Consider the following 72,089-nt stretch of genomic DNA (forward strand, 5'->3'; position numbering starts at 1 on the left):
TGTCACAGAAACACTGATCCGATGCGTCTTGTAATCGCAGTATAATAAGGTTGGAAGATAGGAACGGTCGAACACCTGCGGTCCATCACCTCTAACAGAATTACCTTTCTTTTTAAATCGGAGAGGACAGGCTATAAGATTCCTGCCCAAAACAACACACATGGAAAGTTCTTACCACCAGCAATTATTACATCGGTGAGGAAAAGTTAACATATATTAAGGGTACAGCCAATACACAGGATCGTCCATTGTAAGAGCTTGTGGGAGAGGGACGAAAAATAGCCGCACTCTTAGATAGGAAAGTAATTATATTTAACTAACATGATTCTGCACCTAATAAAAATTGTCCTTCACAGAAAAATTCCGCTGCAGAGGATTAATTCTATCAACCATTTTAAAGATTATTCCATGAAGAAATCTTCCGCTTCTTCACAGAGACCACCAAATGTAGCAGTGCAAAATAACTGGGCAAGCAGGATTCCAACTCCGAATTAACTTCTAGTTTAGGATAAACCGCCATTAACAAAGTCCCACCTGTGGGAGTTAAGGTACTCAGCAATTAGTTTAGAAAATCAGAACATTGCAAGAAGGCTTAAAAGGTAACATGAATTAACTCTAACCTGTCAAAAAGCTAGTTACTACTGCAATTTTTGAGTAATCCAGGCAGACGGGAGTTCTGTCATCACTGTCCATAGTGAGAAGATATCCAGGAACACCGGGCAGGTTCTTTTTTAAAGCCAAGCACTGCACATTGCCGTCCTCTCTGGTGAAGGGATGCGGTACGTAATGGACTTGTCTTAGCTGCTTAAATGATTCAGGGGGTGGTTGCTGGGAGGCTTGACGCCCCAGTCCCCCTTCTAATTGTTACAATTCTGGCAGCTGACAAAAGAGCAATTGACAAGACAATCCCCACGTGGCTCCTGATCGGTGCCAAAGATAAAGCTGCTCTGTCCACTGCGCCCAGGCAGGAAATGCATTACCAGTAGCTACTATAAAAACGTACATTATAATTAAAACTATATACTGTATACATACAAGATATAGGAAGAAGACAGACCGTTTGCATGAGATGAAACTGAGAAAAATGTTAAAATGCATGAATAAAATATACCCATGTACCAGAACTTTTGTTTCTACGTCAATTAGACGAGACTAGCAAAGGTTTTCATTTGCAGTTTGTTAACTCTGCAACCACCTCATATAAATTTGAAAGCTAACAGTTTGTTGCAAAGTTTAGATGGGGAATCACGGAACTCAAATTGCCCCAAGCGTTGGCGGGGAGGGAGTGGGGGGTCTTGTAGGACAATCCCCTAAATGTGATGATGTAATTAACAACTTTTTTGTAATAAAAAAAGTTGTGCTTCTAGTAAAAGTCAATAAGTGTTTTTTTTTTTTGTTTGTTTGTTTTTGGGGGGGGGATAATACCCCAGGGTGGAAAAGAGATTAGCTATTCTGTTGGCCTCCAGTAAAACAAGTCTAGCCATGCCATATTATAAAATGTAAAGGAATGCTGGCTTTATGAAATACATCAGATCAATTAATTGCTACATTTACATTAGAAGTGGATAATGCATGAGGATACTTCACATCTATAATGCCAGTGATACAGGTTCGGCTCCATCTCATATCCAAGAAGGTCAGAATGGTGGCAGTATTTGCATATCCTTGGTAGAGGCTAGCCACCGAAGTTCAGCAAATAGGTGTGCATGTAAGCTCCAAATTAATGTTTCTGACCGGGTCCAGTTGTGATCTGGTACACTGATGCAGGGGCATAATCGGATAGTGATGCAGGCCAAGCGTGAGAACCTAGACACTTTGAGTGGAAGAAACTAGACAAGCTGCACATACGCGTGTCATCTTTGATGCCACTGTCTGTCGCTCCCTCTTGAAAGGGTTTGTGTATAATATGAGGGTATAACAAAGGGTGTAAACAGGCAAACTCTTTGTACTTGGCCGAGTACATTTTTTTTCTGAATATCTCTCTGAAACACTTTGACTTTCTGCAGCCAGAATGTCAAAATTTTAGTGTGACTGTCATGCATGCACACACACACACACACACACACATTATGTATGTATATGAACATCTATTTTATGTGTGTGTGTGTGTGTGTGTGTGTGTGTGTGTGTGTGTGTTTATATATGGTTTGCTACAGCAACTAAAATCCCAAGCACTCAAAAAACAGTGTCTTGAAGCCAGGGACTTCAGGACCTTGTAGCTCAGCTAGGCTGCTGCTTGTGCCTAAACTTGAAAGAGGGCAGAAGGGGGTTTTAGGGTTAGAGAGTAAAAGGGGGGGGGGGGGTTGGGGCTATGGAGTGGGAAAGGAGTTTTAAGTTTCCGAAGCAAATTTAAGGTTAGGAGGAGGTATGAATTTTAGGTTTAGGGTCCAGGAAACAAGTTGTAAGGTTATGGAGCAATAGGGGGAATTTAGGTTCATGCAGAGGGTTTGGACTTTAAGGTTTAAAGAGTGAAAAGGAAGTTTTAGAAATAGGGAACAATCAGATATTTAGGTTTAGGGAGGGGAGTTAGAGTTTTAGGTTTAGGGTGCAATCTGGGACTTTAGGTTTAGGGAGGGGGGTGGAGGCTTAAGGTATGGGACCAAGAAGTTGAGTAGGGAAATGGGTGGGAGTTTTAAGTTTAGGGTTTAGGTTCTGGTAGCTCTATGTAGATTCAGAAGCCTGATCACATAATGAAGCACAAGTTCGAGACCCTAAATACTTTAAGCATGTCAACCTAGACAAGATAATTTAAAAAAATGTATAAACATGAACTCGGACTACTGGGAGTGAGAACACTTGCTTTTTCAAGCAAGTGGCAGCGAGCAGGTGTACCAAGAGTTACTAGCATGCAATCACCTGTAGTAGACCTATAATAGGGTTCACTATCAAAGCCAGGGACTTGAGCAACTTGGAGCTCAGCTAGGCTGCTACTCATGCATGAGCATAAATGTGAATTTGAGCAAGCAGCTGTGGGGAGGGAGCACTGCTCACCTACAAACAAAAATCAAGTTTTGGGGAGGGAGCTGGGGGGTTGAGATTAGTTAGTGGGAGGGGGATTTTAGGGTTAGAGAACAGGAAGGAGGTTTTTGGTTTAAGGAGGGATTGGGGAATTTAGGTTTACCAGGGTTGGAATTTTAGGTTTAGGGAGTGGGAAGGGAGTTTTTAGGGCTGGGGAGTGATCTTGGAATTTCAATTTGGGGGGGTTGGAGTTTCAGGCTTAGGGAGCTATCAGAGACTCTAAGATTATGGAGGGGGAGTGGAGGGTTATGGTAAGAGTCCATGGAGTTCAGTCTGGGAACTGGGTGGGAGGTTTTGGTACAGCAAGGGCTATGTAGTTTACAGGATTGTTTGTTGGTAGAGCTATGTAGAATGGGAGACTGGGCTACTGGGAGTTAGAGCACTTACTTTGTTGAGCAAGTGGCAGAGAGAAAGTGTACCATGAGCTACCAGCACATGAGCACCTGCAGTAGACCCTATATAATGTTGTTGTATCTTTCGGCTTTTAGGAGTCACCACAACAGAACTCTGGTCCGCTAATGATTGGCAGTAGATTTTTATGTACCGAGTTGCCAGCCCTGACGCACAACCTTCAACGAAGGTACGCCCATTCACGCAAGTCTCCACACAGAAGATGCTTTAGCTGAGAATCGAACAGGACAACGTCTTATTGTGAGGCGACAACGCTACCGTAGCACCACAACTGCAGTATTAGACCCACCCTATATAATACAAGTGTTTATTATATATATATATATATATATATATATATATATATATATGTATATATAAAATACATATATATATATATATATATATATATATATATATATATATATATATATATATATATGTCTGTGTATATGTATGTTTATATATGGCTCTATATTAGTAGTTCGAATGCGCAATTGTCCGAACACCATAACATCGAACTGGGAAGTTTGAAATATCAAAATAGCGAAGCCGCGGAACACCGAATTGTTTCGAAGGAAAATAATTTGGTGGGCCATTTCCGTGGCTTTGCTATTTCCTCCACTGTGGTGTGATCTTGGAGTTGGTATATTTAAGTAGGGGGGTGTGGGGGGCACAGCCCCCCACATTAGGAATAGTTTGAAGTGTACATGTGTTTTTTGGTTTTGTACCGGAACAGCGATTTTTTTCCTGGGAAAAAAATCACTGTTCCTTGTGTTCGACATTATTGCAATGTGAACTTCTGGGTTCAATATTTACATAGTCGAACTTATTGCAGTTCGACTATGTGATATAGACCCATACATAAATAAAATACACACACACACATATATTGTTGAGTCTTTTGGCTTTTCCTGGTTAGGGGTTGCCACAGCGGAACTCCGGTCCGCTAATGATTGGCAGTATATTTTTACGTGCCGAGTTGCCAGCCCTGATGCACAATCTTCAACGAAGATATGCCCATTCACACATGTCTCCACACAGAAGACGCTCTAGCTGAGAATTGAACAGGATAACATGTATCTGTGAGGCAACAATGCTACCGCAGCAGCACCATCGCAGTTCCACACACACACATATATATAAATATATATATATATATATATATATATATATATATATATATATATATATATATATATATTTAATTTACTATATCATTTTACTATAAAGGCAGATGGTCTGTGATAGACTGACAACAAAGACCGTATGTTCTTATACACCAAAAAATGAACATGCATTTAGCTGGCACATTTTCATTATAGGAGATTTTGTTGTAAGCTGGTGGTTTCCGTTTTCTTCCTAAAAGTCTAGTTCTTCTATCTTAGTTCTTACTTAGTTTATTGAAAACATGACCAGAAGAAGTCCTTGTTGTTTTCCTGTTTCCTATCCATTTGCAAGATTGTCACTTGTATTACCACCCTCTCATCTCAGTGATGCTTCTGAACTGCAGTCATTTTTCACTGTCTGCATGTTTTACTGAAGGACTGCCAGTATTATTACCTTTGAACTAGTTGCTAAACACTAATGGACAGAAAGTATTGCATATGGTACTGCTTCCTGATTTGGGAAACGTCTCCTTAATTACCATATTTTTGCAATGGTACCTGGGAACAAGTTACCCATTCTTTAAATAGTCTGAATCCTTGTTCTGTTCAGTTATTGCTTGCTTAAGGGATTCATCTACCCTTCTCATCATTGTTTCACTTGTTACTACAGACCCCACTAATGTTGGAAAGTTTCTGTAATATATATGCTTTCTATACATCTTCGTTTCAACTAAAACCTCTAGTATCCTTGGGAATCAGTGGCATCACTTTAACTATCTCTTGCACTGGACCCATGTTTAAAATATCTTTAATCTTTACTCAAATTACCTTGAGCTTAAAAAGGTCATCAGTATTTTGCAGAAGCAAGATGTTCCTTCCCATTTCCTTGTTTTAGTAGACATTTCCTTTGTACTTAACTCTCAGATTCTGAGCACATAACTGCTCAGGAAATATGACATCACAACATCACAACACAGACAACTTGACTAACAGCTGGAGTTATACATACCAAAATGGTTCTGAAGTTTTATTTTGAACTGTTGGACTGCGATATCCCATACGCCACCCGTGAGTACAGAACGCCAGAGGTTACTGGAGTTTATACTCCATGTTCAATATATTTTTATTCAGCTTGTGCAAGAGCTCATTCATATATATTATTTATATATTTTACTTATTAAATTATACTTAGTCTGAGATCTTTGCATTCAAAAATCTAGCTCATAAGCAGGCCTAAGGTGATGAGTTTGTTTTCTGTATCCATTCTGAAGCAGTAGAAAACAAGTGGACAGCTTTGGTGTCTTCTGCAAGGTTTTAAAAATTCCCTAAAAGGCTACATTGTATCTGCAACAGACCTAGGAAGGAAACCCTCTAGCAGACAGGAAGCCTTGAAATCCATAAAAAGCAACACATTTTGCCATTGCAAAATTACCATTCCTCAACAACAATAATAAGTAATATGAATAGCACGTCGTGTAAATGCGTACTCCTGTAGTATCAGAAACCAGTTAGGTATGGGTTTGAATCCTGCCCTTGACAAGTGTGTGCGTCTGTTTGTGTGTGATTTCCTTGAAGAGAGGCAACCTTTAGCATTTCTGTGTGCTTTCTATCTCAAAAACAAAAAAATATCCTTGTTTTCCTGCCTCTCCTCGACTAGTTTAGACCAGTATACAGGCTTTGCTGTATTCTGGGCTGTGGTGTAGTTCCTGTGTTGTCCATTGCCTTACTTGGATAGAGGGAAGTTTCTTTGCTCACCAGTGGGAGTGGGGAGCCTTGAGCAGCCTATCTGTCCCTGAAGGAGTGACCTCAGCACAAGAGCTTGTAGTAATTGGTTGTTTTGGACCATTTCTAGCTCTTTTGAAATTCCCTGTTTAAAATCCGCGTTTGCACGGCTTTGCTCGTTTGTCGGTTAAACAAGGTTAAACTTTTTCTGGCTCCGCCAAGTCTGCTCTTCAAATTTTCCCTTAAGAAAGCTCTACTCTTATAATAATCAGTCTAATCGCTTTATTAAAAGCCCAGTACTTGTTCTCAAAACCTCTCTTCTAAGTAAGCACTCGCTAACAAAAGTAAGCACTACATCCACCTACCTTCCCTGTGAGTACCCACTTCCCTTAAAGGCACAGCACTCCCTTATAATATTCTAGCATGTTGAGTGGTAGATTACTAGCATCCTCTCCGGTTCAGCTGGTTAATCTGGGAATCTTGAGACAATGCTACAATTGTCTCATGTACACAGACAACCCTCTCCTCCTCCCAACAAACACAAATACATGTGAGAGATGCAACTATATAGCCAAACTGGAGGCTGAACTCTCTCAACTCAGGACTGGCAATACCAGACAGGAGAAAAAGGTAACCACACGTACACCAAACCCAGTCCCACATAGACCTACCACAACTGCAAACCAAACACATAATAACACAAAGACATACTTGGAGGCTCTAACAAAAAACTTACCAAAACAACAGAGGCTCCCAAAGCAGACACCCAAAAATCCACCACCTCAAAACATAACACATGCAACACATACTTCAATAAATCAGTGTGTCAAACAATCACAGCCCTTAAGGCCAAACACCATGCCTGATACACTAGTAATAGGTGACTCTATAGTCAGACACACTGACGTTCCACTTACCAGGCTGAACAAGGAGAGGGTAACGGTGAGCTGCCTATCGGGAGCTAGGATCCACCACATAACACACGCACTCAGGTCACTCCAAAGCAAGTACAAATATGACTCCATCATTGTCCATGCCGGCATGAATGACCTGAGACGTACCTCCCTGGACTACATGAAAACAGACATAGAGGAGCTCTCTGATTATGTAGCCCAGGCTGCTATGACCCTGACCCTGAGCAGCATCTTGCCCTCACCAAGAATGATGCCACAATACAAAGACAAGATGATCAGCTTTAATAATTGGCTCAAATACTGGTGTCATTCTAGGGGGATCCAATGTCTGTCTGCTTGGGATGACATGCTGGACAAGCCACGCTGCTTCACAAGGGACGGCTTGCATCTGTCACCACTGGGCTTCCAGATATTGGCTAAGGCTCTTGCCACCCCCATAGTGCCTTTTTTAGGCAAGGCTCAAAAGACAAACCCACCTCCTTAGAAAACAAAAATGGAAAAAAATTAAGGGTAATGCTGCTCAACGCCAGAAGTTTAAATCTCAAGATGCAGGCTCTCGAAGCACTCCTCAGTATGGAGAACATCGATGTCTGTGCAGTAACTGAAACCTGGTTCAAGGCTCCTGAGATCACCCCAGCGCTACCAGGCTATACCTCGTATCATGCTTTTCGGCCCAAAAACTCGGGCCAAACCAAAAAGGGATGGGGGAGTGTCCATATTCATCAAGGACACCCATACCTCCAGGTTAGTGGCAACACATGAAGCATCAGAGACCATCCAGGTGCAACTAACCATAGGCAAAACTGCTATACAACTGGTAGCATGTTACAGACCACCCTCCCAATCTCAGGAACCCCATTCAGCCTTCCTGAAGACATTGGAGGATATGAATATCTCACCAAACACCATCATATTGGGAGACTTCAACTACCCTAACATAGACTGGGTGCATTATTCTAGCCCAAACACCCTAGCCCAAAGGTTCCTGGAATTCATAAATTTAAATGCAATGGAACAGCTAGTCACCTCTCCCACAAGGGGAGATAATATACTAGACCTGATCATCACAAACATGGGGACAAAGTGCTCCACACCAGAAGTATACCCCTCACTAGTGAGATCTGACCACAAACTAATCACCCTGGATATACATATCCCACTTCCACCCCCAACACAAAAGACTACAGTGAAAAACTTCTCAAAAGCCGACTTTACACTTCTTAAAACTGAGATGGTATCCTTTAAGCCCACTGGGCCAGTGGAAACCACATCCCACAATGCAGAATCCTTCACAAATGCTTTCTACGGACATCTCCAAGAATGCATGGATCATGCAATCCCAAATAAAACCAAGACCCTCTCCACCAAGGGCAGGCATCCTGTCTGGTGGACCCCAGCCATAAACAAATTGTATAACAAAAGAAGGAAGCTACTGCATGACAGAGCAAAATCCTATAAAGAGAAGGCATCTCTAATCAGCACTAGTAGAAAGCTGCATTCTCTCATAAAAACATCCAAGGCCAACTTTGAGAGGAAAAATCGCTTTGGGCACTAAAGATAACCACAAGGCCTTCTTCAGCTATGTTAGAAACCTGGGTGGAAACCCTCAGATATGTTCAGAGTTAGTTCACAATGACAAAAAATACACTGAACCCACAGATATCGCCAACATTCTGGCAGACAGGTTCAGTGCAAATTTCTTCCCTCCCTCACCCCCAAAAGAAGAAATACTTATCCCAGCTGAATGTAACCTCCCTGTCATCTCAGATGTCCAGGTGAGAACCGCCTTCAGCAAAGCTAAAAACACAGCATCAATGGGACCTGACGGTATCCCGGGTTGCGTGCTACGTGAACTCCAAGAGGAGCTAAACCCGCACATAAAAATGCTATTTAACTTTAGCCTTACTACAGGATATGTTCCTGAACAATGGCGTACAGAAACAGTAGTCCCACTCCACAAAGGAGGCACCTCTACAGACCCTGGTAACTACTGCCCCATAAGCTTAACCAGCCTGGTCTGCAAAGCTATGGAAAGAATCATTATGGAACTCATAAACAGAGACATTGGGGATTTACAGACACTTGATCCCACCCAGTTTGTCTTTGTAAAGGGCACATCCTGCCTTTTGAACCTGGTTGACTTTTTCGAAACAGTCACTAGAGCCATTGACGAGGGCAAAGCAGTCCATACAGCCTACCTGGACTTGGCTAAAGCTTATGATACAATACCCCACTCTGGCATCATAGACAAGCTCAACAGCTTAAATGTAAATGCATAAGTCACAAGATGGGTGGCAAACTGGCTAAAGGATAGAACCCATAAAGTCAAAATCACTGGAGCCATGTCAGACTCAAAGCCAGTCACAAGTGGTGTCCCACAGGGCTCTGTCCTGGGACCCCTCTTGTTTGGCATTTATTTCTCAGATGTGAAAGCAAACATGGGAGGGTTGTGGCTGACAAAGTTCGCAGATGACTGCAAACTAGGCGCCATAGTCGATACACCAGCTGACACATACATCCTACAGAAAGGCCTCACTGAAACGGACAACTGGTGCCGGAGTCATGGCCTTAAACTAAATGCCAAAAAATGTATAGTCATCCCCTTTGGGAAAAACAAAGTACCCACAAATTATCACATAGACAGTAACCCACTGAGTACGGAAAAAGTAATCAGAGACCTGGGGACCCAAGTTGATAGTGACCTCTCATTTGACACCCACGTTGCCAAAGTGGTTAGAAAGACTTTCTACCTTGCCCACCTTATCATGAAGGGATTCACATCCAGATCAAAGGAGGTCATTGTACCCCTATACTCCTCCCTTATCAGGCCCATGATTGAGTACAATGCCCCATTTGGTATGTACCTCACCCGGCACTTGCAACAGCTAGAGAGACCCCAAAAGTACCTCACCAAGAGGATCAAGGGGCTCCAACATATGTCATATGCTGCCAGACTAAAGAAACTCCTGTTCTATTCAGTAGCATACCGCCTACTCGGAGGTGATCTGTGCCTGACATACAAGGCCATGTCCAATCAGGAATTGATGGAGATGCTCCACCTCAAAAATCCAAATCCATCAGAACCATGAGAGCTAAAGATTTAAACCTCAGCACAAATATGAATAGGACATGCTGGAGGGACAGATTCATAACTCAGAGGCTTCCCATACTCTGGAACAGAATCCCAGTTCATGTTAGGCAGAGCCCCTCACTGACTCTCTTCAAGAGAAATCTTGACGAGTGGATGGGAGATCGTAGGTTTACCCCAGGGGTCATCTCTGTGTCACTACTAGACAGAGGCCTTCACTGTGTCACTACTAGACAGAGGCACAGTATTCTAAATCTATTCTGTACACTTTTGTACCATTACATGGGGTGGCGAAAACCACATCACTATGGCTAGGCTTATAAATGCCCCAGGGCAGATAGCCCAGTACTAAACTATGAAACTATGAAACAAGGGATAATTGGCTAGGCTTAAAATGGCTCGCAAGGGCAGTTAGCCTAGTACTAATCTATGAACCTATGAACCTAAGTTTGTATACCATATGGCATACTATACTAAATGTAAATCAATGCAACTGTTTTCTTGTATATATGATATATTATGTGATGTCTTGTAAGTAAGGAAAGATGTATACAACTATGTAATGTATATAATGGAACAATCATTTTGTACATTGTCAAATGTTTTGGATCATTTCTCCCTGAGTCTCAGCTGAAAATGGGCTCCATCCCAGTCAGACTTTCCAGGTAAACAAAAGATAAATAAAAATAAATAAATAAACTTTGTGCTGCTTCACCTAATAAGTAAATTAAAGTGGTCCATGAGCTACACAAATGGAGGCACTACCTATCATGCAAAATGTGGCTACCTCAGAATAACTACATTTGTGATTTAGCTGCTCTTTTCTCAATGTTAGCATGGAAGTCTGAGAACCAGTGAATTAACATTGTAGTCAGTTACCTGCAACACATTTTCTCATACTGCCAGCCTTCTAATTTAAGGCAGTCTTGCATAATAATGCAGACAGAAAATATTGTTTCTATTTGCCCTGATTAAATCATCCAACCCATAAATAATTACAGTAGATGATTATCTCTTGTGCTTGTAATTTCATCCAAACCAAAAAGCTAGTAGGAGTTCAGTGGTTATTTTATTTATGTATTTATTTTATTTTATAATTGATGACATTATTAGGACTGACTTATTTTCAGGTTCTCACACAAAAACAACAAATCAAGCAAAATGATGCAATAAATCACAACTTACAGTGTGCAGTTGTACAGTTTTGTAGGAAATTATGTGGTTTTATAGGCTGCATAGTGATAAAGTAACATTATTGCCTCCCAGCAAGAGGTTCTCTGGTTTGATTCTTGGCAGGGGTAACTTCTGTATGGAGTATACATGTCCTTTCCAGGTACTATAGTTTTCTGTCACATCTCAAAGACATGTGGTAGGTGGACTGGTAATCCTAAACTATTCATGTGTGTGTGTGTGTGTGTGTGTGTGTGTGTGTGTGTGTGTGTGTGTGTGTGTGTGTGTGTGTGTGTGTGTGCGTGTGTGTATATATACATGTGCGCATAAGTGATATGGAAGAAAGTCCTGGCAATCAACTATCATTCCCTACTTGCCTAATAAATACTGTGGATGGCATTGACTGTGCATGAGGTTGCTGCAGGAGTCAGTTACAACTCAACACTATTGTATGTATGGATGAATGGATGGATGGATAGTTCTATTATACAATAGATTAACTAGATATAAATTGCCAGTATACATTTTTTCAGTAAATCAGGACTATACCTGTCAGCCGTCCAGATTTTCGCAGAATGTCCAGATCTTTGCCTAATATTTTTGGCCCGTTTCTCATAAAATTGTGGTTTTCTAGCAAATCAGTGGCAAATAAATGAGGACCAAAGTCAGAAAATAATGGCACATACTTGAGTTTCAGACTTCATATCCTTCAGAAAATCCATGCTAATGTAAAACATGTTACTCTATCGACTTTGTAAGTTTGTAAGAGCAATATTTAAAAAGTGTTCCTATTTTGGGGCTTTGTGCCCCATTGTATGTGCCTTTGTCCATATTTCTTGCTTCAAAAAGTTGAGAGGTATGATCAGGACCCACACACACTCTTCTTGACACATTGTGTTCTGTTGTCTAATTAACAAGAAAACTATAGCCGATTGATATTACTAATTCTAAAAATATCAAATGTGGGACAGTCTTAGCCCACTGTGGAATGCAACAGATACATAACATAGATTCAGCCCTGGAAGGGATGCCAGTCCATTGCAAGACACACACACACACACACACACACACACACACACACACACACACACACACACACACACACACACACACACACACACACACACACACACACACACACACACACACACACACACACACACACACACACACACACACATATACAAATCCAAGCATGTTGCTCATTTGGAAAGCCCCCCAAAGATTTCTAAACTAGAAAATTAAAGGCTTTAAATCCTTCATATTTCCCAATAAATTTTCATAACTGTCCTTACATTTAGTCATCTACCAGCTGCTCCAAGGTGAGCCATATCACGCCTTTTCTAGACATGAAAGACCTAAGCCTATTTGACCACCTATTTCTTCACAAAACCAAAGGCTATTCAGGCACTCACACTAGGGACTTAAATCTACAAACAAATAAGCAAGAACTCACTGGAGGGTTCTAGCTCAACGTATTCCCAGCCTGTGGAATTAATTACCACTACAGGTCAAAGGAAGTACTACGTTGGACACTTCTAAAGCTGGTCATAATTATTGGATTGGTAGACACAAATTTATACCAGGGTTATCATGTGAATATGTGAATACTATTAAGTGCAGAAAAAGGGTGGCACAATCTTTTAAGTTTATCTTCTTAAAGATGTAAATAACTTGGCAGCTTATGATGTACATAATTACTTGCCTAGTATTACTCCTATATTCCGAATGGAAAAGATATACATTTTCATACTTTACCTTTCTGAGTGACTTATTGATTAAGTAAACTGTTTGTGACAAAAATAAAGAGTTTTTACTCAGTGAAGTGATTCCTGACACAATATTCAGTGAACTGCCAATCAGACAGACTTTTTACTTGACAGGGGTTGAGTATTCCTCATTTCTCTGAGGTGAAATCACTTTAGCTAGCAGATCTAGGAGACTAAGGGTGTTACAGCGCAATGCTAAGAGTTTAAACAAAAAGCTGCAATCCCTAGAAGCTGTCTTCACCCTAGAGAATGCTGACATTCGTGTTGTCACTGAGACATGGTTTAAAGCTGTGGATAGCACACTGACAGTGCAAGGTTATAATGCCTTCCACACATTTAGACGAGCTACTACACAGACAGGGACTAAAGATGGAGGTGTCTTGATTTCAATCAAAAATAAATATACCTCAAGGCTGATCAAACAAGACAAAGCACTTGAGCTTCTCCATGTTCAAATCACCAAAGGCAAAATCCAATACCACTTCCTTGCAAGCTATAGGTCCCCATCTATGCCCAGGAAGTCCAAACCATGTATTTAAACTTATTGGAAACACTCACCATCCAACCCAATACCATATTCATGGGAGACTTTAATTACTCCATTATTAACTGGGAATCCAATATGATACCAAACATATAGGCACAGAGATTTCTGGATTTTGTAAACACAAACGCCCTGGACCAAATTGTCAACACACCACCCAGATTGCAAACATACTGGATTTGGTCCTCACTAATACAGGAGAGTGCTGACCCCCCCCCCAAGTGTAAGGGCGGGAGACTTAAACCTTGACACGGTTATAGCGTGAGAGACTCCCTATGCTGTGAACAAAAATCCCGGTACATGTGAGGGCAGAGCACCTACTCGCTTTTCAAGGGAGGATGAATCACCAATGGGATGGCAGATAGATATACCCAGGGACTTACTCAGTCACACTTTGACTGAACAGCAGCAAAATATAATAATAGTAGTTTTATTATTATTCAAAAAGGGGTGGTGGCGAACATAACTGGAGGCTAAGGCTATAAAATGCCCTTGGGCAGATATATGAGTATGATGAATGTAATGTCTTATCGGGTAAGGTCAGACCACAAAGTGGTCTCCTTTGAAGTAAAAATAACACCTGGAACCCCAGCTAACACTGGAATATTCAGGAACTACTCTAAGGCTAACTTCCTACTATTAAGTGGTAACCCGGCAAAATTTCAAGCCCCCATAAACCCTAAGAACACTGTGCCTACACAGAACTGTTCACAGAAATCCTATACAAGCAAGTTAATAGCTGCATAGAGGCAGCTGTACCCACCACGAAGAAGTACAGAACTAACTCAAAAAACAAGCCACCCTGGTGGAATCACAACATCAATAGGCTGTATAACAGGAGCAAGAAAATCATGGCAAAAATTAGGAGGTGAGCACCCAGCAGGATAAAAGCACTCTCATCAAGCTAAACAATTCTGAGGACAAATAAGGTCTACCAAAGCCACATTTGAGGTACATTTGGCCTCCCAACAATCTCAAAGTCAATTTATAATTGTGTGCAGAGCTCATTGTAAATGGAGCCACCTAAACTGAACCAGAATATATAGCAAACCTACTGGCTGACAAATTCAGCTCCAACGTTATCCCTCTCTCCCCATCAACCTTCCCTCAGGAAATACCATCAAATATAACTCCCCTGCTATCAGTAGGGAACAGATCCTTAATGCTCTCTCTAAGGCCAATAACCCTGTATCAATGAGCCCAGACATTATCCCAGGATGCCTTCTAAATAGTATGAAACATGACCTATAAGGCCCTCTGGAATTGCTATTTAGCTGTAGCCTCCAAACAGGTGTTGTGCCTTATGAATAGAGAACAGCAAAAGTCATCCTTCTACCCAAAGATGAGCCATCTACACACCCTGGAAACTACAGACCTATAAGTCTCACTAGTCTCATGTGTAAAGCCATGGAAAAGAATTATCATTGAAATGATCAATAATGACATAAGAAACCTCCAGACACTGGGCCCAGCCTAATTTGGTTTCATCAAGGGCAGGTCAAGCCTACTCAACCTGGTGGACTTTGAGAAGATCACCAGAGCAATGGATGAGGGCAAAATGGTACACACTATCTACACTGACCTGGCCAAGCTATTTGATTCAATACTGAACTCTGACATTGTTGACAAAGTTAAAGAGGTTAGGTACAAACCCTTATGTCACCCAGTGGATAGCTAGCTGGCTCACAGACAGGACCCAGGCAGTTAGAATTATTGCTAGAACACTCACCCATTTACCTACTTAACTGAGAAAACTACTTGAAACTTCAACAAGGCATCTTTATTCCTCCCACATGGAGGGAACCAGGGAGAGACTATCTTAGATCTGCTAGCCAAAGTGATTTTATCTGGACTAATCCTTTGTACTTTGTTTTGTGTTAGTCCTGCCATCCTCTGGGTCACATGTGGGATACCAGACCTGACTCAGGTTTTCTGGATTGCCTCTGTTTTCATTTCTCTGAGGTGGTGCAACCTTGAAGTTATTATTTAAGAACAGAGGGTGTGAGAATATTTACTCCCCAACAATGCCTATGGCAAATTGTTTTCAAAACTAAAATTTTCAGTGTCAATGAATCTTAATTAATTTTCCCTTAAACTAACCCTAGCCTAGTTTCTGACATATACTTAGATTGTTTTGGCTAGGGGGATGTTCAGATTTAACTAAAATGACAGCTGGGTCTTGACAGACAAGAAATTTTAAATTAAAAAAAAAAAATGTTTCTTAGCCAACTCCATTGCATAAATTGACCAAGCCTTCATTGTGACCCAGATGACATGGGGGTGACATGGGGTTGACTAACAGCATATGGACTGTAGAAGCTAGCTGGGGAAGATGACAGTGAGTGGTTTTGGCCATCTCAGTCCTCCTTAGAGAGGGATGGTAGCTCTCCCTTTCACAAGACAGACAGAGGGTGAGTGTGTCTGTAGGAAAACCAGTGGTCAGGATATATGCCCTACAAACAGCATTTGCACAAGACTACATAATTGTTCATGCACATGCAACTAGCCAACAGCATTTGCATTGCAGTCATATAATTTGCACGGGCTTGGAAGCATTCATATCACCGGGTCCAGCCTTGTAGAAGTGTCTGTGTATTCAGTCTGCCTCTGGGAGAGATTAGACTAAATGAAAAATCCCTGTCTGTCCTGGAATGAGTCAGCACGTATGTGCATGGGAATGTTACGTTGTATCTTGGCAAAGGGACAGTTAAGGTTCACCTCTTAATTCAGGAGGCCTCAGCCTGGGGAAGAGAAGACAGACCATCAGGCTGTTGGGATGGTGTTGCCTAGGTGCAAGTACAGAGTAATGGAGAATGGTGGAAGGAATTCATGGAACAGACTCCCTTCAATACTGCCATATAATGGGCATTCTAAACAGCTATCTCAGCAGGACAGCTCCAGGAAAGGGGAAAAGTCTTGACTACCCAAACAAAATGGGGGAAAGAGTTAAAGAAAAAAATCTAGTTTTTCTTAGTGCTGATTATTGACTTGTACAGAGACTGCAGTGGTGGTGCTGCGGTAGCATTGTCGCCTCACAGCAAGACGTTGTCCTGTTCGATTCTCAGCTAGAGCGTCTTCTGTGTGGAGACATGCGTGAATGGGCGTACCTTTGCTGAAGGTTGTGCGTCAGGGCCGGCAACTCGGCACGTAAAAATCTACTGCCAATCATTAGCGGACCAGAGTTCCACTGTGGCGACCCCTAACCGGGAAAAGTCAAAAGACACACCAACAACTGGAGTTTGAGTGCAGCCATATGGCCATATATAGCTCTCAAACTCTTAGCACAAAAATAATCCGGACAAAGCCAAAAATAGTAGGGGAACAAAGCCTGAAAAATAGGGACACATTTAAAAAAAAATTGCTCTTATAAACTTGGAACATTGCTAATATAAAAGGTCTTTAGTTACCATGTATTTTTTGAAGGATATGAAGTCTGAAACTCAAACTTATGTCATTATTTAGTGAATTCAGTCCTCACTGATTTGCCTGAAAAATCCAGAAAACCACAAATTTTATGAGGAAAAGAGCAAAAATATGAAGCAAAAATCTAGACAGTCTGTGGAAATCTGGACAGTTGAGATGTAGACAGAATTATGAGACAGCATACACCATACAAGCAGTTGTGCAAAATCTGTTCTGAGTGGTACTACTTTTTGCTTGTTTCCCATTATTTTCTCTGTTATATAAAGCAGTTTCATCCACTTCTTACCACAGCAACCTGCGTCTTTCTGAATTAATTCGTGCATTGTTCATGCATGCTCTCTCTCTCTCTCTCTCTCTCTCTGTCTATATATATATATATATATATATATATATATATATATATATATATATATATATATATATATATATATAGTGTCATACTGGGAAACAGGAAGCATAAACAAGACTGTTAAAACCATACGCCCATGTGCTGGGCAGACTATCATACCTTAAAATGTGTTTTCCATCATGATTTGTTTGGTGCCATGTCATAATTCCTCCACCACAGTGCTCTAGTTTCTCACCAGTGCAAGTCAGCATAATTTATTGACAAAAGCCTTATTAAAGCCGTGCTTTGAAAAATATTGTTTAAAGTACTACAGCACATTAATTTACTAAAACTGCCAAGCTACACAAGCTAACTGAACATATAGCAGCAAAGTGTGGCAGACAACTGAATTTTACTTTATAATCAGCAAACTACAAATGCTAGTACCTTTAGTAATAGTCAGCTGTTGCAGATAATATCAAAGCTGTTGTCTGAGTTACTACAGGAACCTGTTTAGCAATGGGGAACAGTTTTCTATGGGAATTCCACATGAAATAGGACCTCTCTCTGAGACTAAGTGCCAACCATTGTAAAAATCTATGATAAACATTCTGTATCTTGAAAAAAAAGGTAAATAGAACACAATTAAATATATAGAACACAATTAAATCAATACTATGGAAATGCACAGACTTCGATAAATACACCGTTGGAAGAAAAATGGGATAATCGGAGAACAAAACCAACGGAGTAACACACTGGCTGAAGCAGAAACATATTTATTACCAAACAACTAAAACTTAGTTGCCAAATAAATAAAAATTAGTAAGCGTTCACTACTGCTTCATCAGAACACAGACAGAGAGATGAGCCACTGCAATATATACGTAGTTCAAATACCCTTAATCCAATCACATGTTAACAGCTAAAGCGCTTATAAAAATAAAGTGATAGAGCATATAATTATATAAAATAAACATAAAACAGCAATAAATACACATAAAAATATATATGGAATAACGAGTACATATCAAAAATGAAAATAAAGATAAAAAAATATAAAAATATGAAATGAAGCAAGGTCAACTCCTAAAGCTACGTCCCTTTAGTATAGATCTAAGTGGAACTTTTTTGTTAAGTCCACTATCTTGGTCAGCCCTTAGTTTTATCATCCATTTGACCTCTCTGGTTTCAGTTAAATTCCTGATGTCACCACCTCTAGCAGTGGGAAAGAGTCTATCAATAACCATAAGCCTGAAAGTATGACTAGTGTTAGTGCTAATCACATCCTTAGACAAAGCATTGTTCTTGGAAGCACATCATATGTTGTAAAGGCGCTCCCTGATCTGTCTATCAAAGTCCTATTGGTTTTCCAACATAGAATGCCTTGCAGCACCTGCAATAGGCTAAGTAAACAACATGTAATGTCATGCAGTTGGCACTTACACTAAACTTGTACCTACGCCCATTATCAGGATGGTCAAAGATACCACTGCTTTTTGCCTTTTATTTTTGGTATGTTACTCGTAAAAAAGTGTGGTTTTCTGGTAAATCACTGAGGACTGAAGTCAATAAATAATGACATATATTTGACTTTCAGACTTCTTATCCTTCAGAAAATGCATGGTAACACAAATCATGTTACTCTAGCACCTTTCTAAGTTTACAAGAGCAATATTTAAAATCTGTCCCTATTTTTAGGCCATTGCCCCCCCCCCTTTAATTATTCATATTTCTTTTGCTAAGATGTTGAGAGGTAAAAATACAATGTATGTAGAAAAGCTGCATGTGCTGATGGCTATAAAGACATCAGCAATATTCCTGTGCCAGCATGCCCTGTCACTGTAGCAGCCAAGTGGTAGAGGACTCCCTTGACTGTCCATGAGATGGATTCCTGAAACGTTTAGTAACAGCTTATATGAATGGCACTGTCAGTGTATGTTCTGCTCTGTCTCAAATAAGATGACATGGTGGTGAGTGTTGTTCCAAAGAAACATAGTTTCTCATGAAGACTATCCTTTCTCTAGAAAAAACTGTGCTTGTGGACATTGATGTCCATCCATCTGTGACCACATGGAGGTGATGTGCAGTCCTCTGTCACTGCAACTGACACAGTATTGTTTGTTTACAGGTTGTTGACATGAGAGCTAGATGGCATATTGTTTAATAGCATGTGAACACATATCCCCAAGGTTTCCATGACATGAGTTTGGCAATGGTGGTCGATACCTACTGCCAAAGATGGTTAGCCAGTGTAACATATAGACATAAGTGAGACTGGATGTCTTTTATATGTCTGTTCCCCAGATCACATGATGAGTATGAGAAAGGCCACTAAAGCGAAGTCATGTCATTGGCAGTGCAAACTTGTACAGCCATATATTTTTTTCCACTTTGTCTCAGCTGCCTACCAGTCATCAGCACCTTCCCAGACAATTGACTAATTCATTACCCCATCACTAGGATGAGGGTAATCCAGGAGGTGTTGTCATTTAGGCAACCACCAGGATAGTTTGGGATTTTTTGTTATGCCCTACCCCTGTGTGATTGTCCAATGATAGCCCATGGGTGGGGCTTGCCATAGGCTGAAACGTAACTCATGTCTGAAAGGAGCTGATGTTAGCAGGACTGTCTCACCCACCCATAGGAGGAGCCATGTTGCAGTTTCCCTGGTCTTCACCAGGAGAAACCAAACAAAGGCTGTGTGTGTGTGTGTGTGTGTGTGTGTGTGTGTGTGTGTGTGTGTGTGTGTGTGTGTGTGTGTGTGTGTGTGTGTGTGTGTGTGTGTGTGTGTGTGTGTGTGTGTGTGTGTTTCCCTGGGCATGTGCTCTACCTGTGATGGACATGCCTATGCTCCCTGCCTGCACCAGTGTTTGATCCATTGCTCATACTTGGGTCACCTGGGTCTTACATAGGACTTTATTCTTCTGCACCTCTTGTGCACGCTTTTACTGCCATAACATAATACAGCATAATTGCATAATGAGCCAGACCAGTAACACCCTGGTAGGTTGCTATCATGTTGCATGAATTATCAAGTTTAGAAGGGTGATGGGATGCTTGACAGCTTCCCCATGCTACATGCGTCCTACATGGATACTGGCAGTCTGTAAGGATCTCTGTGCATGGCCTGACAGCCCCAATCCAGGTATGCAGTACAGTTGTTTCCACCCATGCTGCCAGTGATGGCATGTCCTCACCACCTTTTAAAGGTACTGAGTGCAAACCCAGAGTCTAAGAACCCACCTTGCACACACTCATCTCTGTGAGGTCTTCAGGCATCAAAGGAATGTCACTAAAAGAACAAAACTAGTGGTTTCTCATGTCACCTTACACACCAGTTGCACATTGAGAGGTGTTCCCCTGATATTATTGTATCCATATCACCCTGATGTTGGAGTATGCTTCACATCCACAGACCCACAGTGCCCTTTTTGACTCTCATCCATGTCTTTAACAGACGAATCACGTGCTACACTGTGCCCTTGATACATACCTCTTCATGTCCTACATATTCGGGCACTGACTGAATGTCACATGGACATGTATTACTCAGGTCTTCTGACACATACCCACTTGGATCTGTAAGATTCATTGGCAGAATGATGTGATGAAACCAATTTTTAGTCAGTGTTAATGACCAAAATGTAAGACAACAACATTTTCATCAACTTGTAGTTACTGCAAAATTCCTAATAAATGGAAGTCACTATAATAAATAGATGGAGAAATTTACCCAACACGATTTCAGCATTAATTATTACTACATCCAGGATCTAGCTATTTTGAAGTAAGTGTACACACTTGCAATACCTGCAATTTAATTGGACATCTGTTCAGCTAAACCAATTTTATTACACAGCTGTTGGCCAGTCAGGTGACACACATTATGTCACAGCAAGGACAAACACTGTGCCCTTTGTTGGTGTCACATGCTGTGAGCCAAAGGTAACCAGTTACTTTTATAAAATAGCATGCCATTGTCATTCAGTGGATGTAGTCACACTGAGATGGATGCTAGTGTGAAATCCACTTACCTTCAGCAGACAGAGGAATGCTGCACTAAAGAGGTTATAGTATATTTGCCTGCATCAGATTCAGTAAAACCTGAAGTCCTGAACAGATAAACCAAATTCAATGATCTTGACTAAAGATTTTTACATGGGGCAAAGACCCCAACCCTCATATAGAAAAAACAAAAGAAAACACCTCTTTCAGCACTGTAATCCACTATTGTATTCCTGTAGGTATTTTCCAGGCAGACAGCTAACCGGAGTAGAATGTATATAGTCTCAAATTCAAGCAATGAAAACACAGAGCAGTCATTTGAACCTTAAGGTGTCCAGTTTATTCAAAGTAATGAGTGCTTTTGTCTAAGGGACTTCATCAGACACAATATTTCTTCCTGAAGAAACATTACAATTCTAACTGTTTATATCACCCTGAACAAGAGAGTGTGGTGGAAAACAGCCCTTATGACTGGCCGGTAAGGCTATGATTTCTGATCTGCTTATAGTTAAGCCTGCTGGTTGGAGGGAAGGTCAGGTCCCTAATTAGAATAAAAGTCATGGATTGGCTAATATTCTGGCCAGCTGAGTGGAAGGAATGCCAAGTCCCTAAATAGAATATGAGTCATAGACTGGTTAGGCTGTTATCCATCTCTTTATTAAGGAAAAAGATTCATTCGTAAAGTTATAAAAAAGAATATGTTAGCTTTTGAAAATCCATTTATTTTTTCAGGTTAATGAGAACAACATGTATGCTGGAATCAGCATAAACAGTGAATCAAGAATGCATGCCATAAACTAGGTCTCACCTTCAGATGCTCGATCAAGAGCGTGCTTCAGCTCAAAAAAACAGAATAACCATAGGACTTGGAGTTCCGCTGTGTTGACCCCTAACCGGGAAAAGCCGAAAGACAAACAACAACAACTTTATATTAATTCAAATAAAAAAATGACACTCACTCATCAAAGTTTTTTTTTTTTTTTTAATGGCAAACTGTATTTTTGATTTTTGATTCTCTCGTTGTTATAGATTTCCTTTCTACTGCCCTAGCTCTGGTAATCTGAAGAAGCTTTGGTACAGGAGTGAAAGCATTTACTTTAATAGTGGATGGATCTTTCTATTAGCTAGCTTGGCCCCATAAAATGGGCACTCATATTTTACTGTTTTTATTCATTCCACTTTAACTTCAGATATATAGATATATGACACCGGATGCCCTGTTAATCCATGTCAGTTAAGTTTTCAGTTAGGAAAAAATACTGACGCTGTTGTTGTCAGAGTCATCAGTGACGTCTTGTGACGGGGGGGGGGGGGGGGTTAAAGATTGTGTTCTATCTTGGTCCTATCTGTAGTTTCAGTGACATCTACCATTGGATCATGGGATCTTGTTGGAGCATCTCATCATTACTGTGATTTGCCTGTTACTATCATTACTGTGATTTGCCTGTTACTATCATTACTGTGATTTGCCTGTTACTATCATTACTGTGATTTGCCTGTTACTATCATTACTGTGATTTGCCTGTTACTATCATTACTGTGATTTGCCTGTTACTATGTCTGAGTTGTTTGCTTCTTATCTCTTGGATCACTCCAAGTGTGTTAACTCATGAGTTAATTCCCTGTTTAATTTCTCCAAGTCTTTTGGGTTTCTAACACAATGACAGGAATGGACCCCATTCCTAAATCGGGGCATGAATAAAGTTCATGAAATTAGTATTATTTCAATCTTTGTGAGCCAAAAGTACCCTTCGCAGCACTCACAATGTGCCCATAACTGATTAGTTACGCAATTTATATGTATTGGTTGTCTATTAGTCTATCTAGATAGACAGTACATTCTTTTATTTATTTTATTTATTTATTTTTTTTTTAGACCTGTTGCTCCTGCTACTATTGTTACTGTCTAGATATGTTTCTTCCACATTGCTCTCATTTCTGGCTGCAAATTTTGGTATTTTATGATTTTTGTGTCTCTCTGCACATAAGACACTGTAATGACTGGGTGTAGCAATTTTGGTGATCAGTGTTACTTTTGTCTTTTTTTCCTGGTCTACTATATCTGGTTTTCTTGCATCTATTTTTTGAACTGTTGGTAATGGGTGTTCCCAAGTGATATAATCTTCATTATACCATGACCCCCCCAAAACGTGCACGCTGATTGGCCAGCGTGCACATTGTAAATCGAGTTATACTAATGGAAAAAGGTCCGGTCGCCCGGACTTTTTTCCATTAGTATAACTCTACTTTTAAAACACTGTCTCGCTATGTTAAATGGGTTTAACATAGCGAGACAGCTTTAAAATAAGCAACAGAGATCTCCGTTGCTTATTTTAAAGCTGTCTCGCTATGCTAAACCCATTTAACATAGCGAGACAGGTTTTAAAAAAAGCAACGGAGAAAGCAAGATCTCCGTTGCTTTTTACTGTTCGCTATGTTAAATGGGTTTAACATAGCGAGACAGTTTTAAAATAAGCAACGGACATCTCCGTTGCTTATTTTAAAACTGTCTCGCTATGTTAAACCCATTTAACATAGCGAAAACAGTAAAAAAAAAAGCAACGGAGATCTTGCTTTCTCCGTTGCTTTTGATGTACTGCGCAGGCGCACAGTACATCAGAACTGCCGCGGATGCCAGACATCTGCGGAAGGGCAGTAAACAGGCATTATACTATGCCATTATTTAAGAAAAGTAATAATTTCTTTTCTTAAATAATGTCATGGTATAATAGCAATAACCCACTTCTGGGTGTGGGTAATGCTGTATTTACCCACGGTTGGCTTTGTTTAGTCCCTCGGGCTTCGCCATCGGGACCAAACCACGCCAACCGTGGGTAAATCCAGCATTACCCACACCCAGGCATGGGTTATTGCTATATCATTCACTACAATGCTTTGCGGTTCATGGCCCCAATGTTTCTCAACTACTTCAATATTGTAGTTTTTGCACAATCCCCACTACAACAGTCTTGCCACATTATTGTGACTTTCAATAAACAGGACCCCTGCCACAAGTATATCACACCCAGAACCAAGATGTGTGACTGTTTCCAGTTCTTTTTTACAGAACTGCATTTGTCTATTTCTCTCATATGTTCAATGGACTTTGTAAACCAAAGTGTACATAGTCCACTATCCTGGGCTGCTTTTATTAACCTTCCATCTTTTGGTTTCGACTTGCCTCTTGGTGGAGAAGCATTCTCTGGATGCAGTACATGACATGTAACTTATACTTGAAGGCCATGTGGCAACAATGTCAAGTCCTCATAATTCCTTCTGAAGAATAGTACCTAGCTAAAAAATCTTATACTACCTGTAGCTCTAGCAGAGGTTACGTATGTACTTGTACTCTCTACTGTCTGACTTGGACTTCTACAATGTTTGCTGTTTACAAGCAGCTCTTATGTACAGACCTTTCTTACCTTAGTGGTTTCAGAAATCTGTAGCAGGAGCCCTAACAGGATCTCCTAGTTTAATTCCTGCAAGACCTGTGTTGGTTGCTGGTGCCTCCTTGATCTGTTTTGAAAACGCTTCCTTTCACTTATCATATGCACAACCTGAGTCTCACTTTTATGAAGAATTCTCATTTGTCTGTATTCTGACTTGTTCACTCAGATCATCATGCAATGGGATACTAGTTTTTCTCAGATCTAGGACAGACACATTATTTTTGAGTAAAATTAGTAACTGACCTTGGTGTCTAGTTCCCCCACTCTATTACAGTCAGTGGTCATCAGGTCATCAACCTAGAAGGGTTGAGAGGTATGGAAGCCCACCCCTTTCACACACACCTATTCTATCTATCCCCTAACTAACCCCTCTTACTGCGACTACCAAGGCAGACATGCAGATACACAGACACACAGATACACACACACACACACACACACACACACACACACACACACACACACACACACACACACACACACACACACACACACACACACACACACACAGCTTACCTGAGACTACTTGTACAGAATAGTTGTGTAAAATCTTACCATAACCATATATGTCCTCTTCCATGTTGCAGTATTCTTAGCCTTTGGGTTATCCTCCTAACAACCCGAACATCCGGCCAGTATGCAAACGCTTTAGGCATGGCAAGGTATGTGGGATGTCTGATGTTGGCCGAAGAGAACATGGGCCATAAAAGTGATGTCTGCACATACCTTCCTCAAAACTGAGTGCCCCAGTTGGACCCCAGTCCCATGATAGCTGCACACGTCCTTAATCATCCAGCAAAGCCCAAATTTTCTTTTGAATAAGGGTTAGGAGAGTGGGATAGAATACTGCAACATGGAAGAGGACATTTATGGTTATGAAAAGATTTTGTGCAACTATTCTATGTCCTTCTATTCTCATGTTGCAGTATTCTTAACCTTTAGTAAGCGCCATAGCTCAAAGGGAAGAAGAAGAAGATGGTTTGGAACTATTTTCCAAAAATCCATGCAGGATTGCCCGATCAAACCTTGCTATGGCTCTGGAGATGTGATCCAGTTTGTAATGTTTTGTGAAGATATGGACAGATGTCCAAGTAGCTGCTTCTAGAATAGAGGCAGTGTCCAACCCCTTGAAAAAAGCTCCAGAGGAGCCCATGACTCCAGTAGAATGGGCTTTAATATTGTAGTCTATGTGGTCTCTATGGTAGGCATAGCAAAAGGAGATGGCTATGGAAATCCATGTAGAAACAGTCTGTTTAGTCACAGCTTTTCTCAGAGCCCTGGGGTGAAAGGAGACAAGCAGTTGCTCTGATCTTCTAATAGATTTAGCCTTGTCAATGTAGAATCTGAGTAATCTGTGAACATCAAGGGAATGCAGGGCTCTCTCACTGTCATTCTGGAGTTGTGGAAAGGTGGATACATTGGTTCAGGGACAACTCATTGACCACCTTAGGCATAAAGGACAGGTTAGCCCATAAGGTAAACCTATCCTTGTGGAAGATCAAAAAAGGTGGGGTGACCATGAGGGCTTGGAGCTCTGAGATTCTCCTGGCTGAAGTTAAGGCCACCAAAAGCACAGTTTTCCAAGTACAATACTTTAGAGAGGCTGTAGCTGCTGGCTCAAATGGAGCAACAGTGAGCTTCTCTAACACATAGTTCAGGTCATAGGGCAGTGGAACTGACCTCCTGGATGGTCTGAGGTGTAGAACCCCTTTTAGAAATAACGTCACTTGAAGTCTAGTAGCAAGTGGCGGTTCTAAAGGCAGACATGCAGAAATAGCAGCAAGATGGGCCTTTACTGAGGAATATGCCAGCCCTCCCTGCAAAAAATCACACAGGTAAGACAGGACCAGGGGGACCCCTACTTGAAATGGGTCTAGCAGTCTTTTTAGACACCAAATAGAGAACCTTTTCCACTTGGACAGATAGTATCTCCTTGTATTTTGTTTCCTGGCCTCCTGCAGGCCATTTAGCATGTCCTCAGAATAAGGGTGTCTGAAAGGGATCAAAACTCTATCACCCACAGGGTTAAGTTCAGAGATTCCAGGTGGGGATGGATCAGGGATCCCTTGTCCTGTGTGAGTAAGTCCACTCTGTGAGGTAAACTGTGATGACTGCCCCTGGCTAAATGTAGAAGGAGGGGGAATCAGTGCTGTCTTGGCCAAAAGGGGGTTCACCAGCAAGATTTTTGGTTTGCCCTGCTGAATTTTCATCAGGATTTTCTGTGGGAAGGCGGGAAGCGTACAGAAACTTCCCCTCCCAAGAGACAGAAAAGGTGTCTGTTGCCATCGCTAAGAGGCTGGGAGCCCTGGGATAGAACTGTGGAAGCTGCCTGTTCAGAGGGGGGCCAAACAGGTCTATTTGTGGTGTACCCCACCTGTGGACTATTCCAGAAACACATCCATGTGTAACATCCATTCCTGGGATTGTGACATGGATCTGCTTAGGGTGTCTGCCTGTGTGTTCTGGGCTAAGGTATATTGACAGCCTGCAGAGTTACTTCATGCCGGACCGCCAGTTCCCAAGCCTGGAGTGCAAGTCTGCATAGCAAGTAAGATCTTGTTCCCCCAGTTTCTTTACATACCAAAGAAAAGTAGTGTTGTCCATGAACAATTTCAGGGGTCCTTGCTGCAGGACATTTTGGAAGGCCCTCAGAGCAAAGATGAGAGCCCTCATCTCTCTGATGTTGATGTGTTCTCTCTTGGAGGGGCCTATCCATGTGCCTTGCACCTTTAAGCCACCCACAGCAGCTCCCCACCCCAAGTCTGAAGCATCTGTGTACATTTCCTGTACTGGGGCTAGGGGTTGCAAGGGAAGCCCTGGATTCCAAGAGACTTGATCCACCCACCAAAGGATCTCCTTCCTTAAGCATGGTAGGAAAGGAATGGTGTGGTCCAGTGGGTGGGAGTGTTGGGTCCATGTGCACCTCAGATACCACTGAAGCTTTCTCATGTGGAGTCTTGCCAGCTGCAACATGGGGATTGTGGAAGCCCTGCACCCTAAGAGTCTGAGGTATTCTCTTGCTGTCATTGCAGGAGCGTGTATGACAGACAGCAGGTATTCCCTTAGACTGTCCTCCTTTTTGGGTGGGAGAAATGTTATCATAATCTCTGTTCTGATTATACACCCACAGGAAGATCTGGTCCTGGGAGGGGTTTAGGCTGGATTTGGGGAAGTTGACTGTGAAGCCCAGAGACTACAGAACAGAAATGACTGTCTGGAGATGGGTATGGAGGGTACTGTAGCAGTCTGCCTGGATCAGGAGGTTGTCCGGGTATGGGAAAATTTGTATCCCTAGAATCCTGCAGCAGGCTATCAATGGAGCCAGGCATTTGTGAATACCCTTGGAACAGTAGACAGTCCAAAGGGTAAAGCACAGAATTGAAAATGTGAGGAACCCACAGAGAAGCATAAGTACTTCCTGTACTTGGGCCTGATGGGGATATGTAGGTAAGCATCTTTGATACTCAAAATGGTCAGAAATGCCTGAGGCATTATCAGTGGGAAAAGAGTTTGAAGGGTAATCATGTGGAAAGTGGGTACTAGAAGAAAGAGGTTGAGGTGCGAGAGGTCCAGTATGGGTCTCCATGGGCCATCCTTTCTTGGGACTAGAAAAAGTCTGGAGTAAAATCCCCTTCCCTTTTCTGAGCCTGGAACTGATTGAATAGTTCCTTCAGAGAGAAGGCTGTTCAAGATGGGCTGTAATAGGAGCAGATTGTCCTTTTGGTGACTAAGGAATGCCCCTAAAAGCAGGCGGAATTACCCAGGTCATGAAATAACCTTTTTCTATGATAGACAGAACCCACTTGTCTGAGGTGATGCTTTTCTAGAAAGTGAGTCAATGAAAGTCTCTGGGAAAGGGGAATATGGCCTGGAAGAAGTGGCAGGTAGTCGCAGTCTACCTGTCTTGTCCTAAGAGGGCGGTGTCTGGGTTGGTGTCTGGACAGGACTAGAAGGACTCTGCCTCTTCCTCAAACTCTTTTTGCCCCTAGCCAGAAGAGGAAGAGCAGAGTGTTTTCTAATAAATTGAGTCTTGGTAGGGTAATTCCTGTGGAATTTAGGAATAGGTGATACAAACAAATGCTTAAGGTCCTGAAGTTCTTTTCCCTTTTGTTGCAGGGTTTTGAAAAGTTCTGCCACTTGAGTGCCAAACAAGGCTGAATTGTCCAGTGGGGCATCTAAAAGTTTAGCCCTGATATCATCAGGAAGGGGTTGCAGTCTCAACCAGGGGTACCTCCTGATCACTGAGGTGGAGGATGCAGATCTGGCTGAAGCCTCTGCATTATCGTAACTGCATTTGATTGAATGTCTTGTCACTTGTGAGGACAAGGAGATCAAACTAGAAATTTGGGACTTTGTGGCTGAATCAGGGAGGCCATCCAAAAGATTAAAAGCCTGAGATAAAAGGGCCAGGGAGTACTTGGACATGTGTGTCTGGTAGTTGATGGCCCTAAAGGCCAGAGTTGCTGAGGTACACACCTTCTTGCCAATTCTCTCCATTGATTTCCTGCCCTTATCAGAAGGGAGGACAGAGGTGGAAGGAAGCAGTGTCGAGGGTTTGTCTGCAGTGACAGAAATAGTACCAGGATCTGTGTCAGGACACTTAATTCTTCTCCTTCAAGGACCTTATAAAACTGGTCAGGTCTTCTAGGAGCAGGGGGATGGGATTCAGGATTTTTAGAAGCTGCAGAAATGGCACCTAAAAAGACTGGCAGGACTGGTGGAATTGCAGAAGGTGCAGGAGTGTCCATTTGTAGGAATTCAAAATATCTCTTTTGAACTTCAGCCATTTCTGTGGAGTCCCGTTTAAAGAATTCTCTCTTCCTAGAGGCTGTTTCTCCAAAGGTCAGGTCCTCCCCAGGGGAGTCTCCCACAGTAGAGTCCTTCTCAGGGGATGCATAATCTAGGGGAGAAGGCATTTGAGAGGCATAAGACAAAGAATCCTCAGAAGAGGAATCTGAAGACTCTTCAGCCTCCAATATGGGAGGTTCAGCTGTCTGGAGCCTAGAGCTAACAACAGGAGGAATAGCCATGGAAGAAGCAGCCAAGGAAGGCTTAAGGACCATAACGGAATTAAATAAGCCTTAAGAGAAGGCTTGCCAATCAGGCAAGCTCTCTGTAGGTGAAAAGACATGTTTAGCTTTTTGTTTTTAATTCAAGGAAAAACCAGGCCTAGAGAGTGTAGGGCTTAAGAAGGGCCTAATCTCATGAGCTACAGAAGTGGAGGAAGGACCGGTCTGGACATCCGCAGCAAGCCGAGGTTCCCCCTCATCGTCAGCACCTGACATTTGCATAACCTCCATGGACATGTTTTCCAAAGTTGGCTGTGTGGCCTCCAAAACAGTACCTGATGTACCTGAGTTGGCTGGTTCTGTACGTTCCTCCTGACATACCTTGGCCACAGCAGAAATATCACGTGGAAGAGGTGCAGTGGTAGTTTCAGGCCTTGAAAATATGGCCTTCTTTTTCGGTGGCTCAGTGGTATGACTGGATGGCCCTTCCATCCCAAGAGCCAGACGTTTAAGTCTTTGGTTTTCCAGGTATATGTTGAGGGCGTGCAGACGGCTGTGAAGGGATGAAGGCTTGACAAATGGCGCAGGCCTTATGGTTGTGGTTGAGCCCTATGCAAAACAGACAGGTTGTGGGCGTCCTTATGAGGGACCTGACGTCCACACCTACACTTTCCTTTTCTGGATGACATGAATCTGGCCAAGCATGCAGTGACCAAGAAAATAATAAGAAAAAGGTCCCAACGGGGTACTTAACTTTAATCACAGGATCCAAGGGCAGAGATGGCAGTATGAGCTGATGTTCAACTGGCAGCAGAGAAGTTCTGAGTAAGGTACATGCAGACGTCACTTTTATGGCCCACATTCCCTTTGGCCAACGTCAAACATCCCACATACCTTGCAATGACTAAAGCTTTTGTATACTGGCCAGATGTTCGGGTCACTAGGCAGAGGATAACCCAAAGATTAAGAATACTACAACATGAGAATAGAAGGACATCTCTGCATATACTCATACATGTAGCCACACACATACACACATGCACACATTCCCCCACCTCTACCTAAACTCCATGGCACTTACCTCTAACACAGTCTCTCCCACTGAAAGTAATAGGTAAACAAAAACTTTTGTCTGTGATAATTAATGTGGCTTGTAGTGATCATTTATACAGCTGAACAGTTCTATAAATCATTTGGCTGTGTAAATCATTTACTGCAGGCATTTCCAGGGGAAAGCATTTCTCATTATTATATGCTTCTTTCCTACAATACTCCATCTGCATTTAAGGTAGGTTGAACAGGCAGTCCACTACAGCACTGCACCTCATCACATGGAAACACTGCAGTAAAGCTGTCTCTGGTTTGGAAATGGCTACTGCCAGAGATAAATCAGGCTTACTGCTGGTGGTAACATTTCTGAATTGTAGGGATAATTTATCAGATTGCATTTAAGTGTCTTAGTGAGGGCTTGCTCTCCTCTGTGTGATGACTTTCTACAGAAGTAATTTGAATATCTGCTGCACTCAAAGTTTAACCTGGATCAGTTTAATGTATTTGTACAGTATTACTTGTTATGGACTCTACTCTTGCATTCTGTTTCTGAGTTTGTTACAGCTATCCCTGTCTGATAACACTCCTTGGATTACTAAACACAGGAAAGAACGTTTCAGAAATATTTTTGTCAGTGGATTTATTTTGTGTTCACTTTCTACCTTGTTTCCAGCTGTAAATGTCAATTAATGGGATTTAGACTGTATATAATCTGACCCAGAAGATTTATGCATGTGTACTTTACATTCTGCATGGTAAGATCGATGAAGTGTAGGGATGCCTCTACAACAGCAAAGCAATGTGCCTAATCTAAATCACCACCAGATCAGAAGGGGCAAAGATCTAAAATGAATGTTTATTACCGACATCGTCAACACAGAAAGCACACATAATTTAATCAACTCTGAGGTCATTGCACATCAGGGGAATGGATATACCCCTGCCCCCTGCAATAACCTCCTTAGCAATGAATGCATTTTGGCACTCAGCAACAGCTGCACTTGCCAGTGTGTCATTCCTTATGCACTACCACAATAAACAGTTTGGCAGTTAGCCAACTCAGGCATACATTACCACAGTAAGCAGTTAGGTAGTTAGCCAACTCAGGCAATACACTCCCCGAGGCACTATCACTTCACGGGTGTCACAAATAACAGGAGAAATGGGAAAGGGCAAAATCCATTAGAAATTCACAAATAACAGGAGAAATGCAAAAGGGCAAAATCCATTAGAAATTCACAAATAACAGGAGAAATGGGAAAGGGCAAAATCCATTAGAAATTCACAAATAACAGGAGAAATGGAAAAGGGCAAAATTCATTAGAAATTCATTTGGCACTCCATTGGTCTTTCTGCCAGGTATGTGATGGCGGTTGCAGTACATCTATTTATCAAGTTTGAGTCTCAGTTAAAGAAACTAAACCTTCCTAAGCTAAGACCTTTCAGACAGACTCACTGACAGTATGGTAGCAACGCAATATTAAATGATCTTAATAGTCCTGTTTTTATTGATAACCACCTCAGCTGGGAGCAGCTATTCTCCAAAACACTTTGTTCTGCTTATAAAAAAAAGTTATATTATAAGAATATGCCAGAAAAATAAATGTAAGAAGTAGATCTGTACAAAGCATTTTTGGCAAATTAGTTACTGTGACAAACATGGTGGTACAGTGGTTAGCATTGTCACCTCACATCAAGAGGTTCTCCGGTTTGATACTCGGCTGGGGTGCCTTCTGTGCGGAGTCTGCATGTCCTCCCTGTGGTCACGTGGGTTTCCACCGGGTGCTCCGGTTTCCTCCCACATCCCAAAGACATGCTGTACGTGGATTGGATACTCTAAATTGGCCCTAGGCGTGAGTGCATGCATGTGTGTGCCTTCTGTGGAAGGTTGGGCGCCAGGCTGGCAACTCGACACCGTAAAACTCCACTGCCAATCATGAGCAGACAGGTGATCCTCTGTGGCAACCCCTAACCAGGAAAAAGCTGAAAGAAGAAGTTACAGTGACAAACATGGAACATGATATTATCAAGAGTCAAATCATAACAAAAAACATTCCATAGCATATTTTAAACTGCTAGGTGACACACTTTTCATACTGTGGTTCACTTCTGTCAGAACCGAGTTAAGGGCATACTAGTATAACAAACAAAGAAAGGAGAAAAGAAACAAAAGATTGACTGTATTTGGGCATAATACAAAGACCGAATTAGTACAACAGAAATGTAAAACTAAAGACAATGTTGTGAAACAGTGGTAACTTACACTGCTTTACAGTTCCAGGGATCATATTTTTCCCTACTACTGGCTACTGTCTATGTGGAATTTGAGATCCTGTATCTTGTTCTATCCATATGGGTTTCCCCTGAGTGCTCTGGTTGCTTTATAGTTCCCAAAGAAGTTCTGCTTGCTCTGACTGGATGGCACCTGCCACTGATACATGCTGCCTCTTACCACATGTTTCCGTTACCAACAACTGAATTAAACACTTCCTGATGATGGGCATCTGTAATTCTAAAGCTAAACCGTTAAGTGACTGTAGTTTTGTTTCATAGTAGTCTGACTCCCAGTGAGCAGTTAAAAAAAGATGAACTTTAAATCTGTAGAGACTCACCATTCCCAGTTTAGACTAATCCCCAGCAGCAAGACCTGATGACAGAACTGTGTTCCTAGGAAGTGAGGAGCCGTGTCATTATGGATTACTCACGATACTTTAATTGGAAGTAACGCAGAGTGGAACTTCATTCTTATTATACTATAAACTACTTATACTATAATCATTGCTCTGCAAACTAAAACCCTGCTCACCCTCTGTAGACAACCTACAACCTCTCTTCCTGAGGATGGCAGCAAATTCGATTGCCCTCCCTGTCTCCATTCTCATCAACCGCTCCATTGCTGAATCCAAAGTCCCCTCAATCTGGAAAAAATTCTATGCTATTCCCATTCACAAGGGGGTAACTCCTCCTAACTCACCAAATTCAGGCCTATAGCTATTTTATCTCCTCTTTCCAAAATCTTAGAGAAGTGTGTCCACAAACAAATCCTCCACTACCTCTTACAAGTGAACTTCCTCACCCCCACACAGCATGGATTTTGCCCCAGACATAGCACCTCCACCAACTTTACATCCTTCCTGAATACTACATTCTGAGCCAGAGATAATTATAAACTTGTCTCACTCCTATTCCTCGACCTTTCAAAAGCTTACAACACTGTGTCCCACCCTCTTCTGCTTGCTAGACTCTCTGAACTTAATCTCTCCACATCTACCATTTCCTGGTTTTCTAGCTATTTCTCAGACCAACTTCAATCAGTTAAATGGCTCTCTGCAACATCTCCTGCCCTCCTTATTAAAATGGGCTTACCTCAAGGATCCAGTTTGGGCCCTCTACTGTTTAATATATTCATCAACCAACTACACACATCTTGCCCTCAGTCATCTGTTGTGCAATATGCAGATGACTCCACAGTCATCACCATAGCCAACTCCCTGTCTGACCTAAACACCCCCAATCAAAAATACTTCTCATCAATTGAAAACTGACTTTCTAATAATCAGTTGATTCTTAATCCAAAAAAACTCCAAACTCCTACTTTTTACTCCCAAAACCATGAACCATCTCAAACCCTCCTTCTCGATCAACTCCCACAGCAATACACTCACCTCTGTTGAACATCACACCCAGCTTCTGGGGGTCATCATAGATGACCAACTCAAACTTGATTTGCATGTCTCCAATAACATTAGGAAAACCCATCAAAAACTCAGCCTCCTACATCGCAACCAAAAATTTCTCACCTTCAAATCCAAAATCTCTCTATCCCATGCCTACTTCCTCCCTAGTCGTCTCTATGGCTCACAAATCCTCACCGACCTGCAGACCTCCCTCCTAATGAAACTCAAATCTACTTATAATAAAATTGCTAAATTTGCCTCAGGTCTTTCCTACCACTCTCACCGCTGTCTTGCCCTTGCTAAACTGGTTAGAACCCCTCATCATTTACTCTTTACCCAACTCCAGGTCATACACACCCTACTGTACCAACCTTCCTCTTGCCCTGACATTGCCTCTCTTGTCTCTCTCTATACCCCCCCTGGGTCTCTCCACAGTTCTGTCCAAAACCACCAAATCTACAAACCCAAAAACAAAATAGGGCAAAAACTTTATAGCTACTTCCCAGCCCTAGCTTGGAACAAACTTCCATTAGAAATCAGGAATATTAGCTACCTACAAAAATTCAAGGATGCTATAAAAAACTTTCTCAACAGTTCTTGGATCTGTCGCTGCAATCAACCTCTATGATAAACTCCCTAGTCTCACATTCTTCTGCTACACCTGTTTCCGTAACCACCTCTTGGCATGTATCTTCTCAAATTGTTTCTACCACCCACACCCCCATTCTCAAATTTTCTACCACCCACACCCCCTTCCTCCTCTCTTGTCTACTCATTGACTGAAATCCTACTTCCCTCTACTTCTCAGCTGACATACATCCTCTTCTCTCACCTCCCTGAACTTTGAGAAAAGCAATCTCCTTCTTCATTCCTGTGTCTTTACTAGTCCTCACCCACATTTAATCAATTCAATAAATTTACGGACTGCACTACTAGCTTTTACTTAATTCTTCACTTCTTATTATGTTTAATGTAAATATGTTGTATACCTCCTTTGATTACTTAGTGTATCTATGTTTTCCTAAATAATTTAGAGTATAGTTTCTTTTGATAATTCTTTTCATTTTTGTGAGCCATTGTATTTTTTTATACCTCATGTTTGTAATCATTGTGGAGCTTTTCTCCCTGGGCATCTGCTGAAAAAGAGCTTCCACCTAGTCAGACTAACCCAGTCAACAAATATCAAATTAATAAATACTGTAGCCCCGTGCAAAGATGCCAGTGAAATAATCTCTGCTTACCCATTTGCTGTCAAGCAATGCAATGCAGGTAGTTTGTTTCTGCTCTGTTCTGTCTGTGCCACACTACACTTAAGAACTATGGAATGAGTGGGAAACTATGTTTAATGTAAGAAACCAGTTCAATGTTTTCTCAAGAAAATTACAAGAAGAGAGGACTGTGTAACAAACTCTGAAGCTCCCCATCTCCTTACCCTGTTTCCCTTGCATTCTTAATCCTAGAGGCACTTGAGTTATAGATCACCCTCTATGACCCATGAAACCAATACCTCAAACATAGACCTACTAAAGACTTTTACCAGACTTTAATTACCCTTCTATAAACTGGGAATCCTTCGCAACCACAAACCTGCAGGTCCAGAGATTTCTGAACTTTGTAAACACAGACACCCACTACCAGTTAGTCCATTTGCCCATTAGGGTTGCAAACATACTGGATATGGTGCTCACAAACATGGGAGAATGCTGCTCCCCCCAGTGTGGTATCTTCTCTTATAAAGTCCAAACAAAAGCTGGCTCAGGTGGATCCATGGTAAAACTACAATTTATTGAACTTTATTAAACAAAACATAAAAAAAGATTAGCACATCTATGATAACCAAAATATCATTAGAATCAAAGTTAATACTATCTTCCCTAAAAATCCCAGGAATCTTTACAAATTCTTACTTCATTCACCAAATATTGCTTCAATTTTTTTTTATTTTAAAGCTTAAAGCACTGATCCGATAAAGGGAATAATTTTATTTAATTTTTATTTTAACTAATTTATACTTATTTATATTTATTTCTATACCATGAACGTAAGAAGTATATGCGTTATATGTACATGTTTATGTATTTTAGCGTGGCACAAATGGACCCACAAAAAAATCAATAGTTACTCACCAGAAGTATCGCCAGCTAAGAAATAAAGCCAAAACCCAAATAAGACTTGGTAAGAAGAGTTACTATACTAGCTTACAAGCTAAATACCAAAATAATCCTCAAAAATTCTGGACCACTTTAACTAAAATACTACAACCAGGTCAAACTAAGACCCCTCAACCAACAGCAAGTAATCCCCTAGAATGTATTGCTACCCAGTTTAATAAATACTTCATTAATTCCATCAAAATCCTTACTAACCAAAACTTTCCCTCACTGCCCATCAACCTAACCTCTCTACTAGATAATAACAGCACATTCTCCTTAAAACCAGTCCCAACCCACAACATACACATATACTTGCTCAGGCTAAAACCCACAACCCTGGCAGCTGACAACCTACACTCAGCTTACTTAAAAATAGCAGTTGAAGCCATTTCCTATCCAGTTTCCCTACTAATTAACCATTCCATATCTGAGTAATGTATTCCCACTCTCTGGAAAATTGCTCACATCATACCCCTACACAAAGGAGGTCCCTCCACCGACTTCTCTAACTATCAGCCCATAGCAATCCTATCCCCTCTATCAAAAATCCTTGAAAGGTGTGTTCACACCCAAATACTTAACCATCTCCTAGACAATAAATTACTTACAAATCCTCAGCACAGCTTTTTCCCCTACCATAGTACTACCACAGCCCTTATTAGCTTCCCTAACACCATCAGTCAACTTAGAAATAAAGGTGAGCTAGTATCAGCAATCTTTTTAAACTCATCAAAAGCCTTCAATACAGTGTCTCATAACAAACTGCTGACTGCCTTATCCAAACTGAACCTAAGCTACTCCACTCTAGTCTGGTTTCAGAACTACCTCATAGATCGGCAACAAGCTGTACAATGGAACAAAGCTCTTTCTCCTTTACTACCAGTGACTATGGACATGCCTCAAGGGTCTATTCTCAGCCCCCCCTTTTTTAACCTGTTTACAAAGAATCTCCATAATGCTGCAACTCTAGCCACCCTTATACAGTATGCAGACGGCTCCACTGTCATATGTTCTGCCCCAACTCTACCTGAACTACAGAACTTAACCCAAACATCCTTCAATGCTACTGAATCATGGTTGGCAGATGCCCAATTAATCTTGAACCCAAATAAAACTAAACTCATGCTCTTCCACTCCACTAAATTCAAAACCCAATCCACTTACTTCAACATCACATCCAGTAATAAGACTTTGATTGAACCAGTACCAGCCACCTAATTTCTCGGTGTTGTTATTGATCAAAATCTGAAGTTCGATTTACACATTGTCCAGACTGTAAAAGAAAGTACACAAGAAAATAGGTACCTTTATACAGATGCAAAAACTACCTAACCACAAAATCCAGAATAACCACAGCCAAGTCATCTTCTGTCAACTTTACTATATGCCTCACCCATCCTTACAAACCTCTCCAAATCAGACCTAAGCAAGCTAGATGCCTGCTATAAGATAGCTAAATTTGCCACTAGCTGTCCTCTTAGAACCCATCATTGTAAGGCCTTAAGACAACTTTCTTGGTTAAAACTACCCCACCAACTCATTCTCACACAACTCTCTACCACCCACCAAATGTACTATAAACCCGATAAAACACCAGCTCTACAAGACCTCCTCAATCCCCATATAAGTACTGATTCACTAATAAAGCTTTAATTGAAGTAACCAGGAGTTAAAATAGCTCAGGTGACTCTTTATACTCCTACTACATTGCTAAACTATGGAATGCCTCACCACTTGAAATTAGAGCTATATCTAGCTTAAAAAACTTCATGCATCACATTAAAGCCCACCTCACCAATTCCTGGACTTGTACATGTACTGAGCATGGGTAGCCCAAACCATGGAACTAGCTGATTTTAAAATTTCAATTGCATATGTAATGAGCATTGAATTTCAATCATATGACTACCTTATGTTGTTTTTGTCCTTCTCACTGTTAGTATCTATCAGATTTTAAGTCTTCAGTTTGCTATACTACCTTTATATAAGACTAAGTATCGTAATTGCACTCTTATTGTATACAATGTCACTACATGCTACTACTTTAAGAACTGTCTTCTAGAAGCATTGTTATACAAGATTATTGGTCTTATCTCCCACTTGACCAATTTATTCCATTCTAGTCTTTTTACCATTATGAATGTCTGTTACTATTTAATTCTTTATTGCATTATACAATTTTCTTTCTACTAACAAAATAGTTTGCTAACAATGAAGCTTTTCTCCTTGGGCCTCTGCTGAAAAAGGGTTTTATACCCAGTCGGACTCTCCCAGTAAACAAATGTAAAATAAATAAAATCATTTTATGCAACTAGTATCCAGACTAACCTGACAATACTTGTTTTCCTTCCATCTTGGAAGCTAAGCAGGGTTAGGACTGGTTAGTACTTGGTTGGGAGACCATCTGGGAATATCAGTTGCTGTAGGCTTAAGTATTTAACATTTTAAATAATTATAAATAATTAAGTATTAAATATTTTATGCCTTTGTTCGGCTATTTTGATTTTCAGGCCTGTTATTAGACATGAGTTGTGTGTTTCTATATTGGTGTTATGCATTTTATATGCTATATTTGTATGTTATATTTACATTTCAGATTTTTGTGTGCTGAATATTGGATAAAAGGAATGTGCTGATTTAAGGAAGGGTGTGTGTATGGATTGACCAATGGGATTGTTTTTGAGTGTATTTAAACAGGGCAAACATGTATAGGATTATCTGATGAAGTTCATAAGAAGTGAACTAAAGCGCTAATCTTTTTTTTATATTGTGTTTATTAAAGTTCAATAAATTGTAGTTTTACCATGGATCTGCCTGAGAGCTTTTGTTTGGACTTCATTTGCACATGGTCTTTGTGTTTCGCTTGGGATCTTCTCTTATAAAGTCAGACCATAAATCTGTCTTCTCAAAAAAAACAAAACAAATCAGTGCTGTGACCCCCAGCAAACCCTATAAAAGGAATTACACTAAGGCAAACTACCTATTATTAAGCAATTAATGGACAAAATATCAAGCTTTTCCAAACCGGGAGAACACAGCTACCTATGCAGAATTGTACACAGAAACCTTGCACAGTCAAGTTAATAGATGCCTAGAGACAGCTGTGTCTACCAGAAACAAGCCCATGACAAACTCAAAAAAGCAATCCACTCTGGTGGAATCCAAACATAAACAGGTTGTACAACAAAAGGAAGAAAGTCATAGCTAAATTTAGGAAGTGCAATGCCCAGCAGGATAAAAACTCACCAGGCAAAACAAACAATAAAGAGGAAAATTAAGTCTACCAAAGACAATTTTAAGTAAAGGTAGCCACCCAGGCCAAGGACAACCAGAAGGCTTTCTTTAGCTATGTTTGAAACCTCAAAGGCAGTACACAACAATGCACAGAACTGATTGTTAATTGACCCTCTTTCCCAGAACAAGAAAATACAGCAAATCTACTGGCCAGCAAATTTAGCTCCATGTTTTACCCCATCCCTCTCCATTGACTGTCCCCTAAGTAATACCATCAGAGATAACCACCCCCAACTAGCACTAGGGATCAGGTCCTAAATGCGTTTCTTAAGGCTAAGAACACCACATCGATGGTCCCCTACAATATCCCAGGATGCCTCCTAAATAGCCTGAAGCATGATCTATCTGGACCTCTGGAATCACTACTTATCCACAACCTCCAGACAGGCTTTCTGCCACATGAATGAAGGACAGCAACGATCATCCCTCTGCACAAGAGCAGTGCATGAACATATCCTGAGAACTACAGACCCAAACGTCTGATGAGACTCGTATGCAAAGCTATGGAAAGAATCATCATGGATATGATTAATAATGATATAAGAAACCTTCAGACACCGGATCCAACCAAGTCTGGCTTTGTCAAAGGCAAATCATGTCTAACCAATCTGGTAGCCTTCTTTGAAAAGGTCACAAAGGCAATGGATGAGGGAAAACAGTGTATACTGGCTACCCTGACCCTGCTAAGGCATTTGATCCAATACCCCACTCGGTCATTGTAAAGAAAACTCAGAGTTAGGTGTTAATCCCTGTGTTATACCCCGGACTGCCAGCTTCCTCTCAGATAGCACCCAGGAAGTTAGGACAGGGGAGACCACCTCCACAAAGAAGCCAGTCACTAGTAGAGTCCCTCAAGGATCTGTGCTGGACTTGCTCCTTTTCAACATTTACTTCCTAGAAGTCAAAGCCATTATCAAAGGCCTCTAGATAACCAAGCTTGCAGATGACTGCAAACTAAGAGCAGTCATAGAATCCCCCAAGACACTAACATCCTACAGAAATGACTAACATAAACAAAGGACTGGTGCCAAAGTCACAGCTTAGACCTCAGAGCCAAGAAATGCATAATACTACCATTTGGGAAGTCTGCCACCCTGGGAAATGACCTAATTGATACCACAGCCCTAAGAGTGTACCCAGTAGTTAGGGATTTGGGGACATATATAGATAGCAACCTTGATTTCATCCAACATATGTCTATGGTAGTAAGGAAATCATGCTGTGTTGCTCAACTTATAAGCAAGGGCAAGGCATCAAGGTCCAAGGAGGTCATCATTCCTCTATAATTGGCCCTCATTATTAAGGCCCATTATTAAGTACAACAAAAATCGTAATGACAACATTCTATCCTCTGCACTCTTTATTGACCTCTCTAAAGACTTTGATATGGTTAACCATCAGTTACTTATAAACATACTTAAATCACTCTCACCAGATGCACGGGCAGTGCAGTGGTTCAAGTCCTACTTAGAAAATAGACAATAAGCTGTCCTTTGGGTCAATAACTTATCCACACATCTCCCTATTACCCTTAGTGTCCCTCAAGGCTGTATCCTGGGACCTCTCCTTTTATCTACCTTCATTAATGATCTAAATATAAATCTTCCTCAGGCTACCTGCATACAATATGCAGACGACTCCACATTAATTTGTGCCACTTCTTCTTCGACTGAACTCCAATCCATCACCCAAAAAGTATTTAGCTTAGTAGAAAACTGGTTCCTTCAATGCTGCCTCCTCCTAAACCCCCAAAAAACTAAACTATTGCTGTTCACTTCAACACTAAAGTCCTCCCCATAGATCTCACAGTTATATCCAATAATGGCACTCTCATATCACATGATTCAACCACCAAACTCTTAGGTGTAATAATTGACCACAACCTTAACTTTAAAATAACAGAACCTTCCATCAACCAAGTCACTTTAAGGTTCTATTTAAAATCAAAATCATCATGATTAAAACAGATATATCACGCCATTTAAAAACATATATATATATATATATATATATATATATATCTATATATATATATATATATATATATATATATATATCACATTAGAAAAGGCAATTTGCGTAATGCACTTGCCAAACATGTTCATGACAAAGGCATTGACCATTTCTTTGAGTTTAGGATTTTGGAACAGATTTACACCACACATAGGAGGGGAGACGTGGACAATTATACTGAGGCTAGAGAGACACATTGGATTATTAAATTTAGGTCTGACATGTTACCAGGACTTAATGGTAAAGTCCCTCTAAGACCACTTTTGAAATTGAGGAGGTTGAGATACAATAAATAAATAATAGGGCATACGTTTGATTGATTGCCCTGGTGACTTTTTAAACTAAGAATTTTTACCCTGGATGCACATATATATAAATATATAAAAATAAAATATATTATGATGATTTTTTAAGTGTATATTGTATTGTTAAGTAAATTAATGTTTTATTATAATACATTTATATATATAAATATATATATATATATATATAAGTATATGTTTTTAAATGGCGTGATATATCTGTTTTAATCATGATGATTTTGATATTTATTGCTTATGAGTTGTATTAACGAATGGAATGATGTACCTTTAAATAGAACCTTAAATTTCGCGCCTTTTTGTATATTTAAAGTCCTGATTACAGTTATTTTATTTGTAATAAGGTCTGAAGAAGCTAACCAGCGAAAGCGCTAACCTGCATTGCAATTAAATTTCTTTCGTTTTTTACCATTCGTGTGTGTTGGAATACATTGATTTTTCGAGTGACTTGGTTGATGGGATTTGGTATTTTACACCCCTTCATTGTTTTGCTCCTTTGTATTTTGTTTATTTACACAACCTTAACTTTGACTCACACATTAACTCAACCATTAAATCTGTAAATAGAAAATGAGGTTCCCTTTACATGATTAAACCTTTCTTTACCCCTGTAGCCAGAAGTACCATTGCCCACACCCATCTTATCTCTACCCTCCTCTATGCCTCCCCCATTTATACTAATCTATCGAAAAGAAACCTTAACAAACTGGCAACCTCCTATAACAACAATGCCAGATTTGCCACTGGCTCCCCATTTAGAACCCACCAATGTCAAAATCTTAAACAGCTAGGATTGCTGGAACTGCAAAATCAGCTTCAATTTCAGCAATTTACTATCACCCATATGATTCTGTATCATCCCAGTAATACTCCAATACTCTATAGCCTTATCACCCCCTACAAAAATCTTACAAGCCTTCGCTCAGCAGATAAATTACTAGTAAACATCCAGAAGTCCTACAACAAAGCAGGTGATTCTCTTTTTTCTAACTCTGTGGGGATAACCTGGAACGGGCTTCCCAGCGAACTGTCATCACTTTCCTCATTAACACTTTTCAAAAAGCAACTAAAAATACTCCTTAAAACACAATGGCTATGCCCATGTACTAACCCAGACTAACACTCTCCTTTCACTCCATGTCCTCACCTCTCACTATTGCTGCTTCTCTGTATACCTCCCTCCCAAATCTCATATAGTGGGATTAGTAAACTTCCTTAATTCTGTTTCTAGCCTAGTCTTTCTGGAATCTACCTCTGAGTATTAACTGCATAACAAGCATTCTACTGTGAGCACGTTTCCACTATGTTTATATTAGCAACTTTTTTTCACTTTGAGTGTAGAATTTTGAAATAACCTTAAAATTAGTTTTAACCTGATTTTTATTTTCTTAGTTCTCTTACATTATGATTATGATATTACTTGCTTGCCTTCTACATGATGAATGTCACACCCTCTACTGTGTAAATATGTTTCTAGTAGTAGTGAATTGTTTTCTAACCTTTGTTGTCAAGTTCTTGATGTTAATCCCTATCATCCTATGCATTTTTATTAGCTTAATGGAGCTTATCTCCCCGGGCCTCTACTGAAAATGGATATGTATCCAGTTGGACTAGCCCAGTCAACAAATGTAAAATAAATGCCCCTTTTGATATGTACCTGACCAGAAACATGCAGCCACTGGAACATCCACAGAAGTTCCTTACAAAAATAATATAGGGTGTAAACAACATGGCCAGTGCAGATCTTTTAAAAGCCCTCTCTCTATACTCATTTTCCTATAGACTGTTGAAAGACAAACTATGCCTGGCATACAAAGCATTTTTGGATCCTACTCTGTTGGACCTTTTGCACATATGTAAAACCAATAGCATCAGAACTACTCGATCTAGGGACTTGAACCTTGCTTGCGACACAAATGGGACATGTCTGAGGGACAGGCATGTGACTCATAGAAAATTCTCTTCCTTCTCTGGAACAGGCATCCCATCCATGTGTAGCAGAGGTTTTCCCTAACCCTATTCAAGCATAATCTGGACCAGTGGATGGGAAATCATAAATTCACCCCAGGTCTAGTACCTATGTTTCTAATGGACAAAGGCAGTCTCTATATCTTACCCTGTCTTACATGTGCCCTTAACATAACCCCTAAGGCTCAAAAAAACTTGTGGGATACATTTGGGATACATGGCTGGGCTTATAAAGGCCCCAGTGGTCATTAGCCTAGTATACATCTATGAACCTATAAATCTAATTAACTTAGAAGTCCCTCTTGTAATATTTGGATATTCATCTGAATGATCAATAAACAACAAAACACTGAAGATAGTTTACAGTCCCCAAGATATCACCACTCAGATTGCTTCTAGAAAGAAATGTACCACATAACATGTGCTTCTTGTAGATAGGCATTTTTATATTTAAAGGACTAGACCCTACATACCATATACTTACTTTTCTAGTTAAAAATGTAAGTATATTTCCACTGATAACTTAAATTATTCTTAACTCCATACCAAGCATGTTATGAGCTTGTTTACATAAAACAAGATCTTTATTCACATTCAATATAAATTTCAGTAAATGCAACTTTCAGTCTTTAGTATTATGCTAAGCTTCCAAATTGTCCATACATCTGTCTGTTTTTCCCCCCACTGGCCTGAAAGATATAGAAGGTGTCATTCAATTATTTTCTGTGAACATCTAAGCTTCTTTTTGGGCACTGAGTGACATATGACTTTGCTTCACTTGCTTGACCCTCATTTTCAGTTTCAGTGTGCAATCTTATTTTGGTATTCTTAATTAATCTCCAACTTGCAAATGTTATAGTCACCTTCTGTTTGTATCTCTACTTATTCTGGTCTCCTCAAGCTTTTGTATTAATTTTTAGAAACCAGTAATGAAGTGGAAGTAGGTACTATATAAAATTCGAAGCATTACATTGCAAAAGCTCTACTCGACAACTTGTAGCATTCATTCTGTGTTATTTTCATTTTATGACTTGCATTGAGCCCAAGTTGTGGCTGAAAAGGGTCAAAAGAAGAGCCCAAAAACCTGTTTAACTTACATAAATAAAACAAACAAACACGCAATTCTGTTTTTCAACTTCCTGTGCATTACCAGTTAAGATGATGAGAGACAGAATACCTGCTAGGATAATTTCTGTGTTCTAAAACTACAAAATGATCACCCTCATAGTTTTACTACAGCTTTTTCTGCATGCAATTCTTCATTGTTTTGGACAGTTCTAGTCACTTGTCCAGTTTCACCACAATCTAATGGACATATGACATGCATGGACTCTGCCTCGTTTTCATATCTTCTTAATTCCTAACTTTTGTACTTCTGTGTCTTCATTTCTCCTTTGTCAGATACAACAATATTAGGTATTCCCTTTTTCAACAATATGGATTTTAATGTACTAATCAAACTTGTGCCTATCAGTCTGAATATGGCATAGAAAGGTTTACTATTGAAATTGTGCAAATCTGTTTTGTGAGTAATGCCTTACTCAAACTGAAATGCTGAAAACATCCACATAATTCACTCACATCTCCGAATGTGGTAATGTTGGTATGTCAAATTCAACATTATCAACATTACCTGGATGTTCGGAGATGTACTACCAATGTTTTGCCCCCCTGCACCCCCCTTCTAGTTATATATTCTAACTCCGAGATCACACTACAGTGAGGAAAAGGGTACTTTTTTCCATCCACACTGTAACGCAATCCAATTGAAACTGCAAAGCGCGAAACCACAAACACAAGCTACATGTTGACATTTTGGAGGCAACAGGATTTACACTCACAGGTTTGAACTTTTGCACCTTTACCCTCGACCTTATGAACCACGGTAAGGTGACTTTCAAACATTTGATAATAAACCCCACAGAACACTGAAAAATAAGACAACTTATTTAAATTGAAGCACACTTGTGCCCCCTCTTTTTCACAGACATCTTGGTGCAAGGTATACCTTCATTTCTTCCTTTGAATTGTTATGGTATGAATTACATATAGCACATCTCTGCTGTGCAAGCTATGTTTACTTTCCATTATGCGTCTTTCTTTTTCTTTGTATTTTACTGTTTCTAAATGTGATTCACATATTGCCTCAAGCATTTGTCTTTTTAATTGATTTGGAACTATTATTTTGTCAGCTTTGACACTAAGCTTTGTACAAAAGTTATTTCTTACTTGCAAGAATAATATAAACAAAATTCTTTCCTTTCTGATGACCTTTGCTGAGGACAGCTTCTCACTGTACTTTCTTTAAGTAAATGAATTTATAGGTCAGTGCAACAATTCCTGAATATGCACTGGAAAGTACAGTTGTGTACACTTACCATAAATGTAGATATTCGAGTGTATTCACTGTTGCAGTCATCACACTTGGGTTATCCTGCCAGGGGTAGCCCTCAGTCAGCCCGAATATCAGAGGCTTAGTATTTCTGCATCGGTTGCTGTCGCTCCAGGACTGATGTCAGGTTGTCAGTGGTATAAAATCAGGCAGCCGATGCCATTACATCAATTTTGTTTGCCCAAAATGTCAGAAGCCCCCAAATAGGGAGCTAGGTTATGGTGGAAGAACACCACCAGTAGAAAGTAAATACCAAAAATCCCTGTAAGGAGTGAGGTAGAGAGAGAGAGACAAGGGGGATGGAGGGTGGGAAACCAGAACTGCAATAGTGACTACACTTAAACATCTACATTTATGGTACACAACTGTACTATGTTCTTCATGTTTCACTGTTGCAGTCATCACACTTTGGTTGATTCCCAAAGTTGAAGAAAAGGGTGGAGGCAGTCACAAAGACTGGGGGCTAGCTAGGATGCCCTGCAAGACTGTGGTTGCAAAGCCAGTCCTGGATTTGGAGAAGATAGGCAGGTGGTAATGCTTGGTGAAGGTATGAACAGAACTCCATATTGCAGCCTTCAGGATGTCCCTGGTAGGGACCCCTCTGAGAAAAGCTGCAGAGGTGGAGATTGCCCTGGTGGAATGCATCCTGACCCCCTTCGGGGTCTAAAACTCTTCTAGCTGAAGTGATAGCCAGAAGCAAGGCTGTTTTCTAAGAGAGGAATTTTAACTCTGCTGAAGCTGCAGGCTCAAAGGGGGTAGTGTGAGCTTTTCCAACACAAAGTTAAGGTCCCAAGCTCGGGTAGGAGCTCTTCTAGGTGGCCTTAAATTGTTAGCCCCTCTCAGGAACTGTTTGATGAGAGGGTGAGAAAAGAGAGGTGGCTCTGTGTTGTAATGAGCAGAGATGGCAGAGGCATGAATTTTAATAGAAGAGAAGGATAGGCCCCTGTGTAGTAGGTCTTCTAGGTAATCCAGGATGAGAGGTAGGGAGGGCTGTGCTGTTTCAACTCCTTTAGCCTGGATCCAGGTGCAATACATTTTCCACTTGTCAGCATAGGATTTCCTAGTGCTGGGGCACTTGGCCTCACGTATAACATCCTGGACTTGCTTGCTTAAGCTGGCAACTGGAGGAGAGGTCAGGAAATAAGCCAGGCTGCCAGGTTCAGGGTCTGCAATTGTGGATGCATGAATTCTCCATTCTGCTGGGTCAGGAGAGTTGGTATATGAGGTAGGTGCCATGGTGGCAGGGGTGACAGACTGCGCAGCAGTGGGTACCAGTGCTGGCATGGCCAGTCTGGGGCAATCAAGATTGCTCTTGGTTTTTCATCCCTTAATTTCAGTAGTACCCTTGAAAGTAGAGGTAGAGGGGGAAATGCATAAATCGAGAGGTTTACCTGTTGGAAGGATAGGGCATTCACTTTCCAGGCCTTGCTGTGAGGTTCCCTGGTGCAGAATTTGCTGAGCTGGTGATTGTAGTGGGAGGCAAAGAGGTCCACATTCGGGGTGCCCCATTTCTGGGTTACAAGGTTGAAGGTGCTGTGCTCTAGCTGCCACTCGTGTGGGTCTAGGAGGTTTCTGCTTAGGTTGTCTGCCAGAGAATTTTGGGAGCCTGGCAGGAATTGTGCTTGCAGGTGAATTTGCATGGCTGAAGCCGTGTGCTAAAGGGTCATGGCAAGCCTGCAGAGGGGATAAGAGTGAGTTCCTCCCTGCTTGTTGATGTACCACATCACTGTGGTGTTGTCTGTTTTGATCACTAGAGGCCCCAGGGAGAGTAGGGGTCTGAAAGCTGTCAGAGCGTGCTGAACAGCTAGCATCTCTTTTTGGTTTATGTGCAGATGTATTTGGTTTGGGCTCCAATGGCCATGAATGCACCTGCTGTCCATGTGTGCACCCCAGGCATAACCTGATGCATCTGTGGTTGGGGTCTGTGCGGTGTGGGGTTGTGAGAAGGGAAGACCCTTGTTGTGGTTGCATGCTTCTGCCCACCAAAGGAAATCTTTCCTTAGCCAGGGTATCATAGGTATGATAGTTTCCAGATCCTGACAGTGTTGACACCAAAGGCTTTTTAGATACCATTCAAGTTTCCTCATATGCAGTCTGGCATATGGAATGAGTAGAATGCAGGATGCCATGAACCCTAGAGTTTAAACAGGACTTTCCTTGCGGATAACTGGGTTATGGTGGCTAGTTGAGAGAAGTAGTCTGTCAGATAGGCATGTTTTTCTGAAGAAAGGAATGCCATCTGGGATGCTGTGTCCAGGCTTGCTCCCAGGAATACAATTTTTTGAGCGGGTACTAGTTTGGATTTCTTTTCATTTACAGTATACCCCAGGGAGGTCAGTAGGTCTTTTACAAAGGTCAGGTGCTGTAACAGCTTTCCTTGACTGTCTGCCTGAATCAGGCAGTCGTCTAAGTAGGGGTAAATTTGAATATTCCTTTGTCTGCAAAAAGCAATGGTTGGACCCAGGCATTTTATGAAAACTCTGGGAGCAGTGGATAAGCCAAAGGGAAGCGCAGATAACTGAAAGTGCATAGATCCTGCTCTGAAACATAGATATTTCCAGCAGGAATCCCTGATTTGGATGTGTAGATAGGCCTCTTTTAAGTCTAGGGTGGCTAACCAAGCATCCTTGGATAGCATAGGAAGAAGCTGCTGGAGGGTGAGCATTTTGATTTTTTGTTATCACCAGGAAGGTGTTTAGAATAGATAGATCTAGGATTGGGCCCCAGGTGCCCTCTTTTCTGGGTACCAGGAACAGTCTGGAATAGAAACCTTGGCCTATCTGGTCTGCAGGAACAGGCTGTATTGCCCTCATGTAGAGCAAGGAATGGACTTGCTTTTGTACCTCTGCCCAATGGTTTGGAGGAAGATCTGGGAACCTTTTTGTGGTTGGCTTAGTGTGGAAATAAAATTTATATCCCTGGGACACTATGTTGAGGACCCATCGGTCATTGGTGATAGAGGCCCAGTTTTTGGCATGGGAGGAGAGTTTTCTTCCTAGGGGCACAAGCAGGTGGGCAGAGGTAAGAAGTGGAGGTGTACAGTCATTGTGAGTTCTTTCCATAAGGGGGTGGCTTAGCACTCCCTGTTTTTGAAGTGGAGTAACTCCATTGCTTAGATCTCTGCATTCCTTGGGACTGCTGTCTGGGGGGGTCTGCTTCCCCTAGGTCTTGTCTGAGCTGGTCTTGAGGGGGCCGGAAAGGACCAATGTTTGGAGGGGCAATGCCTACGGAACCTTGGAGGTTGGACTTGTAAGAAGTCTTTAACTGTCTGCATAGATTTAGCTTTTTCTTCCATCTTTTTTAAGACCTCTTCTACCTTGGTGCCAAACAAATTGTCTTTGTTCAATGGTGCGTCCAATAGTTTTGATTTGACATGGTCTGGCAAGGTCTGTTCCTTAAGCCAAGCATGCCTTCTAAGTACAGAACCTGTGACTGCTGCCCTACAGGATGCTTCTAGGGCATCAAAGCCACATTGCAAGGTGTCTTTAGTAACTTGGCTTGCAGAATGCATAAGCTCCTGTAACTCTTTATTTTCTGCACAAGCCGAAAAGGTAGATTTTAAGAAGTTCCATAGTATGTTGCTGATATTTCAGCATGTGGAACTGACAATTTAGTGCTCTAATGGCAAGAGTTGCAGAGTTGTATACTTTTTTGCTCCGTCTGTCTAAAGCTCGGGAATCCCTGTCTGAGGGGGTGGGATTCTTAGCTGTGGTTGCTTTTATTCCTTTAGGTTCTTGGTAGATGACCTCTGGGTCAGCAGTAGGATGTTTGAAAATACATTTTTGTGAGTCAGAGACACTGTAATACCTGCCAGGCTTCCTGGGAGCAGGTGGAAGGGTGTCAAGGGTTAAACTGAATTCCATAAAGACATCATCCACAACACCCAGGACAGGAGGAATGGCTAAAGGTCTGTGCTGTGGTAAATCTAAGAATTCCCTGAGTCTCTTTTTGGACTGAGACTCCCATTGGAAATGCTCCCTTAAAGTATGTAGGGTTTCGCCAAATGAAAAATCCTCTGGAGGAGAGGCAGAAGGAATGGATTCCTCTGCATCAGAATCCTCATAAGCAGACAAGGGTCACATGTCTTCATATTCAGAAACCTCAAAGTCATCGGACTCCTGGTCAGATAAAACTGCTGGGGACAAGTCTCTTTTTCTTTTGGAAGGGGTAGGCTGGCTTCCCCAAATAAGCATGATAAAGTCTTCCGCCATTTTAAGCATTTGAGATTGAGGCATGGAAGCAAGTGCTTGAACTTGGGTCATTGTTTTTTTTGGCGTAGTTTGTACGCTGGGCCTTAGAAACTCGGTAGTTTTAGAAAGAACTGAAGGAGCGAAAGAAGTTGTCGGTTTGTGTCGAGTGTCGGCACTGCAAAGAACTTCCTCTGAAGCCGAGGCCTGCTCAGCGGCTCCGGACCCATCCAAAGTAGAGACATCCGCAGGATCCTTAGTCAAAGAAGAGTCTTGCGGCATACCGGACTCCGAATGGGTTTCGGTAGTGGCCTGTGAATCCACAGAAGCGGGCATCAGGAGCTGCAAAAGCACCTCACTGAGGACCAGTGAACTGGCTTCTAGCTTAACGGAAGCATCGTCGGCAGTTTTGGACCTGTGCGGTCTGTCTCTATCTTTATGTTTATGTTTTTTCAGAAGATCAGTAGTCAGATGGCTTACCGAAGCCATTTTGGAATACAGAGATCGAGAGCAAAAATATTTAACTACAATAAGAGCCCAACGATGTATAGTTCTGGTGTTGAACAAAGCACAAAACCAACAGCGAGGGATGTCGTGGTCTGGGCCTAAAGAGGTGATGCAGTAAGAATGGAAATCTCTGTGTGGTATTTGCTTTCCACAGGCAAGACAATTGTTAACTTTTTCTGACATCGCTTAGAGAAAGAAAAAAGGATCCCCAACAGGGTACTTAGCTTTAGAAGACTTCAACTTCAATTTGGAAATGAAAATTCAGGTAGTGGCCGACTGGCACTGATGCGAACTGCTTCTGCTTTGGGCTCCTCAGCAAGAAAGACTGTTGTAAGGGCGTCGGCTGCCTGATTTTATACCACTGACAACCTGACTTCAGTTGTGGAGCGACAGCAAACAACACAAAAATACTAAGCCTCTGGTATTCGAGCCGACTGAGGGCTACCCCTGGCAGGATAACCCAAGTGTGATGACTGCAACAGTGAAACACAAAGAACATCATGTTCTTTCTTTACTTTCACACCATTAAATACTTTTATCAGTATTAGTTTCTTACATTCTAAACAACCAAAATATTAAGTGAATTTATTTGTCTAAGTATATTTTCCTAGCTAGTTTCACTGTGTGTGAGGTATTAACTGGAAATTGTCCACTTTTATTAAGCATCTGTTGGGTTGTTTGTTTCTGATAACTTGTTGCAGTTAAACGCTTTCTCTAGAGGCTCCCTTAGCTGTTTAAAACTTTCATTTAAAGGCTCACTGCTGCTTTTCTGCTGTGAAAAACATTTCTGCAGTTTGTGACTTTGCAGTTGCCCGCCCCTACTGTAAATTTGATCTGGGACCCCCCTCCCAGTCTAGTGTCATTACCTCATTCTACCCAATACAGAGAGAACATTTGAGAAGGCCAATCAGCTTAGTTTCTGCTACTCCTTTCTCTCTTTCCACTAAAACAAAATAAAAATTTCTAAGCTTGTTTCCTGCCTTTCCTGTGGGTAGTCTAGTCTGGATATAGATTTGCTGTGTCCATGACTATTTGTAGGCTTCTACGCCCCCAAGCCTTTCTGTGTTGGAGGGAAGCCTTCTAGCTTAATTTTGTTTCTTAGAACTAGCCAGTTTTTTGTTTCAGCACTCAAGTCTGTTTCTTTGAGCTCAGCACTTGTTCAGAACTTATTGTAAGCACTAAATAAGCTACAAATTACTACAGCACTCAATTTTCCTCGCTGTCTAGAGGAAAACAGTTTCTAGTACTTAACAAATAATCACCTATCCAGGCATGTCTAAGGGTCAGCTCCCGGTGTTTTCTCCTGTCTACCTGATGAATCTGGGCATCTTGGGGCAATGCAGTAATTGCCTCATGTACACAGACAACCCTCTCCTCCTACCACCCAGCACTACAACCTGTGAAAGATGCACTTATATAGCCAAACTGGAAGCAAAGCTTTCTTCACCCAAGACTGGACTAGACAGTCAAGAGGAGAAGGTAAACACTTGCACCACACCACACTCAGCACATAGTCCTTCAAAACCTACACCACCAAAACACACACATAGAAACACAAAACACACACTTACATTCACGGAGGCTCTCAGTAAAAACCTGCCCAAGCAACAGGGACCTCCAAAGCAGAAACACAAGCAACCTCCACCCCCCCAACACAACCCAAATGACACATAGCCCACAAACTCAGTGTGCCACTCAACCACAGCCCATAAGGCATAACAACGTACCCAACACTCTAGTCATAGGTGACTCTATAGTCAGGCACACTGATGTTCCACTCACCAGGCTAAACAAGGAGAAGGTTATTGTCAGCTGCATGTCAGGTGCCAGGATCTGCCAGATAATGCATGCACTCATCACTCTACAACAAGTACAAATATGACTCTGTCATTGTCCGTGTTGGTGTGAATGACCTGAGACGTACCTCCTTGGACTACATGAAAAGGGACATGGAGGAGCTGTCTGATCTTGTAGCCCAGGCAGGTATGACCCTAGCCCTGAGTAGCATCCTGTCATCACCCAGAATGATACCACAGTACAAGGACAAAATGATTGACTTCAACAATTGGCTAAGCTTCTGGTGTCATTCTAAGAGGATCCAGTATCTGTCTGCCTGGGATGACATGATCAACAAACCATGATGCTTTGCCAGAGATGGCCTGCACCTGTCTCCCCTGGGATTCTGGATACTGGCTAAGGCTCTAGCCACCCCTATAGTGCCTTTTTAGGTAAGGTTCAAATGACATATTCACCACCCTAACAGGTACAGGCAAGAAGAATCTGAGGGTATTGCTACTCAATGCTAGAAGTCTAAACCTCAAAATGCACTCACTCGAGGCACTCCTTAAAACAGAGAACATCAACATCTGTGCAGTGACAGAGACCTGGTTCAAGGCTCCAGAGTGTACCCCTGCATTACCAGGCTATAATTCATACCACACCTTTCGGCCACCTAACCTGGACCGAAACACTCAAGGCAGAGGCGTGTCCATAGTCATTAAGGATATCCACACCTCCAGGCTAGTTGTTCAGCATAATGCATCCGAGATTATCCAAGTGCAACTAACTCTGGGCAAGACCGCAATCCAAATTGTAGCTTGCTACAGATCCCCCACCATGCCCCAGGATTCCTACTCCTCATTTCTTAATACACTGGAAAATATTAGGGTACAACCTAACACCATAATAATGGGCGATTTCAACTATCCTACCATTAACTGGGAAAACTACTCATGTACCAACTCTTGTGCTCAATGTTTTCTGGAATTCATAAATTCCAATGCCATGGATCAACTTATCCACACCCCCACCAGGGGCAGCAATATCCTAGACCTGGTTATTACCAACATGGGCAACTGGTGCTCCACACCAGAGGTCAATTCCTCGTTGGTCAGATCCGACCACAAGCTAATCACCCTAGACATCTACATCCCTCCCCCACCCCCCATTAGGGAAACCACAGTAAAAAATTTCTCCAAAGCCAACTTCATGCTTCTTAAGACAGAAGTGGCAAACTTCACGACACCCATGCTGATGGACAATAGAGGTGTGACTGCTGAATCCTACACAAATGCACTTTATAAGCACTTACATGAGTGCATGGATCATGCAATCCCTAACAGAACCAAGATGCTATCCTCCAAAAAAGGAAGCCAATCTGGTGGTCCCCTGCCATAAACAAACTCTACAACAGAAGAAAGAACCTGTTGCAAAAAAGAGTATAATCCCATGATTGGAGAAACTCCCTGGTCAGCCTCAGTAAGAAGCTGAGATCCCACATAAAATCCTCCAAAGCTAGTTATGAAAACAAAATCACCATTAACTCTAAAGACAACCACAAAGCATTCTATAGCTATGTCAAGAATCTCAATGGCAACACTCAGATCTGCTCTGAGTTACAGCACAATGACACTAAATATACAGAACCAACTGATATTGCCAACATCCTGGCAGATAGGTTCAGTGCTAACTTTACCCCCCTGTCATCCCCTAAAGGGCACATCACTATACCAGAAGAATGCAAAGTTCCTGTAATCAAGGCTGCACAGGTAAAAAACACACTATCCAAAGCCAAGAACACAGCATCCATGGGACCTGATGACATCCCAGGCTGTGTTCTACATGAACTACAGAACGAACTGGCACCCCACCTAAGTACCATGTTCAATCATAGCCTCACCTCAGGCTATGTGCCCACTGAATGGCACACAGTGACAGTTATCCCACTATACAAAGGGGGAGCCACTACAGACCCCGGAAACTACTGCCCCATTAGCCTAATGAGCCTGGTCTGCAAGGCTATGGAACGTATTATCATGGAACTTATAAACAATGACATTGGTAATCTCCAAACTCAGGACCCCACCCAGTTCAGGTTTGTAAAAGGCAGATCATGTCTCCTAAACCTGATAGACTTCTTTGAAGCAGTCACCAAAGCTGTAGATGAGGGTAAGGTGGTTCACACAGCCTATCTAGATCTCGCCAAGGCTTTCAACACCATCTCCCACTCTGGAATTATAGATAAACTCACTAAACTCGGTATAAATCCCTATGTCACAAGATGGGTTGCTAACTGGCTCACTGACAGAACCCATACTGTGAAAGTAGCAGACTCCAAATCCAACTTCAGACCAGTGACAAGTGGAGTACCACAGGGTTCAGTCCTGGGTCCTCTCCTGTTTGGTATCTACTTCTCTGAAGTACAGGCTAACACAGAAGGTCTTTGGCTAATGAAGTTCGTAGATGACTGCAAACTAGGAGCCATAATCAAAACTCCAAAAGATGTGGACATCCTACAAAAGGGCCTCGCTGAGACAGATGCCTGGTGTCAAAGCCATGGCCTCAAGCTCAATGCCAAAAAGTGCATTGTCATCTCTTTTGGTAAAAACTCAGTACCCATGAGCTACCACATAGGTGGTAGTCAACTTAACACTGAAAGTGTGATAAGAGACCGTGGGACACAGGTGGATAGTAGTCTCTCCTTTGATAATCACATTGCCACAGTAGTCAGGAAATCCTTCTACGTGGCACACCTCATCACAAAAGGTTTCTCATCCAGGAAAAAAGAGGTCATTGTTCCCCTCTACTCATCACTCATTAGACCCATTATAGAGTACAATGCCCCTTTTGGTATGTACCTCACAAGACATCTACAACAACTGGAAAGGCCACAGAAATACCTCACAAAGAGGATTACCAGCCTCAAACAGATGCCCTATGCAGACCGTCTCAAAAAACTGCAGCTTTACTCCATTGCATATCGCCAACTCAGAGGTGATCTCTGCCTAACACACAAAGCTATGTCAAACCCAGAGCTTTTAGACATGCTCCACTTAAAGAAATCCCAATCCCTATGAGCTACACGCTCTAGGGACCTAAACTTTGTCACCACAATAAACAGAACATGCTGGAGGGATAGATTCCTGTCCCAGAGACTTCCCATACTCTGGAACAAACTACCTATCTATATCAAACAAAGCTCCTCATTAGCACTCTTCTAGAAAAATCTTGATGATTGGATGGGAGACAGGAAATTCATCCCGGGGACCACTTCTGTGGCTCTGCTCAACAGTGGCACAGGAAAGTAATTTTCTTGGGTGCCGAAAGCCAGGGTACCTTTGGTTAGGCTTATATAGGCCCTAGAGCCAATAGCCTAGTACCTACCTATGAACCTATAAGTGGTATAATTTGAAGTGGGCTTTTTTACTTATTTTTACAATAACATACCTGAAGATTTTAACCCAGTGGCTTTCCTTCTTGCCCCAAGTCTGTTAATGCTGCACAGTTTTCCTTTCCATACCTTTTAGGCCAAATGTTTTAAATACATAATTACTGCACTGTGTGCCTTAGTCTAGTTTAAATTCAACATTGCATTTATTAATTATAACCATTTATTGCCCCAAAAGTGACCTGCAGTCTTGTTTCAATGCTTCTGATGTACATTTGGACTTTACTGTTTCAACCCAATAAATAAATCATGTTCATGTTTCTCTTCAACAGAATACACATGCTTTTGAACTCGCTTATCTTTGCTTTTGTACATCTTTTCAGAATGATTCTACCATAGCTTCTGCAAAACTGATTAAATGCAGGACTCATCCTCTTATGCTTGTAGCTACACCTACTATACAAGGCTTTTCTATTGCACCACACTTCCTGTATACATTATGGCTCTCTTTCTCATCAACATTATTGTTGCAATGTATTCTCACTTTCACATTTAACCCACATTTTAATTTCTATAACTTTCTTTTCACTAATTTATTATTTTAATTGTTTGCTTTTAATTTTATTTGTTCTACATATATATCCACAACTTTTACATGGTTGAGTCTCCTCCTCTGCACACCCTATCCCTTACTTGACAATTGTTACACCATCATCTACTCTGCACTTCATATTTAGGGGATCACTCAAAAAACACAAAGAACCATTGCTGAATGAAGAATATCACAGACTGCAGTAGTAACATATGAGTGCTTTTGTTCCTTTATTTCATAAAACAGAAATTTAAATTGTTGCAGCTATTTAATTAACTGTGCTTACTGATTGGTTTGTTTATGCTATATACCATGACGTTTTTAACTGCTCAGTCATTGGATGAAGTTCCTTTTTATGCAATAAAGGAATGGAAGTGCTCATAAATTACTACTGCAGTCTGTGGTGGTCTTCATCTGCCAAAGGTTCTTTGTGTTTTTTGAGTGGTAACACTTTGGCTATCTTGGTTTTCAATCGTCTATTATACTTGGGGGATCCTGTCACCTGCCAACCATCAACCCCCCAATTAATTAACCCATTAATTCCTTACAGGGCAAGTGCTAACCTATTCCATTTTTCCCTCTGAGACAATAAGCAATTATTGAGATAATTACTCTCATAGCCTTTGGGGGGGGGGGGGTTCCACTTTAAGTTATTAACCAATCTCCTGGTGGCTAATGTGGGCACCTGCATCAGATCAGGGGCCTCCTACACACTCTGACTACATTTGCATTCTCCCACATGCATGCATACAAGGGCTACCATCTCCATCTTGTAAGAGCCAAGCCACACAGGAGGGGAGGGGAGAGAGAGAGAGAGAGAGAGAGAGAGAGGGGAGAAGAGAGGAGAGGGGAGTGGAGGGGAGGAGAGGAATTCCAGAACTGAGCCTTGTGAGAACCCAGAGGAAACCATTGACCAGTCTGAAAAATGGTCTTGAATATGAACTCATCTCCCCCCCCCCCCAACACACATACGCACTCATTAACCAGATTTTGATCCACTACACTAAGAACTGGTTCACCCCTAAGTACATAAGAGTGTGTTAATAATGACAACATAGGGGAATGTTACCAAATACCTTGGCAAGATTAAGATATACAACACTTGACACCAAGCCCATCAACTATGGCCTTGCTCATTAGGTTATAAAGATCTGTTAAACAAGAAAGTACAAAACATCTCTTCAAGAAACCATGTGCATTCAGCTTGAAGAGAGACCCATTCTGATTTTCTATTATAAGTATTTGAATCAGGCATCTTTCAAAATATTTGAGAACAGATGCTAAACTTATTGGATGATAATTCCCTATTTTTGTTCTACCATTCTTGCAAAGATATTTGGAAACACACAAACAGTAACTAGAGGTCAAGACTGAAACAAGGACCCAGGAGTTGAGAGTCAAACACCTTAACCACAAATTCATAATGCTGTCTATAAACTATGTGGCTTTACTTTACTTTTTATACAAATGTAACTACTTCCTTCATAACACTAATGCTTCTCTAACCATCATTATTCAATCCCTTAGAAGATTATGGAATTAACATAAAATAAGAACAGGTCAATTTTTTAACTTCCTTTAAAAATTATCTAGATATAATTATGGAGAGTAGAAAATATCAACACGGAATTGTGACATTCCAGTTTTATTAAGGTTAGTAGGTCATAAGCTTGAAAATCAGACCTATAAATTTAGGTTTAAAAAACTATGAGTAGTATGCTACACTTGGTTTGCAACACCCTTGGTGTGAAATGTCATCTGGTAGAATGAAACCAATGGTGACACCTAGGGAGAATGTCCTTGATACTGTGAAGATGCTTCACTGGTTGCAAAGTAACTCACCTGTATACATGGAAGACTTCAATCTTTAGGGAAGGCTTTAAGAATGTAGTACTCTGAGCTATGATTATGTTTGCATGTATATGTTTCTACTTGTTTGCTAGTGAGTGACCATAATCTAAACTGGGTTTAGGAATATATGGAATACCTGCAAGAAAGCCTGAGAGAGAGAGAGAGAGGGTAGCAGAAAATGCTGTGAACTACCAATACAGAGAAAATGCATATATTTCTCAATGAGATGCTTACCATTTTTGTTTCTTCATACTAATCAGTTAACTAATTTCACTTTGCAAAGATAACATTTAGTCAGACTAACATGTATTCAAATGGTGTCAGCCTAGAACTTTTCTTCCTGGGCCTCCACTGAGAAGGTGTTTTATCCCAGTCAGACTTTCCCAGTAAACAAAAACAAATGAATAAATAAATAAAAAAGATTTAGACAAGAAGAGCCAAGTGTGAGTGGAGTGAGAAAGAGTAGTATTTTTTCAGCACCTATTCCTGGAAAGATGTGTGGGATTTCTGTCTGTGATCTGACAATCCACCAGTGCTGGAGGGCTGCTATAACTGCAAGTCAGATTAATGTCATGGCATTACAAAAACTCTCCCAAGTACATGATAGCATATGTGATGCTGCAAAAAGCTACACGAAGCTCCACTCTACTCTTTCTATATCCCTTTCTAACCTACCTATGGCCCTGCTAGCCCTAGCCTCATGGGGGAATACCAGGCACATTTAAGTTAAGAGTGATTGAAGTGAAGTACGAGATGACCCAATGGAACCCGATGATGGTCACCAGATCATTCGGTCTCTCTTTTATTCCTTACAGGACAAATTAGGTATTTAAAATGTTGTCCTCCTTTTCAGATATCACTTACTTAATATAATTCGTGGGTGCGCCTTCCCTGAAGGTTGGGTGCAGGGTTGGCAACTCAACACCATAAAAATTTACTGCCAATTATTAGTGGACCGGATTTCCGCTGTGGCGACCCTTAACCGGGAAAAGCCAAAAGACAGTTTTTTATATTCTAAAAATAGATATATGGAAGATAGTTAAATGCTAAATCACTTTCTCAATATCAGTAGAAAATATCACAACAGACAGAGAAAGTAACCCATGATTAATAAACAAAAGACTTACTATAAAATAAATAATTCAGTCCTTTGAGTTTTACTTGTTTGTGAATTCCTTTATGGTTGCAGCCCATAGTATCTCCTGAAATAAATGCATCTCAGTTGAAGAATCCAGAGTTATAATATGGCACCCACCACTGCAGTTAAATGATACATAATTCAATAAAAGTTGACATTCTAATTTTCTGATAAGGTAATAATCAGAAATTGAGAATTATGAAAATTTTATTGGACAGCATAGTGGATAGCATTGTTACCTCACAGTGCTTGATTTTCTGGTTTATTTCTCAGCTGGGGTGCCATGAAAGAGGAGTCTGCTGGTCTTCCCCATGTCAATGTGTGCATTTTTACAAGGTTCTCTGGCATTCTTTTACATCACAATCCCTGTGACATGCAAATGTGGTTAATTGGTGTTTCCCCTAAATGTCTTGTGTGTGTGGGTATATGCGTGCGTGTGTGAGTGCGTGCATAGTGATGTGACCACAGTCCTTTCCATGATTACTCTATGCCTTCTACGTGTTACTTGCCAGGACAGAATCCTGCTCCTGCATAGCACAGACGTGAATTAAGTGGATATTGAAAAATGAATGAATCTGTTCTGCAATGTAACCATTTTTTAATATTGCTATAATTTGCTGATGAAGCAGTATCTCCTTTAGGTAATGAAATCACAGGACATTGTCACCTTGTGTACTGCGCATGCCTGTCCTTTGCTTCTGTATAATATAACAAGCTGATAATGACCTCTGTACGTGCACCGTCCTTGTGTTTGTTTTATAAACAATGAAATAAACCAACACACAGGACGTGGTAAAAGGATTACAAGACGTATGGCAAGCAAGTTTAATTAAAATGCACACTGTGAAGGAAAAATAAAGTACGATCTAGATCAAAATAAGGTGCATCCTTGCAAAGAAACAAAGGGTGTGGAAATAAATGAAAATAAAAAAAAAGAATTGTGTCAACAACAAAGGGGGAACATCAGATTATATGACCAAATTGCCTAATACTGGAAAAACCGACATTTCTGATGAGCTGGTGGAAATCAACGTGGCTCAGATTAAATGTAGAACAATATCTACAACAGTTATATAGATAATAAAGATAATAAGCAGAGTGTGTGCCCCATTGATTAACTGTCAATCTGCCTTTTGTCACTCATCTTAAATACCCAGGCAGAAATAACACTTGAAACGTTGTTAGATAGAGTGCAAAATGTAACACCAACATTTATACTGAGAGCTGAAAAAAATTCTATAACAGGGCAGTTTACAAAGCTGACAAAAGGGAATAAATTGGCCGCCTATAGGAGGCTGATGTCAGCACTGTGATCAAATGGTTCTTTAAGAAATCCATGTATGGATTGACACAGCCATCTAAGAGAAACACTGTCAGAAATGGACCAAAGTTTCAATAAACAAATAGAGCTAATGGTAGTACAGGAAACAACATCAATAGATTTATGTGAACTACACATAGAGATGAAAGCAATACACACAAATGATATGTAGTTATAAACAATATTCAGTGCATCTAAAAATATACTAACTATAACACATATGAAATCATTTCAAATGAATTAAATTGTAAGACTAAAAGATAGTAGAAATGCAAAAAAGAAAAACATGATAAAATTTATTTTATTTATGTATTTTATTTTACATTTGTTGACCGGAATTGTCCGACTGAGTTGAAGAGCCCTTTTTCAGCAGAGGCTCCGGGGAGAAAAGCTCCAACATATTAAACGATTTTCATTATAAATTAGCATTAAACAGCAATGTTACGGGATTATTACTAGGCATTAAGTAGCAATACAATGTTATACAGTGTCAATAATCAGGAGTATACCAAAATATTTCAAGATGTATAAAAAGAAATATGTCATTAAGATGAATATAGTTTTTGGGGTAAGTGGTTACAAAAACCCAGTTTTATCATAATGTGGTTGCATTAAGGCAAGACAATTACAATATAATGTTTCTCTGAGGCGATTTGCTTAATAGATTTTAGAAGACAGTAGAAAGAGTAGTTAAGGAAGATTAGAGAGAGCTAGTGAGAAGAGTGAGTTAAGGGCAGAAAGTAGATTAAGGTATGAGAAGTAGGGCATGTTTAAGGAGGGAGAGTGCAGTGGTAGAACCAGTGACTTTTAAAGTGCTGTTTGGTGGCTGTCTTAAATTGTTTAGGATGTGTATGGGTCCTGATGTCTAGTGGGAGCCTATTCCAAGCAATAGTGGGATGATAGCTGTACATGTTGCTTCCAACTTTAGACTTGGGTTTGTAGATTTGTAGTAAGTCTTGGTTAGAGCTTCAGAGAGGTGTAGAGGGAGACTAATGGGAGATGAAGGAGATAGTGCTGGGTAGTAGGAAGGCTGGTATAGGATATAATGGATGATCTGGAGCTGAGAGAGAAGAAGCTGGTGGGGTAATTCAAGCCAGTTTAGGTGTTTTAGAGAGAGAGAGAGACAGTGATGGGGTTTGTAGGTTTGTTGGGCAGCAAATCTAGCAACCTTGTTGTAGGTGGATTCGAGTTTGGTCAGGAATGTTGAGTTAAGATTTGTGAGAATTTCAGAATTGTACATTAGACTGGGTAGAAGGTAGGTAAGAGAGAGAGTAATCTTGGCTTCAGAGGTAAGGAATTTCTTGTTGCAGTAAAGGAGCCCTAGTTCTGAATGAGTCTTTTTAATACAGTTATTAACATGCAAGTCAAATTTAAGCTGATCGTCGATGGTTACGCCTAAGAGCTTAGTGCTGGATTCTACCTGAATGAGAGTGTTATTAAGGGACTGCATGGAGAACGAGGGTTTAATACTGTTGAACTTTTTAGGTAGGAAGAGTAACAGCTTTGTTTTTTTAGGGTTAAGGATGAGCTGGTTATTGGAGAGCCATGTTTCAACTAAGTTAAAAAAATGTCTGATTAGCTGAGAAGAGCTTAGAGGGAGAGCTGGCTGTGGTGATGACTGTAGAGTCATCTGCGTATTGCACTAAAGGTGACTGAGGGCAGGAGGTATAGAGCTGATTAGTAAAGATATTATAAAGTAAAGGCCTTAAGACAGACCCTTGAGGTACACCCATTTTTATCGGGAGAGGAGGGGAGAGTGCAGACTGCCATCCCATGACTGAGATCTATCCATGAGGTAGCTGGAGAACCATGCAACAGTATCAGAGGAGAAGTTGAGGTTATGCAGTTTGTGCAGCAGAAGAGAGTGTGAGACAGTGTCAAAAGCTTTTGAGAGGTCCAAGAATAGGCAAGAAATAAGTTTATGGTTGTCCATGGCTATAGAGACAGTGTTGAGGATGGATAATAGAGCTGTAGTGGTACTATGTTTGGGTCTGAAGCCGTGTTGAGTGGGTGTAAGCAGATTTTCCTGTATTAGATACTGCATAACTTGTTTATGAATACATTTTTCTGGGACTTTAGAGAGAGGGTGGAGAGGACAGCGATAGGTCTAAAGTTGGAGATATCAGAGGAGTTACCTCCTTTGTGTATAGTTAGAGTGTAGCATTGTTTCCAGATGGAAGGGACTTTAGATTCAGAGATAGAGCGATTGTTTAGGATAGATACAGGGGGAACAAGAGAGTCAGTTGCTAGTAGAAGAAAAGTGGAAGGAATACTGTCAGCTGATGCTGAGCATGGTTTTAATTTAGAGAGTAGAGTTTTGATGTAGCTAGTAGGTACAGGTTTGATATAATATGATAAAATATCAGCCGAAAGGTAAAAATAAAAGAAAACAACACAAAATTCAAAAATAAACATGGAAATGTATGAACTGGATTACTTCAAACAATTACTGTGATTCAGAAAGGCTGCCACTGACTGTGAAGGAAATCAGTAGGGGGTACACTTGCAAGTCAAGCTGAGTAACACATCTATTAAATAGTAAAACCTTAAAAATGAACAGCTGGTACTACTTATGGAATAATCAGTCTCAGATTTTAATGAGTAATTATGACAATATTTGTTATATGACTATCTAAAAACTATAAAACTACTGCTAAAATCCTGTGCCTGTAAAACACTGCAACAAAAATCATACTGGAAGCTAAAGTAAATATGGGCAGCAAATGTGGGTTCCATTTGGCAGAGACTAGCTGCTAGAAATTATGCTACAGTAGCATTGTCTGAAACCTATGCATGCTACATGAAAAGCATTACAACACAAATATGTACTCCAAGAAAATACAGATATAGTGGAAGCCTTTGATGCAAAACTTTTTTTATTTACAGGACAATGCAGCGCTCACTTTTCTAAACATTACAAGTAAGAGGATAGGTGTCTTTTCCCTCAAGGCTATGGTGAACAATGAGTTCTGTGTGAATTGCAAACTCATAAATGGAAAACCCCTGTGGTACCATTGACCAGAAGAGATAGTAAGGCTCTGCAAAGAATTTATTATAACAGTAAATGGAGTAATGCAGATACACCTCTACACCCTGCCAAGAAAACAAAGATTTTTCATATACCAGCAGGTGGATAGTGGATCAGAAAACAGATCAACAACATGTGCACTCACTGTCAAACGATGAGAAACATTTAAAACACTGTCTTACAATCAACGTACTCAAAAATATTTACAGCTACTACTGCAGTGTAATTCTAAATGCTTTAACATTAATTAGCTCCCAGCTAGCCAGAAAGTCAATGAATCTGTAGAATTACACTTGACAAAAACCTGCCTGACAGTATTTTTCTTTTTTTTTTTTTTGCTCGGGGGGGGCTTTCTGTTTTATCTGAGTTGTAGCAAATCAAAGTGGGCTGTATTAAATGGGAGGATTTTGGCTCCAATGAAAGTCAGTGTTATTCATTTTATTGTTAGCCATGTTTTTAAGGAGTGTGTAGTCTCAGCCATGTTACATCAGTCATAGCAACTTAGATTCATTCAGCAACTGATTTGGCAATTCAAGGCCTTCCAGGGGGTCAATGTACTCTGCATGACTAGAAAACTGCAGTGTGTGTGTGTGTGTGTGTGTGTGTGTGTGTGTGTGTGTGTGTGTGCATATATATATATATATATATATATATATATATATATATATATATGTATATACTACATGTATCTTAAAAATATGGAATCAACTACTATTTGATATCCAAAATGAAAATGCAATGGAAGTTTTCAAGTTAAAGGAACATGTATCGTTTGAAAATGAATGCAGTTTTGAGGGTCTAGATGATCTGTGATGCATCCTCTGCCTTATTTTTGAAATATAATTACTTGTTAATTATTTGTTTTTTTACTGTTAGCCATAAAAGTTATATAAGTACATCCAATATTGCATGTGTGTGTGCGTGTGTGTGTGTGTGTGTGTGTGTGTGTGTGTGTGTGTGTGTGTGTGTGTGTGTCACAGACAAAATCAGTGGAATGTCATTCACTCTGTTAAATTTGCAGTTTACCAACAGAGTGAATGATTTGGAAATTATACTGAATGGTCCATTCATGAATGTTGAAGGAAGCATACTTCTCAACCTCCTAGTGCAAGAAATCTGGATAAAGCCTGACAAAATGGGGGGACAAAGGCCCAAAACTAGGGCTAGATTTTAAATATTGCTCTGACTGACGTACAAAGTTGCTAGAATAACAGGGATTGTGTTAACATACATTTTCTGAATGACTTGAAGTCTGAAACTCAAATGTATGTCATTATTTGGTGACTTCAGTCCTCAGCTCATTCCAGTGATTTGCCAGAAAACCACATATTTTATGAGAAACAGACCAAAAATATGAGGCAAAAATCTGGACATGCTGTGAAAATTTGGACAGCTGAGAGGTATGGAAAGAAGACTGATTGCATGTAAATAAGGTAAGTGTGGGTTTGGAATACTTCTTCTTCTAGCTCTTCCCGGTTAGGGGTTGCTACAGCAGATCACCTATCCGCTCATGATTGGCAGTGGAGTTTTATGGTGTCAAGTTGCCACCCCAGCACCCATCCTTCCACAGAAGGCACACACATGCACACCTAGGGCCAATTTAGAGTGTCCAATCCACCTACAACATGTCTTTGGGAGGAAACTGGAGCACCCGGAGGAAACCCATGCAACAACAGGGAGGACATGCAAACTCTGTACAGAAGGCACCCCAGCTGAGGAACGAACCGGAGAACCTCTTGCTGTGAGGTGGCAATTTTAACCGCTGCACCACCGCAGCTGCCCGCTGGTTTGGAATACTAACACCTTAAAAGCTTTTAAAGATATTTAAATGGATATGTAAACTGCACCTCTAAGTTAGACACAGCAGCCAAACTTATTATGAGACAATGAATGCTGTTATCCATGTGAGTGATAAAGACTATAAAATGTATTAGAAAGTTAAAATTCTGTTACCTATACGACTTAAAATGACCCTAAAGCATGAAGAAGAAAACATGGAGAAGTCAAGCTGAAGGCAGAAGACAATTACACTGATGTGTGCATGTGTGCATGTGTGTTTGTGTGTGAGTGTGTGGGGGGGAGCATTAATAACCATATGTGTAAATGTGTGGAAGAGACCAAGGCAAAAACAAATGAACAACTTCATGGTTTGTTTGCAGAAGTGCATTTCTCTCAGGCTGGTCAGATGTTCAGAGGGCCAGGTTTATACAGAAGGAGCATGAAGCTGGTTTGTTACTTCAGATGATATTGACCAGGCTTCGGCCTCCAGGGAACAACTGTTCACAGATGGAGAAGTGGGAGTCACATATGGATACAAGGGTTTTCATGGGACACAGTGCAAAATTCAGTTGGATACTTCATAGAGCTAGTAAAAGCCTCAAGATAAGGCTGATTTCCCATACTTTTCACTGAGCCTCAATTCAGTGAAGTTTCAGCTCTTTGTAGCAAACCAGCTGAAGCTTTAGATAAAAGAAAAAAAAAAAAAACAAAACAAAAAAAAACACTACAAAAAAAGTCTTGTTGACAAGGAAGCAAGCCCCCGCCCCGAATGAAACAACCTTACTTTTTTACGCTAACTGTACAGTCACAGGACTGCTGAAACAAAGAAAAAAAGCCTACACACATTGAAGAATCTTTGTCAGATTGCAAATAGAAAATGCTGCATTCACAAGTGATTTCCAACAAGAAAAATGCTTGACAAGTTCAACTTCAGGGACTCGATCTGGCTGAGTTTAAAACTCTGCCACTCAGCACTCAACTAATTGCAGGGAACATACATCTCAACTTCTTTACTCAAAAAGTCTAGACAAAGCCAGATATTACAGGAGGACAAAGACCCCAAATAAGGGACAGTTTTTAAATATCATGCTAATTTATTTAATAGAACAACAAATTTTGCATTAATATGCATTTTCTGAACAACAGAAAGCATGAAACTCTACGGTCTGGCATTATTGACTGACTATAATCCTTAATGATTTACTAGAATATCAAAACTTTTACCAGAGAGAGGACAAAAATATGAAGTCAAATCATGGACCTTCTGTAAAATCAGGAACAGTGAGGCGCAGCAGGGAACCATAAGAAGGAATTATCTTGGTAAATAGGTACTGCACTTAACATGCCCATGCAAACTGCTTTTGGGATAAAATGTAAGATGATGACAGCTGAAGTGCCACTATGGTGGTGTAATGCCTGCTGGTAGTAGTTCTGAGTGGACATTGACGTTTACATAATACCTGGGCCGAGAAAAAGAAATCAACTGCGAAAAGATATACTGCATCAGCCATATCCAGAGTGAGGTTTCCAGGTATTCAGGGAGAATACATCATACCAGGGGAATCCACCACAGTGAACTCATTAATACCCATGTGGTGTGGAATTGTCAAACCTCTAGCAATCTACACACATTCATGCATTCCAGAGCATTTTCTGAAAAAGAATGCCTTAAAAGACAAATGCAAACATTTTGTGAATAATAAAAGCCATTAAATTGTACAAATACCAATGCTATCAGTAAAAAAGTATCCTTTACAGTGATAATAGTGTGCTCATAGTCTTTCCATAAATATTATAGTATATTATAATACACACAAATCCAGAATTATATTTTTTTGCTAAACTTCCACAAATTCTCATATTTTTGAAACTGTACAACCTAGAAATACATTGTTTGAACTCATTTGTTTACCAGACACAGGCTTTCACATGACAACAAGAATTTCCTGAGTGCATGTTTATTAAGATATTTAAAAAACTTGAAAACATATGCTTAATTGTATAATTAGCAATATAAATAACACTGAATATCTCTCAAGATGTTCAACTTGTAGTACAAATATCAATGAGAAATTTCCTCGGCAGCATCTAAGGTTTCACCAGATGCCATGCAATAGTTTACAAGTCCCTTGCTTTTTAAAATATTAAGTACATATTTAAATATTACTTATTTTTATACTTACTAACAAACTATCAATATCTCCAGTACAGTGTGATATAAATGGACATGGACACTAAATTTTCCTGTCTCCCACCATGGAATGTCTTACCATACCCTTAAACAGCATGCAGGTCTCTCAGTTATGAAAATACGAATGTAAATCTGAAAATATGAATAATAAGAGGCAAATGATTAATTTCTCTACTGAAGGATATCATAGATGAGCAGTCATGGTGTAATTTTGATAACTAGTCCTTGTTCTTTCTAATGCTGCCTTTTATTAGCTGGTAAGTCACTTAGTTAAATAAGATAGACCCAAAAGTAGTTTGGATGCCATAAGGAGCTAATAGGAAGTATGCAAAAAAGAGCTATAGGCTTGAATGAGTTAGGGGCTTGATCTCTGCTGTTACCTCTGATCATGGTCTTTAATCTCAAATGCAACGGTTGTAAGGGAAGCAAAACATGTCTGACAATATTCCTGTACTTTTTTTCTTTAAGTAAGCAATGACTTTCTCAGCACAGAACCCTGTTTACACGTGATTACAAGCAGCTGTACATAAATGCAATCATCTGCAGTACCACAGACACAGTCTAGGAAATGGGAAACAGTCACTGCCAGATGGAAATATAGCGACTTCCAGGGGAAAAGGTATGTGCCACTGAGTCGGAATTCTTGCATTTAGAGAAACAGAAAGGAAAGGTCATAAGGGAGGTCCAAGGTCAAATGCAGCTCACAAGTTCCACCTTAGAGGATGAGAGATGATTGGCAAATGGACACAGCCCAGTGAAGAGAAGAAGTAAATATACTGGGATAATTTCATTGCACTATTAGAGAATGCTTAAGAGTTGGTGAAATGAAAACTATTTCAGTAGTTAATAGTCCCACACGCCAACCACCAAGCATTTCTGTCCCAGGATCAGTATATCCTTTTCTTAACTTACTTTGACCAAAAAAAAAAAAAAGAAAGATGTGCAAAGGGGCAGGTAATGAATAACTTTTGCTTGTGTAACAGTGCAAAGAGTGTGTTGCTGTACTGCATGAAATGTTAAGTGCATAATACCTGAAGCTATATTCATGCCCTTATTCTTCCACAAAGTACCACTTCTGATTGTACCTGTAGAGAGCATTGCTGAAGAAACAGAAATACTGTGAAGTGGTTGTTCTGCCTCTGCCAGTGTAGAAAAGTACTGGCTACTATGATGGAAATTTTCAGCAAGGAGGGGTTTCCACAGAGCAAGCTAACAAGCAGTGTTGCCAGCTTCTAGCTAGACCTACAGCATTTGTCTGGAAACATTTGTAGGGAACAGTAGCTAAAACTAGTAACTACCTTCTGCAAACACAGGTTGGTGAAGATGTACAATTCTCCTCTTAGAACAAAGCAGAGAACAGGTCATAGTTTCACCTGTTCTTTGCATACAGGCAGGTAAGAGACATAGAATGTGTTTCAGCTGTTTGAGTTAGTGTGTGGCCATAAGGTGAGAAGGCTATCACTTTTTCTGACAAAATGACTTGTTATCATGCCTCTCAGTTGTTCACAGATTTTTGCCACATATTTTTTGGTCTGTTCCTCATAAAATTTTGTTTTTCTGGCCAATCTTTGGCAAGTCATCGGTGATTAAAGTCAGACAATATTGACAGACATCAGAGTTTCAGACTTCATACCCTTGAGGAAATTCATACCAATGCAAAAATTGTTATTCTATGAAATTTCTGTGTTTGTATGAGCAATATTTAAAAAATTAAAAAATTGTCCCTGTTGTTGGGCCTTTGTCTCCCCCCACCCCAATGGATTTCTTATACTCAAATAATGCAAACCAGCTTGAATCTGTGGCATTATGTTTATTACCATCAAATCTCACCAAACTGATACAGTACCATCAGTTTAAAAGTAAATGTGAATGCATGTTTAATCTATTTGTTAACTGGGTAAGTCAACTGGACTCAAGTATCCTTTTTCAGGGGCATTGGCTGGTTGGGTGACTTGCTCAAAGTCACATAGTAGGCAAATGGATTTGAAAGGACTCAGACTCTCTACATTTGACTACAACAAACAACTCATTGACAACTCATAGTCTTAATCCTGTACATTAACTGCCAGACAAACTAAAACTATTCATGTTGAAGTGCAAGGAAAAGGTCAGGATCTTGTACTGTTCTTTCAAACTACCATACAATATTTTTCTTATCCATTCTGTATACTTAGGTCTGTTTAGGCCGAGACCACAAAAACTGAAAAATAAAGTATGATGCTGTCATTGCCACTTTAAAACAAACAAGTAAACCATTACAAAATTGCTGCACTGACTCTTTGTATACATAAATGTTGGATACCTACTACTTAAGTGACGTTCAGACATTTATACTTTTGTAAGCATTGTAACTTTTGGCTTGTACTATACACTTAATTTATGTATTTGAGTGTATAAATACTTGTATGCTACATCTAATTCATATGTTAAACTTTCCACTATTATTAAGCATTCTGATGTTTATTACATTTCCCAAGCTGTGGCTGAATTTAGTCCATCATGGATCAATCTACTACCCCATTATACAAATAATAAGATAAATAATCTCTGTCCTCTTCGGCCAGCAGATTAGTGACTGCTGTACACACATGAATTTTATAAACTCCATGTCTTCTCTCAATAGTCTTACTGTACTTTGCCATAAACATTGTGGAAAGGCATCCTCTATCTGACATCCCAAGATCTGGAAAGTTTTCCCCTCACACCTGTCATAGTCTCCATTTCCATGTTTTTCTTTCACTATACAAAAAAAATAATTTAGCCACCTGTTTCTCTCACTATACCTTTCATGCATAGTTTATCATATCTAAGTTTCTGTTTTAACTTGTTTATCTAATACTATATTTCCTATCACCCATTATCTCTAGGAGTACATGCTTGTAGTAAGCTTCTTTGAAAAAAAATGATCTCTCTCTCTCTCTCTCTTATATATATATATATATATATATATATATATATATTTTTTTATTTATTTTAATTTACATTTGTTTACCGGGAAGGTTCGACTGGAACAAGGTTCATTTACAGCGGAGGCCCGGGGAGAAAAGCTCCATTACATAATGGTACAAATACAACAAATGACAAAAAAAGTTATGTACAGAGGCATATATACAGTCAGAGCTCCATGTCTTTATATGACAACACAATCCACGAATGACAGAAAATTTCTATACAGTGGCATATATACAGGAGATTTTACATATCTTAGTTTGATTTGAGCAAGCTTGGTATATAGATAGAAAAACTTTGAATTCCCTATTGGTAGTACAAAGCATAAAAATGAAGGAATGGAATTTGGAAAATAATGCTCATGATATATAAGGGTTTATTTTGTTTCACTGAATCTCATATCACTGAATTTCATTTCACCCCGACCACTTCACTGAAAATTCAAATTACTGCAAACCTCTTAGTATTCATTTATTTTTCCTGTTGATCAAAGCTCTAGGGTTAAAGGCTTTACAAATATCACAGTTTGAGTCAAGACGTGATGGGCCTAAACAATACATATATTTAGAAT

General features: G+C 40.5%; 1 protein-coding gene across 1 annotated transcript in view; it reads right to left on the bottom strand.

The window, feature by feature from the left end:
- Window positions 1-1,059, bottom strand: part of LOC122816993 (serine/threonine-protein kinase Sgk2-like) — a gene marked incomplete in the record, with an annotated part of 364,134 nt that extends 363,075 nt beyond the window's left edge. The window contains 1 exon segment of the mRNA XM_044090107.1: window positions 621-1,059. Coding sequence (XP_043946042.1) covers window positions 621-693 — 73 coding nt within the window.
- Window positions 1,060-72,089: the final 71,030 nt, after the last annotated feature.

The sequence above is a fragment of the Protopterus annectens genome, chromosome 12.part0, assembly GCF_019279795.1.
Source record: "Protopterus annectens isolate FY-2018-M chromosome 12.part0, PAN1.0, whole genome shotgun sequence".
NCBI classification, from domain to species: domain Eukaryota; kingdom Metazoa; phylum Chordata; order Ceratodontiformes; family Protopteridae; genus Protopterus; species Protopterus annectens.